Consider the following 64,568-nt stretch of genomic DNA (forward strand, 5'->3'; position numbering starts at 1 on the left):
GCATCCACATATAGAACTAAGGCCCACTCCCTTTTAAAATACTCATTAACACCATTCGTTTGATGCCCATATTGTACAAACAAATTCTAGGGTCACCCCTGGTCCACCTTTGTGGCGATATCTCGAAACGGCGTCCACCTATGGAACTAAGGATTACTCCCTTTTAAAATACTCATTAACACCTTTCTTTTGATACCCATATTGTACAAACAAATTCTAGGGTCACCCCTGGTCCACCTTTATGGCGATATCTCGGAAATGCGACCACCTATACAACAACCACCACTCCCTTTTAAAACCCTCATTAATACCATTAATTTGATACCCATATCGTACAAACACATTCTAGAGTCACCCCTGGTCCACCTTTATGGCGATATTTCGAAACGGCGTCCACCTATAGAACTAAGGCCCACTCCCTTTTAAAATACCCATTAACACCTTTCGTTTGATGCCCGTATCGTACAAACGCATTCTAGAGTCACCCCTGGTCCACCTTTGTGGCGATATCTCGAAACGGCGTCCACCTATGGAACTAAGGATTACTCCCTTTTAAAATACTCATTAACACCTTTCTTTTGATACCCAAATTGTACAAACAAATTCTAGGGTCACCCCTGGTCCACCTTTATGGCGATATCTCGGAAATGCGACCACCTATACAACAACCACCACTCCCTTTTAAAACCCTCATTAACACCTTTCATTTGATACCCATATCGTACAACGCATTCTAGAGTCAACCCTGATCCACCTTTATGGCGATATCTCGAAACGGCGTCCACCTATGGAACTAAGGATTACTCCCTTTTAAAATACTCATTAACACCTTTCTTTTGATACCCATATCGTACAAACGCATTCTAGAGTCACCCCTGGTCCACCTTTGTGGCGATATCTCGAAACGGCGTCCACCTATGGAACTAAGGATTACTCCCTTTTAAAATACTCATTAACACCTTTCTTTTGATACCCAAATTGTACAAACAAATTCTAGGGTCACCCCTGGTCCACCTTTATGGCGATATCTCGGAAATGCGACCACCTATACAACAACCACCACTCCCTTTTAAAACCCTCATTAACACCTTTCATTTGATACCCATATCGTACAACGCATTCTAGAGTCAACCCTGATCCACCTTTATGGCTATATCCCTAAATGGCGTCCACCTATAAAACTATGGCCCACTCCCTCATAAAATACTCTTTAATGCCTTTCATTTGATACACATGTCATACAAACACATTCCAGGGTTTCCCTCGGTTCATTTTCCTACATGGTTATTTTCCCTTATGTTGTCACCATAGCTCTCAACTGAGTATGTAATGTTCGGTTACACCCGAACTTAACCTTCCTTACTTGTTTAAATTAATTTTATTTATTTATGACATTTTCAATTAAGGATTGTTTTTTTATACTAATATGGACATTTTGAGTGACACTCGGTGTACGCGCTCTCGCATAACAAAAAAATAAGCACACAAAAAACTTATGTATAAAAAAAATACTTTTATAATTCATTTACAAGTTTTTTTTATAAAAAATATATAACCCATATTCAATTAAACATGAATACCCCTTATAACAATAAGGCAAATACATAAAAAGGGAAACTTACTTCGTTTTGGCGCCAGTGTGAAAGCCGTTCCCTGAATTTTATTCTTAGCCCGATCTCTGTCTTTGGGAAAATGTCTGCCAAGTCAGCATCGTTTAGAAGACAAATGTTTCCAGCATCTAAGCCACAATCTGAAAATTAAACCAAAATCGTTTCATTAAAAACTTTCGAAATTGCCCAAGCAATTGTAAAACTGCTATAATACGTCCAAAAAATGTCGGAATAGGTATCAAACGACGCCATGCCCAGTATTTCTGCGCAGAACACTTTTTTGCCTAATGTGATTACAACAAACACGTGAAAACTTGCAACTTTGATTGCAAATATCTCTTCACAGAAGGAAACAAATACCAAACTCTGTTCTGCACATAAATACCATGGAAGCGCCTTCGGATTATTGATACCGACGTAACACGAAAAATTACACAAATTACTTACCCAACTCTTTGTAAAACTCGTTCATTAAATTGCATCCTACCGCAAATAATTTCGCGTAAAGCTTCCACCTCTTTATTCGAGAATAATCAAATAATATTTCCTTGGAGTCTCAACAAATAACACATACGACTCTTGGTCGAAATGAGGCATAAGGAAATCTATTTGTTCGCACAATTTCACAAAATAAAGTTTTAGATAATTAAAAATTCACACAATTTTTCGCCACGTATGCGCTTGCATATTAAAATCGGAATAATGCAAGAGGCAGCGCAGCTATGGCGGAACAGTACAATGTGGCCGCGGCTCGACATGCATACAAACGTTCCATGTGTTTTGTTTTTGTAATTCTCTAGTGTAATGTCAAAATCGCACTACGCTAGAGAAGGTTATGTCCAATCTTATGAAAAAACTAGCAATCAGCTGCTTACCGACGCCACCTAGTTTTGTTTCGCCATGCAGCGCAGCATTGAAAAACGAACGAACAGTGTTGCCACAGAGAGATTTTTTATCCAAAATGTAAACTAAATAATAAAATGGCGTGTTTAACTACTAAGTTAGTTTCTAATGTCAAGCTATTTTGTTGTACTCTATATTTGCATATATGGCCAACATCGCCAAAAACGGAACCACAGAAAAAATTAGATTTTTTCAAATATTGTGTGCTTTTGATTGTTTTGGGGTTATACACATGCCAAAGAAACCTATGCTTGAAGACATCGCGCAAACTCTTGTTTTCCTCGAAAACATACGATAGCTTCTGTAATGTTTCTTAATGACCAAAACTTTTAAAAATTGCATTATCTAACGAAAAGGTACGTTGCATTTCAGGAATCTTATTTCTAACGCTCTAGTTACCTTTTTCAGACAGATTTAGGTTAACTGAAAATAATTAGATAAAATATTTCGAGAAGACAAATGTTTTGAGTACTTTTAAACACAGTGAATTCGATCGCATTTTTTCATGTAACGTAACAGTCCAAAATTCAAAATAGTCTTTTGTCCAAAGTCTAGCATGTCAACAAACCAGAAAAATTAAATTTCCTTCGAGCATTCCAAGTCTATTTTTCATATAAACTATAATATTAGTAGAGTTTGTAGTTAAGACCTTGTTCAGAGCCCAAAGTGGTTTGTAACGTAACAGTCTTTACTTCAAACTTTTGTACGCCGATTTTTCATTGTAATTTATTTTTCATTTATTACATACTTATTAAACCTTTAATATTATATTCTACATGTTTTTTTTTTGGGTTTGCACGGGTTTGCGCGCATTACTTTTGATCGAATTGAGATATTAAATATCTGTTTCCAGAAGGTCCCCTATTTCATATATTTTATCAGATTTTCGTCGGCTACCCATATATACATATATACACACTAAAATATTAATTTCCTTTAGGTTCTACTTTCACAATTGTGATCTGTACGACCCCCTCTACCATTCCCAGAAAGTAGCTTTTCCCAAAGCGTGATGTTCTCTCGTAAAGTTTCTCCAATATGCCACAAACAATAATGTTTCTCTTTTTCGATAAGAGAACTTTGGTACTTTGGAACTTTTGGCCATTTTACCTTACTAATACTGGCAACACTGACCAAGACTTAACTCCTGTTCTTTTGAGAACGAAATTCTGTTCACAACCTTTGATGGGGGACAGATGGCGGTCGAAAACAACACTTGTTCATGTTAAATCAAACCGAATTTATGGTGAGGGATACACACTAATGTAATTCTAATGCAGAAATAGTTCATGTTATTTTAACCATACGATTCATGTTAAAATGTTCGTGTTGATTTTTCGAAATTGTTTTTGCTTTACGTACTAGAGCTGTTCATGTTGATTCAACATGATTCATGTTAACTAAAAATGTAAGAAATTTTTCTGTGTGAGATAAGCAGCGGCGAAGAGCGAGAAGCTTAAAAAAAAAATCTCGCATAAAGTGGTGAACCGGGTAGGTAACATCATCTCCGCTAAATTTTGGCAATGCGTGCTTAATTTCACCAAAGTCCAAGCGGCGTTGATTTCCATCAAATTTACGGTTTTCAAGCTGCTCAATTTGTTGCATCAACTGCATCATTTCTAGGCGTTTTCGAAGGGCCAAAACCTCTTGGTCAATGTTAGCTAATGGTCGCGGAATACATTTGGCGACGGCAACGGCGGTGTGGGCAGTATCGGCATTTGCGGTAGCGGCAGTATCAGCATTCTCAAGATTTACATTAGCGGCAGTATCAGCATTTGCAGTAGCGGCAGTATCAGCATTCTCGACATTTACAAAGCGGCAGTGTCGGCATTCTCGGAATTTACAATAGCGGCAGCGTCGGCACTTGTGGCAGCATTTTCATCATCGGCGGTGTTAGAATTTACGGCAGCGTCTGCAACAGCGGTTTTATCATCAGGTTCAGCTAATCCTGATATTGGTGCGCCTATAATACTCCGTAGCAGATTGCGAAGTTCACCCGTGGTAGCAGTAGATGGAAAATCTACCTCGGCGTCATTAAGGGCATTTATTACATCTTGTCTGGCATTTGCCATTTTCGAAAAATTCAAGCGATTTACAATTACTTTTGGTTCAAACCCCACACATGAAGCTTTAAAATGCGTGGATGTTGGTTTTATTATTTGTTTTATTTGGATTTTAGTTTTCCACGTTGTCGACGCTTTTCTCCTCTAGTCGGAAGTGTTCCGCCATCTTCCTCTATATATGTATCTGGTGTTGCCAATATTTACAGAATATGTTGTGCTTATATTGTTACCCTTAACTAACCTTATACTACGTTTACAATCTAACCTTATTATACGTTCACAATTTAATCTTATACAATGTTTACACATCATAACAAGAGAATTTCACCTCGTTTTTCAGCTATTTAATTTTCACAGCTGAAAATCGTGGTGAAATTCGCATACGCATGCAAGTCTAAAAGAATCGTGGTGAATGTCGCGTACGCCTAAAAGTATGCAAGGACGTGCATTGAGTTGGGCCTTCAACGAGGTGGAATTCTACAACACCTGCAACACTCAGGAGGTTAGCCACGAAGGTATGGCCTATCTTCTAAATAGTTCGACTTGTGCGTTACGTACCTCAAATTTTTTGATCAAACATTGCATTGTCACCGAGTTTTAAACTATATTTCAGGTTTCAAGTCTCTAGGTATCCAGGAAGTTAGTTAAAAATCTATTGCAAGATTCCCAATTTAAAACTAGTTTTCTCAATATCACGATCCATGCGCCACCTAGCGGAATTTTTTGGATAAAATATTGCATCGGGAAGTTAAGTTATTCGAAAATCAATCACAAAATTCAAGTCTCTAGCTCACCGGCAAGTTACTCAAAAATCGATTGCAAGATTCCCCCCGTTTTTCAAGGATTTGTAGTTATCTCACTTAGCGCGCCACTTAGGAGAATTTTGTGTTCTGTAAATTGTATTGTCACCGGGTCTCGAACTATGTGCTAAGTTACAAGTCTCTATGTAACCAGGAAGTTAGTTAAAAATGGATTGAAAGATTCCCAAATTAAAATTAATTTCCCTAATATCTCGATCCATGCGCTACCTAGCGCAATTTTTTTGATAAAATATTGCATTGTCACCAGGTTCTGACCCACGGCCCAAGTTTCAAGTCTCTAGCTCACCGTCAAGTTACTCAAAAATCGATCGCAAGATTCCCCTCGTTTTTCAGGAATTTGTAGTTATCTCAATTAGCACGCCACCTAGCGGAACTCTGTTTTCTATAAATTGTATTGTCACCGGGTCTCGAACCATGTGAAGTTACAAGTCTCTATGTAACCAGAAAGTTAGTTAAAAATGGATTGAAAGATTCCCAAATTAAAATTAATTTCCCTAATATCTCGATCCATGCGCTACCTAGCGGAATTTTTTTGATAACATATTGTACTGTCACCGGTTTCTGACTTACGGCTCAATTTTCATATCTCCAGCTCACCGGGAAGTTACTCAAAAATCGATTGCAAGATTCCCCTCGTTTTTCAAGCATTTGTAGTTATCTCACTTAGCGCGCCACCTAGCAGAATTTTGGTTTCTGTAAATTGTATTGTCACCGGGTCTCGAACTATGTGCTAAGTTACAAGTCTCTGGGTAGACGGGAAGTTAGTTAAAAATGGATTGAAACATTCCCAAATTAAAACTAATTTTCCTAATATCTCGATCCATGCGCCACCTAGCGGAATTTTTTGATAAAATATTGCATTGTCACCGGGTTCTGACTTACGGCTCAATTTTCATATCTCCAGCTCACCGGGAAGTTACTCAAAAATCGATTGCAAGATTCCCCTCGTTTTTCAAGGATTTGTAGTTATCTCACTTAGCGCCCAACCTAGCGGAATTTTGTTTTCGTAAATTGTATTGTCACCGGGTCTCGAACTACATATGTGCTAAGTCACAAGTTTCTAGGTAACAGGGAAGTTAGTTAAAAATGGATGAAAGATTCCCAAATTAAAATTAAATTTCCTAATATCTCGATCCATGCCCCACCTAGCGGAATATTTTTCATCAAAAGTTTCATTGTCACCGGGTTCTGACCCACGGCCCAAGTTTCAAGTCTCTAGCTCACCGGGAAGTTGTAGTTATCTCAATTAGCACGCCTCCTAGCGGAACTTTGTTTTCTATAAATTTTATTGTTAACGGGTCTCGAACTATGTGCTAAGTTACAAGTCACTAGGTACCGGTAAGTTAGTTAAAAATTGATTGAAGATTCCCAAATTAAAATTAATTTTCTAAATATCTCGATCCATGCGCTACCTAGCGCAATTTTTTTGATAAAATATTGCATTGTCACCAGGTTCTGACCCACGGCCCAAGTTTCAAGTCTCTAGCTCACCGTCAAGTTACTCAAAAATCGATCGCAAGATTCCCCTCGTTTTTCAGGAATTTGTAGTTATCTCAATTAGCACGCCACCTAGCGGAACTCTGTTTTCTATAAATTGTATTGTCACCGGGTCTCGATCCATGTGAAGTTACAAGTCTCTAGGTGACCGGGAAGTTAGTTAAAAATGGATTGAAAAATTTCCAAATTAAAACTAATTTTCCTAATATCTCGATCCATGCGTCGCCTAGCGCAATTTTTTTGATAAAATATTGCATTGTCACCAGGTTCCGACTCACAGCCCAAGTTTCAAGTATCTAGCTCACCGGGAAGTTACTTAAAAATCGATCGCAAGATTCCCTGCGTTTTTTCAGAGATTTTCAGGGATTTTCGTTTATCTCGATTCGTCTGCCACCTGGCTGCATTTTGTTTTCCACGAATTGTAGTGCCATCGACTCGCAAACTATGTGCTAAGTTTCAAGTCTCTGGATCACCGAGTAGTTAAAAGTCGATCGCAAAATTTCCATTTTAAAATTAATTTCTGTATATCTCGACCCGTCCGCCACCTAGCGGATTTTTTTCACTTGCATTGTAATGTCTCCCAGATCTGAACTACGTTCTAAGTATCTAGCTCAACGGGAAGTTACCGAAAAAGACTTTTCCGTGGGTCAAAAATTCGTATGGAAATGAGGGGACAGACTATGAAAGGGTCTTAATATAAAGGTAAACAAAAACAAAAAAATACTTCGAAAACTCCTATAATTTGGATGCTTACTCCAAAACGGTTAGTTCTTTTTTGCTTATGGTTCAATCACTTTCGAATCGAGCTAAAACTTCTCGCTGGTTTTTATTGTGGTTTTTGACATTTCGTTTTGTGCCTATTCATAAAATCGCGGAGTATTTGTTTTTTTTTTTTTGTAATAAAAAACGCGTTAAGGCAAACAAAAATGAAAAAATAAGGAAAACGAAAATTAAAAAAATTGTGGAGTGTTAAATTATTCATGCGGAGAAACAGAAAACGCGCGGCGAAATCATAACTAAAGTGAGAAACCACCTGTCAAAAACTACAACAGCGCTCAGCAACCAAGTTTTAATATCAAACATACGAGCTCACGTCTCTTGTTTCATTTATCCTCCTTGGTATAGTGTAAAAGGTTGTAAATTATTTTATCTAAAGTAATGTATTTTGCAGATGACTTGTAAAATCTCTTAGAAAAACAATGCTAAAATGAACTATATATACCAAATATTTATGAAGTTATGTATGTACATATCTGTATTGAATTAAACATAGTCACAAGTCAAAATCAAAAAACTTTATGTTACTAAAATAAAAATAACTACGTTTTTTTAGTTGAAGATGATAAATATTAAGAAAAATACCATTATGAATTGAATGGTTATTATTTTATCAATTCGTTCATGTGTCAGTGCATGATGCTATTTTTTTTTAACTGTGACTATATTTCCGGTGAGATTCATATGTACAGCTGTGAAGACAACAAAATCAGTAAAAATTTGTAACAAATTTTATTAGGTATTAGCTGAGTTCCAATGAACACCGCAATAACAACTCTATGATCCTGATATTTATCTGGATCGATTTCGGATCCACACGGTAGCTCTGTTGAATTCGTTTTTTGTGGTAGATTTGTGATAGCTAACCCTTTTTATTTGGTAGCATTTTAGAGATATGCCCTAGGGTGTCCGATATTTAACAACTAGTTTTTTATTAGAAACCCCATACATTTTTACTTTAAGTCTGATATAATTGCATTATATTCACTTTAAACCATGCTAGAAATACGATACATTTTTCATTTGCTTATCTACAAGAAATTATGAAAATAACGAAAACTATGCGAGGCAAGTTCTAAAATGTTTTCAAAGTCTTTTTTCGAATGGTGTTTTGAATTTTTAAATATCTTTTTTGTTGTGATAAAATTGATTGGACTACAAAACTGCATACTCAAAGGGTTTCTTAAAATTCTAAGTAAAATTTTCAAGCTTTTGAATTTTCCCGTAAACGGTTTTGAAATTGGTATTCAAAGCATTTATTCGAATTTATTTTTAAACTAACGAAAATAAATAAAAGATAAAAATAACTGATAAAATTTATTGAAAAGTTTCTCTAAGTTTGTCTGACAACAGTCCTCGTGTTCCAATGAAACGTGAACCATATGGTTCACATTGTTGTTGCATTTGCATGTTAAATCTCTATCCGTATCTGGTTCACGTTTAATTGGAACACGAGGAGTATGTTGCATCTATATTAAATGAATTAAATGCGCTCTAATTGTATTGTGTAAGCAGGTCACACTGTATATATAAGTTTTTATGTATGTACAAGTATATGCAAAAATGAAGGTGCTACAAAATATACAAAACAAGTCTTTAAATTTGAGATACATCGCGGTACATTCGTAGGATGGATCCAGTTAATGGGAGTTCTGGAAACATTATTCGTTGCTTTAGTAAACAAGTTACTATATATGTATATAGTGTACAATTATAAATAGTTTTCTTTTTGATTCTTTTACAATTAGGTTACAGTTACAGGCTCCAACTTACCACGGGTGAAAATAGGCTAACAGCAAGTTTACTATAAGCTGCTTTACGATAAACTTAAATATATACCATATGAATGTAATTAGCGAGACTTGCTCATATTGATTTATACAATGGTTTTTGTTCTTGATATTAGAGAAAAATTGCAAAGTTTAAAAAACGGCGATGGTTACTAGGAAATGTTTCTGAATTTCACTTCTTCATCAGCTAGCTTCTCGGAAGCTAAGTATTGAACTTGAATCTCCAACATTCATACCATTGTAAAGGCAAATGCCTTTAACCACACAGCCATATGAATGCCCCGCTGTTCGCTTTGCAATTGGTCTCTAATTTCTCTAATATCAATAACAAAAACCATTAAATATATACCTTTTTCAGTTCAAATTCAGAAAATTGCACAAATTTATATTGGGAAAATTTAAATTGAACTTCAGGATATCCACTTAAAATTCAAAAAACAATAATTCAAGAAGAGAAAATAATTAATTTTTTTTTTTTTTTTTGATTTCAAACTAAGAATTTGAGTTACAAATTTCTGGCTTGATTTACTGAACTAAAATTGTAGTTTTCTGAATATGAAATAGAAAATCTGTATTTGACATATATATAATACTTCTATATTGCAACTACAGGGTGGGTACACTCACAAAAATCAGAGTGCTAATATATTGCTGATGAAATATTTTTGTTTTTGTATTCAATAACCGAATGTACCTAAATTTTATTTTTTTTTTTTTTACACATAATATGCTGCTACAAGCACAAAAATTTTGTACGCTGTCTTTTTTTGATTTCGAATTCAAAATTCATTGTAGTAGTAATACATACATATATGGTATTTGAATTGTAATTCTTTGAACTTGACTCGTAATTTTCAAAATTTTTTATTCTAAAATTGAATTGTAATTTTCTGAACTTTAAATGCAAATTCTAAACGTGAATTTCAACTTTCTGAGTTTAAATTGAAAAAGATCTATATTCCTATTAAGGCGAATTCAGTACCAGGTGTTGGAATCCCAACAGCTGATTGTTTCTTTTTGATTATTTTCCATACAGCGCCTTGTTTTTTAATGTGTCAGTTAATAAGAACTCAATTCAATTTTTTTTTTTGGCTTAACATTCTGCACGGCGAATTGGTTGATTCGCTTTGCCACCGCCTGGTATGGATTCGCCTTGATTATTTCCCATAAAACGTCTTCGTACAACAACGTCAGTTAATCGAAATCCATGCACATTTTCTTTTGACTTGACATTCTTCTGCACGGCGAATTGGGTTGAATTCGCTTTGACATTACCCTGATTTTTACGGGGATGCTTAAATTTGGAAGAGCAGAAATTAGAGGATTATTTGTATGTTTTGGCTGATTTACACTTAAAGCGGAGTAAAACAAAGCAAATTGGGCAACTCTTTATATGTGCATTGAAATTATCTGGCAAAGCAAAATCTGTGACAAGGCTGCGAACAAAGTTCTATCTACATGCATGAATAGAGCGGCAAGGAGTTCTGGTGTTATCTTATAGCGATGTCAAAGCGAAACTACGCACAAAACCACGAACTTCGACGTTGATGTTGTTGTTGTTGTTGTAGCGATTAGGTTACTCCCCGAAGGCTTTGGGGAGTGCTATCGATGTGATGGTCCTTTGTCGGATACAGATCCGATACGCTCCGGTAACACAGCACCATTAAGGTGCTGGCCCGACCATCTCGGGAACGATTTATATGGCCACATTGAACCTTCAGGCCATCCCTCCCTCCCCACCCCCAAGTTCCATGAGGAGCTTGGGGTCGCCAGAGCCTCGTCTGTTAGTGAAACGGGATTCGCCGCTCGAAGGTGAGGTTGACAATTGGGTTGGAGAAGCTATATATTGCGCTACACAACCCCTTGAATCGTTGATAAACAAGGGCGGTATATGTAAAATATGTAAACTAAACTAATGTTTCACAAACTTTGTACATTGAACACACCTTAGCAATACGTTGAACTCATATAAAGTTGAAATTCAATGCAAATCAGCCATAACTTATACACATAATCCGCACAAAGTACCCTTGTAGAACTGTATATAGAGTAAAGACCGCGGCACAATGAAATTTTTCATATAGATGCGTTTAACACAAGCTTATGCTTTCCAGTAACATCGCGCCACCATCAACCAAGATGTTGCGTTTATAAATATGAAGGAACTTCAGACTTGGCAATTGAAGTTTATTTCGCCTTGCCCATTCACATACAAAATTTCGCGAAGCACTGTTATAAACATTCTCCCTATACAACAAAAAAAATTGCTAACATATTTTGTGTCTATTCATCTGTTCAATTGCAGTTTTTAACTAAAAAAAATCTTAGAAAAATTACCAACGAGTGGGAAAAATAATTTCGCTTGCAAAGTGTACCAGCACCCGTAGCCAAAGCAAATGTGAAATTCTTCTTCTTATGCTTTGCTTGCAACAAAATTTGCAAGTTGGCTACTTTCTCATGTCAGATGGCGCCAGTGTAATTCAAGCTACCGTTCTCCACTTTGCAAATGAAATTATTTTTCCCACTCGATGGTAACTGTTATAACATTTTTCGCAATTAAAAACTGCAATATAACAAATGAATACCACACAAAATAATTATGTTAGCAAGTATTTTTGTTGTATAGGGAGAATGTTTATAACAGTGCTTCGCGAAATTTTGTATGTGAATGGGCAAGGCGAAATAAAGTTCAGTTGCCAAGTCTGAAGTTCCTTCATATTTCCAAACACAACATCTTTGTTGATTGTGGCGATGTTATTGGAATGCACAAGCTTGTGTTAAACGCATCTGTATGAAAAATGTCGTTATGCCGCGGATTAAATCCTATAAATGCTTCGCAACTGCATACATCTCGTTAATGATAACTTACGAGTTATCTACGGTTTACGATTCATAGTAATATCCTTAATGTAGCTACATAATTTGAAGAATATGTAAATAAAATCAAAGTGTAGACACATAAGGAGTTATTCGAAATATTTTTAAAGCAATACGAATTCCTCAGTTTCTTCATCATCATCCTCATTTGCATTAGCACTTTGTGTAACGCTATTGTTGTATAAATCGAGTTCTTGCTTCATTTGTATAACTTGCCGTTGTAGCGGTTTATAAAGCGATTCGTTAATTGAATCCCATTCTTGTTCCAGACATTGACCGCGTGAAAATGTAAAAAGTGGATAACTAACTTCAGCATTTTGAGCGTTTTCGCCTTGTCCGCTGTTATTTGATGTGTTAGCAAATTTATCCATTGTACTAGAAGTGCAGCGCATTGGATGCAGGTACTATAGAAAGAAAAAAAATTAATTTTTTAGTATTGAAATGCTAGTACAGCAAATTCGAAAAAAGTCAACTTTGTATTTTAAGCTGGGCGAATTTTTATTTCCTGGTTCAAAATAACACCCAAGCCTAAAACTTTTATTAGTTTATGTTTAAAAATTAAGTAAAAATTTAACCCACCATTCAACATAATGTGACGAATATTAGCACCACTAACATGATCCTAGTATCACTAAGCTGATACTGAGCAGCCACTCCTATGTACATAAACAAATCAATCATCATTTACGCACATATGTACATACAAGGCGACGGAGAGATACTCATAACCACATGTAATCATCACATATACACACGCATATGGCTATGCGAGAGGCTATAAACTACAAATACACACGCATATAGCTGGTAACCAAGCAAGAGATTCTAGAAGGGAAACGTCTAGACTTTAGTAGAAATATGCGAATGAAGCAACGGAGAGTATAAAAGCAGCGCAAGCTGAGTAGTCAGTAAGCAGTTTCATTTAAACACGCAATTAGTTGTGAAGTACACTCAAAGTTGTCTAATAAAGACCATTTTGCATTATTGAATATTGGAGTTATTTATTCAACAGTTTAGCAATTCGAACGTTAGCAGAAGGTTTGGAATAAGTGGAATTTCCCGAAATTCGTTACAATATGAACAGAAGATTTAAACGTTTTAGGTAGCAATTTGGTTTTTTAGTTTACTTTGTAAACTGTTAGAAACATGAATATTTAAGGCTAGCTTTGTAATCGAGTATGTACGTAATATGACATTTTTATTGCTTTCGAACATCTATAAATTAACAATACAAAACTGTCCGTATGATAGATTGTGAAAGCCTTACCATTCCTCTTTATTACACTAAGTTAAAACGTATGGTCCGTATTGGCGAACAATTTGGATCAAGTTTTGTACTGAAGTCTGTACGAAAGTCTTAGCAAGGGGAAATATAGTCCAGGGACCAATAAAAAAGGAGAACGAGGAATGGCTACAAAGTGAAGAGTCCGTTGAAACGCTTTTCGATACATATTTTCAATCGGGAGACTATGCAGAAGAACCAGCGGACAACACTTACTTTCGATGACCCCAGCGGTTTAGGGGGCTTAGAATATACCCGCGGCAGGTATGCCTGTCGTAGGACGCGACTAAAATACCAAATTGATTCAAGCGCAACCCTTTCAAGGGGTTGCCAGCGCAATAGATAGCTTCTCCAACACAATTTTCAACCTCACCTACCCGTGGCGAATCCTGTTTCTTTGACAGCCGAGGCTTTCTTAGGAACTTGGGGGTGGTAGGGCGGGATGGCCTAAAAGGTTTCATGTGGTCATACCAAATAGTTCCCGAGATGGTTGGGCTACTACCTTAATGGTGCTTGTTACAGGAACGTACCGGATCTGCATCCGGAAAAGGACCATCAACATCGATAACACTCCCCAAGGCATTCGGGGAGTGTCCTTATCGTCACAAACACAAAAACAACACTTACGTTCGATCACGGAGCGGATAATGGCGGGCTTATTGACCGATACCAAAATCGATTTGAAGACTTTCTCTAAGTTAAAATCGCCGGACCCAGATGGCATATTCCCTGCCATGTTAGAAATTTCGAGTAAAGCGATCGTGGAATGGCTTAAAATAACATTCAATGGATGCATAAGACTGAATCATGTACCCCACTCTTGGAGAACTGCTCGTGTAGTTTTCCTACCAAAGGCGGGGAAGATTGGTCATATATGTATATCTCAAGGACTACAGGCCAATTATCTTAAACCCATTTCTGCTCCAAACCCTTGAAAGGCTGATAAAGACCTCCATGGATGAAAACTGTTCTCTAAAAAATGGCGTTTTCTTTTCTGGAAAACATTTCATGTTGCACTCTTAAATTCCATCTTTTGAACTGAGTGTTGTTGTTGTTTGAACTGAGTCACCCGGAGCTTTGCAAAATGGCTCTTTTTGTAGGTATTGATACGCCTTTTGTTATCCAGTGGGAAATGTTTTGTGGAAGGAACATACAAACTCACGGGAGAGCTGAGAAGAACCAACAGGGTGTCACTGTTTTCAGAAAAGAAAACGCCAATGAAAAAAGCGTTGGAATATGAGGAGTACACCTTTGGAGTCTTATTAGATATTGCCGGGCTTTCAACAACATCTCTAAACGGGATCATGGATGGTCTTATTTGCATTGAAGTATATCCAACCCTAAGCAGATGGGTTGTATGAGGGGTATTATCACTGCTGCTGTGAACGCTGGTTATCAGTCAACTGCTCGCGCGGTTCGACAAGGGACCTATCAAAATTACGGCGTACGCAGATGACCTTGCAGTTGTCATAAGTATAAAGTAGCTTTAAACAATTAGGTATTTGACGGCTTGGGAGCGTCGGGATATACATACATGACTGGGCATCTAACATCGGGTTAATCACCAACGCTGAAAATACAGATATGGTCTTGTTTATTAATAGGTTTAAGCTCCGAAAATTGTACTAGGCCTAAGCTAGAAGGGATGACCCTGTAGGAGAAACCTTGTACAAAATATCTAGGAATCATTCGAGACAGTAAGTTGTCGTGGAATCTCAAAGTGGGGGACAAAGTGAAGAAGCCCCCGTAAAAGTATGCTGGGCTCTATCGCTCTCTCTCTCTCATTTGGTATTTACAACGATTGTAAAGCCTTTCCCATACTATGGAGTTCTTGTTTGGTGGACAGCCAAACAAAAAAGAACCTATTTCAAAAAATTAGAAGGGATATGTTGGCTATCAATGCTTAGCATAACGGGAGTCTGAAGAGCGAAAGCCATGCGGCCATATAGTAACGCGTCATCAAAAAATGGATGAACTGACTTCATGATTCCCATAGATGTCCCAATCAGATTGGGCAATATTAAGAGAAGGCGAAAGTCACATATGATCGACCGAGCAGGAAAAAGCGGGGAGCCAAGCGCGGGGCTGCAAAGTATCGAATATCACGTGCAGGTCTTACAATCTTAGACTAATAAAGTTACTCTTATCATGACGGGTATTCTGACTGGACACTGTCTTCTGCCACCACATGCTCTCAAATTACACCAAGTTAGTGATAGCAGAGGAAGAAAGTGCCCAGAGCTGACCAGATTAATTAAATCGCATCCAATAGAAAACGCATAGTTCGATGGCCTATTTACTGTACTAAAAACCGATTAGTACTTACAAGTTGTACACTTTCCATGAAATTATCAAAATCCGTTTTTGTAGAACAATAAAATCCAATACAGCAACTTGGGTCCATTTTTGTTGTTTTCAATTTACGCGGCGATTTACAATGAAAAGAATGTAAGGAGAAATTATCCTGATTTACATCAACCATTTCTTGGCAGTAATGTGGATCCAAGTGTATCAACTTATCCTCTAATATGTAAATAATAAAGAATACGTTAAGAACAAACAATAAAATAAAAATAAAATTTAAATGCGAACCTACCTTGAAATCCAACAAAATAAAGTGAATGTTTTGGTCGGCCACCAATTATACCAATACAATATTCTGTACTCAGTAGTAGTTTCAGGCAATGCGCATAAATGGGATTTAACTTTTCCGTACCCAACCTCAATGGAATTAATAAAATAACAGATTTCCATTGTAGTTTATGCTGTGATTTAGGCGTTTCAGTGCGACGAGTTGCTTGCCAGGGTACATGCTTCTTTGGAGAGTGTTCCGGTATAAGGCACTCCTTTTCAACATCTTGTATATAAACTAGATAGAAATGATGAGTAATAATTGTTTCAAAGGAGGTATACTCGTGATTATCTATTATAATTAAATGTTATAACTTCTAAACGTTAAATTATTTAAAGTATCCTAGCAACGCCTACATCTAGATTACCTAAAAATGCTAGATTTGTTTGGTTTTTTGTTTTTTTAACTTTGGGTATGGTACACAATAGTAAACAAAAAAGGCATGAGTACTAAATACTCGCTTCGTCGGCTTCTTATTGTTAGCAACCAGTATGGCTTTATAATTCGCTTATTATTGAAAAGGAATAACTTTCGTCGACTTATAGGTTTATAATCGGCTCGTTATTGCCCAATCATCGGCTTTTTATTGATTTCTTATCGACTTGTAATAGAAGGGTTGCACATTTGTAATCGACTTTTAAAGGTATCTGTATCATAGCAAACCGATATGTCATTGTTAAAAAATTGATAACAATTCTGTAGGCTTCCTAAAACAAATTGATATCGTTCTAATAATATACCGATAACTTTTTTTTAGCGAATCGATAACTTTCCGAAAACACTCCGATAAGAAAATGGTAACAAACCGATAACAAATCAATAGCATGTTGATAGCATATCGATAAATTTTTCGATGATAAACTCAAAACTTTTTAATAATAAACGGATAACTCATAGATTTTATTTTATTTATTAGAGAAAAAGAAGCGCCTATGCCTTCTTTACCAAAGAACACCTTCGGCTCGCTTTTTTTCTGTTTCATAGATACTGTAACGAATTTAGGGAAATTCCGCTTATTTGCAACCTTCTACTAACGTTCGTATCGCGAAACCGTTGAATAAATAACTCCAATATTCAATAATGCAAAATGGTCCTTATTAGACTACTTTGAAAATACTTCACAATAACACTTATACTTAGCAACTCATAGCGTGCTTAAATCAAATTGATTGATGCTTACTCAGCTTTCGCTCCTTTTATACTCTCTGCTGTCTCGTTCGCATACTTCTAGGCGTTTCTTCTTCTAGAATTTACTACTTAGTTACCAGCTATAAACTTCCTAGCTATAAACTACAGATACATTTATAGCATCTCGCATAGCCATACGCGCGTGTATATGTGAGTACCTAATACTTCCACCGATGATTGCATACTTTTGTGAGTATCTCAGATATATGCATGTGTTTGTGCATATCTCTCCGCTTCTTGTATGTACATATGTGTAGACATATTGATTGATTTGATTATGTAGATACAAGTGACTGCTTAGTATCGGCTTAGGGATACTTAGTGTTGCTAATATTCGTCACACTGCCCTCCACCTAAGTCTGATCGTCCCGATCAGACAAATCTCCTGATCTAAACGCCGCCAGCCTTTCCAGATGAACCACTTTCATTTTGGTTCGTGGTTTACCAATGGTTTGTATGCGGTAAACAACATCTTTGATCGGTTTTACAACTTTGTATGGGCCTTCCCAGTTACACTGCAATTTCGGCGACAAACCTTTTTTCCGTTGTGGGTTGTATAACAGCACCAAATCTCCTTCCTGAAACCCTTCCGAATTAATAGCTTTATCGTATCTGGCTTTCAGCTTGTCACTCATAATCTTTGTTCGTTGCCTTATCAGTTCTGTATTTCTCTCAGCTCTTCTTCCAAAACACCAGTGGATTTCCTGACATTTCTCTCCGCATCAGCATCTATCCCAAACTTCAAATCCGCTGGCAGTCGAAGGTCATTGCCTAAAATTACTTTCGCAGGGATTTGGCCTGTTGTCTCATGACTGCTGATCGTTAAGCCATCAAGAATAATGGTATGCGGGTATCCCACTCTTTATGGAACTTGTCCACTACCTTCCTTAAGTGCTCCTCCAATGTTCTATTGAATCGTTCCACCATACCATAGCACTGAAGATGCAATGCAGTTGTCCGTGATTTTCGAATGCCAAATGATTTACACATTTCCTGAAACACAGCTGATTCGAAATTACTGCCTTGGTCAGAATGTAACTCCATTGGTACACCATACATTGCAACCCAATTGTTTATAAACACTTCTGCTACTATTTCCGCTTCTTGATTTGGGATTGGGTATACCTCTGGCCATTTGCTGAAATAATCCATAACCACCAGTACATATTTGTTTCTGCAGTTGCTAGTAGGAGATGGACCTGCGACATCCATAGCGATCCTTTCAAATGGCGCACCTGAGTTAAATTGCTTCATCTGGCCCTGACTTCGGGTTTTGGGCCCTTTCGCTCTGTTGCAAACCTCGCAGTTCACAATCCACTCAGTAACCGACTGACGGCAACCAACCCAATAGAATCTCTGTTTAATCTTCTCGAGCGTCTTCGTGATTCTAAGATGACCTCCGCTTGGACCATTATGCAGCTCGCTGACCACGTCAGGAATCCTCTTTCTGGGGACAACTATCAATTTCTTCTTGCATTGACCACCCTCACTCTCCCATACACGATGCAAGCAACCGGATATCAATTCTAAACTGTTCCACTGTGCCCAATATGACTTCGCAATGGGACTCTCTGCTGACATCTCCTCTCTATTTGGCCTTTCGTTTCGTTCGAGCCCTTGCATAACATGTGACAGATCAGTATCTTCTAGCTGATACTTCTTTAGTTGTTCCTTGTCCCATTCATCCGTACATGTTATAGTCATTAGCCGGACATCTATAATGTCTTCTTTAGCCTCGGCCTTTGAACAGTGCTTGCATTTCAAACTACATGGTCTTCGTCACATTGCATCAGCATGTACATGGGTACTACCTTTTCGATGCTCAAAGGAAAAGTCATAGCTTTGTAGTCGCTCGATCCACCGTGCCAATTGTCCTTCTGGACTACGGAACTGCAATAGCCATTTTAACGCTGCGTGAAGCGGAATCGCTGCTCGTGGAGGTACTTGTGAAAATGTTATTTACTTTCTTTTTAAACAGCGAACACTTTTTGGGACTTAGTTTCAGACCAGCGCCAGCTATTCTCTGGAAAACTTCCTCCACGTTCTTAAGATGTTCATCAAAGTTCTTGCCCAATACGATGATGTCGTCCAGGTACACCATGCATGTTTTCCAATGTAGTCCTTTGAGTACCTGGTCCATGAGTCTCTCAAAAGTAGCTGGTGCATTACAAAGTCCAAAAGGCATCACTGTAAATTGCCAAAGACCATCACCGACACTGAAGGCTATTTTCTCTTTGTCTTCCTCCTTCACCTCTACTTGCCAGTAGCAAATTTTCAAGTCCAGTGTGGAAAACCATTTCGTACCAGATAGCGACTCCAGAGTATCGTCAATTCTTGGCAATGGGTAGCTATCCTTTTTCGTTACGTCATTCAACTTCCGGTAGTCCACGCAAAACCTCATTTTTCCATCCTTCTTCTTCAGAAGTACCACAGGTGAGCTCCATGGACTAGCTGATTGTTCGATGACGCCGCTGTCGCTCATTTCTTGTACGATTTGACTCACAACTTCCCGCTTCGCCTGTGGAACACTACGAAGAGCTTGAAGGATCGGCCTCGCATCTCCAGTGTCAATTTGATGTTTCACAACGTTGGTGCGGCCTGGTTTGGAGCCATCTTGGTGAAATATGTTGGCGTACTTTAGGAGCAGTTGTTTTGCCTTACTCTGATAGGCTTCCTCTAGGCCCTCCGTCCATGCCGTGATGTCATTTGAAAGATCAGTATTACTAGTTGAAACGTATTCCTGGAGCTGTTCACAGGTTATAACTACTTCAGCCTCTTGGCATCTTCCTAAATAGCTCCTTTCGTCAGTTTGAGTGGTGACTTGAATTCATTGAGTACTCTTACCGGAATACGTCCATCTTGTTTTGTCATAGGCAGGGTTTATCCTACAAGTAGGTTCGGTGTTAATTTGTTTGCTGCCTCGACAACCCACAATTTGTTTGTCCCACAATCTCCATCAACCTCTGCCCAGATGACTGCTTCTGAGTTTGGTCGTACTTGCTGACTCTCTTCCACCAGCACTCGTTTACTGCTGTAGTCTCTCTCGTAGCCGAAATTAAGTCACACATCCATGTTCTTATATCGCATCGTCTTGCTTTGCATGTCGATCTTGATGCCTTGGTCGATTAAGAAGTCCACTCCAATTATGATTTCATCAACAATCTCTGCCACTATAAAATTGTGTACTACCGTGACGTTCCCAATTGCGACTTCACATGCTACTTCATCTAGAACCGTGGTGTCTTCTCCAGTGGCTGTACGCAATCTTGCTCCATGCAATGGTCTTATTTCCTTGTTGACTAAATCCGCTCGAATGATGGAATGAGATGCACCCGTATCTACAGTCAGTAAACGTTCCTTTCCATCCACATGTCCTCCGACATTAAGATTGTTTGACCTTCTTCCAATTTGTGAGATAGAGATTATGGGGCATTCAATTGAGGGAGCCAGCTGTTGCCTCTTGCGGCTGACTCGCTTTAGTTTAACGATTTAGTGGACTTGGAGATTTGCTCATCTCCTTCAACTCTACGTTTACGGCCACCCACATTGTTGGAACTATTGGGACCGGTGCTGCAATGTCGTGCAATGTGACCTGGGTTGCCGCACTTCAAACATTTCATAACTCCGGCATTTTTCTGTTGTGATCCCTTCAGTGCTTCCAAAATTGTGTCTACCCAATCTGGTCTTTCCACTTCTACACGATGAGCTTTGTACGCGGGCTTACTCAAAAGTGACGCTGTTTCCTGAGTCAGTGCATGGGATACCGTTTCAGCAAATGTTAGCTTTGGGTTTGCGTATGTAGCTCGCTTCGTTTCCACGTCCCGTATGTCATTTATAAAGCTCTAGATTTTTACCCTCTCAGTGTATTCCACGGGTGCGTCCGTATTTGCTAGATGGATTTGGTAGCGCTTTTGCAACTCAATTTGGTATATCTGCTTCCTATGCTCGCTTCCGCAACGTCTCTCGACAGCGGCCATCACTGCTTCATAACTGTTCCGTTCGTACTGTGGAATAGTCTGTAAGATTTCAGCTACAGGCCCTTTCTATTCCACGAACAGTGCAGCAACTTTATCTTCAGCATTACAGTTATTCACTGCTGACGTTTTCTCAAATTGAAGCTTAAATACCTGGAAAGGAACAGAACCGTCAAAGGATGGTGCTTTTACCTTTGGATTACTCGCTGAAACTGCTGGGCGATTTAGTTGCAACTCCTGTATACGACCTCTCAAAGTTTCAATCTCGGTGTGGTGATTGAAACCTCGTTTTAATTTATAAAAACTTTTATCTATATTTTTCAATACGCCTAAATGTATGCGTATGTTTGATTTTAAATTTTTCACAATAATAATGAAAATTTTTGATTATTGAAAAATCAATATTGAAAACTAGAATATTGATAAAACATTTTAAAATTACAAAGTTCAAAGTAACTTAAACACAAAGTTAAATAAAAATAATAAGAACCCTACATTACTCCCCCTTCAAGAAAATTTAACATTAAACAAATTGAACGTAACTCTCTTTTCAATTATTGCAGGTTTTAATCTATCAGTAGGAATAGTTTTAATATTATTATCTATTTCAAGTTTAAAACATTTTTGATATTTTTCCACAATTTTGTAAGGTCCTTCATATGGTTGTTGTAATGAATGTTTATTAATGACTCGAACAAATGCAAATATGAATATGCCTCAGGCCAACGGGTAAATCTTTCAATAATCGTTAAAATATAGCGATGTCCTTTTGAAATAGGTAATGGTCCAACTAGATCTAAATGGATGTGTTCAAATCTATTCTTGGGAATTTGAATTTTGACAACAACTTTAAACTTTAGACTTTTGACAATTAAGACACTATTTTGACCAAATATTAATATCCTTATTCATATTAGGCCAATAATATTTTTTAACTATGAGCCGTCGTGTAGCTCTTGTACCCGGATGTGCTATTCTATGTAAAATATCAAATACTGTCTTTCGCAAATTACTCGCAAATTATTCTCCTGAAATTTCACACCTAATATTAAAATTTAATGGAATACTAATTAGTTTTAAATTTAGATATTGAGAATCAGATACAAGTTGATTTAAGTCATCATCTTTTTGTTGTTTAGTTTGTAAAATTTTAAAATTCAGTTCTGTATTATATATGGAGTTCTTGTTTGGTGGAAAGCCACGCAAAAAACAACATACCTCAAAAAATTAGAGGGGGTATGCAGACTATCGATGCTTAGCATTACGGGAGCTCTGAAAGCAACCCCGACGGCTGCACTGTATGCCATTCTGCACATTCCACCTGTAGACCTGGTAGCAAAGAACAAAGCATTAACGACCGCAACCAGGCTCGGTGCTTCGGGGCAGCTTGAGCGCCGACCATATGACCATAGTAGTATAGCGTCATCAATCACAAGACGAACAGACTACCTGATTCCCTATCTGCGCTTCGAGGGAGATCTTAAGGCCACAATAGAGGTGGACGGTTGGCGCAAGGTTGCGCAAATGGCGAAGAAGGCGATACATGTGTACACCGATGGTTCCAAAGTAGTGGAAGGAGTAGGGTCTGCGGTATACTGCGCTGATCCGGAAATAAGCAGATCCTACAGGCTGCCGGATTACTGTAGCGTTTTCCAAGCGGAAATATTAGCCGTAACCGAAACCCTGCAAGAGAATAGCTTAAGCTGCAACCGTGTTAACTTTTATATTGACAGTCAAGCAGCAATTAAGGCAATAATCTCACATAGCACAGCATCTAAATGCGTGTTAGAGTGTAAGAAGTCTCTGGAGAGAATCGGGACAGGGAGAAGCATACATCTATATTGGGTCCGAGGGCATATGGGAATAGATCGGAATGAAAAAGCGGACGAACTAGCTAAAAAGGGCGCATCCCTTGAAGCTTGCTCCGTAGACGTCCCAATTAGATTGGGCGAGATTAAGCGAAGGCGAGAGGTGAACATGATCGACCAAGCGGGAAAGGCGTGGGTTCAAGCGCGGGGCTGTAAAGTGTCGAAGATTATGTGTAGGTCTTACAACCTTAGACTAACACAGTTGCTTCTATCATTAAAAAGAGAGGACTGTAGACTCATGACGGGTATTCTGACTGGACACTGCCTTCTGGCGTCACATGCCTTTAAATTAGGCTTGGTCAGTGATAGCAGATGTAGGAAGTGCGGGTTGGAGGAGGAAGCGATCGAGCACGTTCTGTGCTCGTGCCCTTCACTTGCCAGGCTAAGACTCCAGCTATTAGGAGTGATACAGCTGTCAGATCTGGAAGCAGCAAGTGGCTTAAGTCCTAGGAAGCTTCTAGTATTTGGCAAGAGGACGGAGTTATTTTATAACATAGGTCCTAGTTTTTGATAGGGTTTTTCAGTTTGGTCGTTAAAACAAACTTCTGGTAACACTACGGACTCAATCAGTCCATGTGAGGTCCTCATGGACCGGCCAGTTCAACCTAACCTAACCTCTGTATTATATATTGCATTAACCTCAAAAGCTCTAGAGAGCGTATCTGCTACAACTCCTTTAATGTATTGTATGTCATCAGTAAATTGTGCTATAAATTCCAAGGGTCTCTGTCTAGGACTTCGTTCTGTTTTTGAATTTAAAGCAGTAGTCAAAGGTTTATGGTCCGTATAAACTGTAAATTGTCGTCCTTCCAAAAGATATCTAAAATGTTTTATATTTAAGTAAATCGCCAATAACTCCCTATCAAAACCACTATATTTAATTTCAGTTGGAGACAGTTTTTTAGAAAAGAATGCAATGGGCTCAATTTTATTATTGTAATTTTGTTGTATAACGCCCCCAATCGCTCTGTTAGATGCATCTACTCTTAAAGATAATTAACATCTTTGTTAAAATGATTTAACAATATCGTAGATGCAAATTTATCTTTAACGCATTCAAAAGCTTCATTCGTATTCTCGTCCCATACCAAAGTTTTGTCACGTTTCTTGCTTACTTTGTTAATTAGATCATAAATTTTGTTTGTAAATTCTGCTAGTTTTGGAATGTATCTATGATAATAATTTACCATACCAATAAATTTCTGTGCCTGCTTAACTGATTTTGGACGTTCGAAATTGCGAATAGCTGATACCTTTTCTTCGGAAGGTCGAATATCTATTCCAGAAATGTTACGTCCTAAAAAATCTATATTTGTTACACCAAAAGTACATTTACTTGGTTTAATGTTTAAACCGTACTATGTAAGGCGTTGAAAAAGGATATGTAAACCTTTTAAATGTTGTTCTTCGTCTTTACTTGCAATAAGTAAGTCGTCGATGTAAGCATATACAAAATCTAAGTCACCAACTACCATTTATGAATCTTTGAAAAGTTTGCGAAGAATTTCTAAGTCCGAAAGGCATGCGCATAAACTCAAACATACCGAAAGGAGTTGTAATTGCCGTTTTATAAATGTCTTCATCAGCCATAGGAATTTTGTGATATGCTCTTACCAAGTCTAATTTTGAAAATATATTTTTATTACGACTATTCATATAAAATCCTGAATGTGAGGTAAGGGATAACGATCAGGAACAGTTACAATATTTAATCTTCTAAAATCACCACATGGACGCCAATAATTCAACTCTTTTTTAGGTACAAGGTGAAGTGGTGATGCTACTGAAGAATTTGAAGGCCGACAAATGCCTGTTTTAACTAAGAAATCAAACTCCGTTTTCGCGACTTTGTATTTTAGCGGATCTAAGCGCCTGGGCTTAGAAAATGGAAGACTACCTTCTGTTACAAGTCGATGTACTGTTGTCTGTTTAACAGGTTTAGTATAATCTGGCTCTGAAATAAGTGACGGAAACTCTTTTAATAATTTTGTAAATTTATTGTCAACCACAAATAATTTAGGTAATGGAATATCACAAAAGTAGGATACTGTATTAACTGAGAGATTGGTTAATGGATCTACTAAACGTTTATGTTTAATGTCTATAAGAAGAACATATTTAACAAAGAAAATCAGCGCCAATTATTGGCTTGGCTATATCCGCAATCAAAATTCACGTCTTTGGGGTTGTGATTTCTTCGGCGTCTGATGCAATTTGTGCAACAGTTGTAGTTGTTTCATTTGAGGGTTTATGTTGGTGTTGTTGTTGTTGTAGCAGTGCTTCGTTCCACTTAACAGCTGCGACCGATCACAAATTGTCATCAATATCCTCTAACGGGAGTCCAAAGAAACTTGCTGTTTCAACAGGGGTGGACCATAATGAAAGGGGTGCTAGAGGCACCCTGAGGCTGAGTTCTCAGGTGCGTAAGAGTTAGTGTAAGACTTAGATATTGGAGCGGTTTTGTTGTATGTTTCTTGTTTTTAGGCTTGGCGACCATATAAGGGACGCGTAGCACGCAATCGGCTGGCCAATAAGCGTTTCTTTGTCTTTTCCCCAAGTACTGCCAGCAAGGGATTTGAGGATCTTATTACGGCTCTGGATTTTCCGAACAATTGCGGCTGCGTGATCACCAAAATGTAGATCCTGATCAAACGTCACACCCAAGATTTTGGGGTGTAGGACAGTCGGTAGCGTAGTGCCATTGACGTGGATGTTCAAAATGGTCGACATTTGGGACGTCCATGTTGTGAATAAGGTCGCGGAGGATTTAGTCGGTGATAATGCCAGGTTTCGCGAGGCGAAAAAACTGGAGAGATCAGGTAGGTAGCCGTTTATTCTGTTGCAAAGCTCATCGATCTGTGGGCCTGGGCCCGTGGCCATTATTGTGCATTCATCGGCGTAGGAAACGATAGAAACTCCTTCTGGTGGCGAAGGTAGCTTAGATATGTAGAAATTAAACAAAAGTGGGGATAGGACACCACCCTGTGGCACCCCTTGTTTAATTCTTCTTGGTTGTTGTGGTTGTTATAGTAGCGATAAGGTTGCTCCTCGAAGGCTTTGGGGAGTGTTATCGATGTGATGGTCCTTTGCCGGATACAGATCCGGTACGTTCCGGTACCACAGCACCATTAAAGTGCTAGCCCGACCATCTAGGGAACGATTTATGTGGCCACATTAAACCTTCAGGCCATCCCCTCCCTCCCCACCCTCAAGTTCCATGAGGAGCTTGGGGTCGCCAGAGCCTCGTCTGTTAGTGAAACAGGATTCGCCGCGGATAGGTGAGGTGGACAATTGGGTTTGGAGAAGCTATATATTGCGCTAGCAACCTGAAGGGTTACGCTACACACCCCTTGAATCTGGTATTTTAGTCGCCTCTTACGACAGGCATACCTACCGGGGGTATATTCTTACCCCCTTACCCACTGGGGGTGATTCTTCTTGGTTTTGATGTTTCATTTCTAAATTGCACCGATGCCTGCCGACCACCCAGATAATTTGCGGTCCACCTTTTAAGACATGGTGGAAGGGTAGACCCTTCCAGGTCTTGCAGTAACGTGCCATGGTTGACCGTTTCAAAAGCTTTTGAAAGCTCTAACGCAACGAGTACTGTTCTATGGTGGGGGGTTTTGATTTAAACCGCAATTTATGTGGGTGTTGATGGCATTTAGAGCGGTGGTGGTGCTATGGAGTTTTCTGAAGCCATGCTGATGACAGGCTAGCTGCAAATTTGCTTTGAAGTAGGGGAGCAAAATGGCTTCAAGCGTCTTGGCTACTGGCGATAGGAGAGATGTCGGGCGATACGACTCTCCTATGTTAGCTGGTTTCCCAGGCTTTAGTAGCGGAACCACCTTGGCCATTTTCCATTTTTCGGGTATGACAAAGGTGGAAAGAGACAGGTTGAAGACATGTGCTAAATATTTGAAACCCTCTTTCCCCAGTCTTTTAAGCATCGGCACGGCTATGCCGTCTGGGCCCGCTGCTTTGGATGGTTTAGCATGACCGATGGCATCCTCAACCTCTCTGGCGGTGATGGTAATTGGTGACGCGCTGAATTTATGTTTATGTGCGTGTCTGTTGACCCTCCGTATATCTTTGTCGACCGTAGAATGCATTATATATTGTCGCCAGTAAGCGCTCGCGCATTTTTCGCATCCGACAGCACTTTATCGCCAAAGGCGACGGAAACTTTGTTATTGTGCCTAGACTGATTCGATAGGAACTTTACGGTGGACCAAAGTTTACCTACACCGGAAGAGAGGTTACAACCTCTCCTCCCATTTCGCCCGCTAGTGTTCATCCACAAAACAATCTGACGCGTTGGTGTATATCCCTTATTTGGGGTCGCCGGGATCGAGCTGTCTTATAAGGTCACGTTCTCTCGCTAAATTTGTGGCCTCCGCCGGGAAGTGGGGCCGAATTTCGGGAATTCTACCGGCGGGAATGAAACGTGCTCAATGACCTTGCGGAAAGCACGCTCCCATTGGCGGGCGTCAGTTGGGCTAGGGAGGGCAGCCAAGTGGTTGTCTGTAAAGGATTTGTATTTGTCCCACTTTCCTTTTTTAAAGTTTATGAAAGTGCGTTTTTCTGTGACGATGAACTCGACGGTACTCGAGCGAAATAAGTATAGGCAGGTGGTCAGATGCCAACGTTAACATCGGCTGCCAGTTGACGCAGTTTACGAGTTCTGCGCTCACGATTGAAATATCCGGCGAACTGTGCTGTGTGAGCTTCCTACCATAATTGTGGAGGCGTCTCCGTTTATTGTGCAGAACGTCGTTTCTTCTATTTGATCCGCTAACATCTCACCCCTACTGTCCGCCTGCAAGTTTGAATGCCATAGATCGTGATGGGCATTGAAATCGCCTAAGATAATGCGATTGTTGCCAGTGAGTAAGGCGCTCATATTAGGGCGGTATCCACTGGGGCAACAGGTAGCAAGGGGGATGTAGATGTTGATGATTTCTAGGTTTGCATCGCGTGACCGGACAGATAAGCCTTGACGCTGTAAGACACTGTCCCTGCGGTCGATGCCGGGATCAAATATATGATATTACACAGAGTGGTGTATGATAAACGCGAGGCGACCTCCATTTCCGCTCTCGCGATCTTTTCTGTGGACATTATACCCAGAACAGGTATGCAGTGCAGATCTTGCTGTGAGTTTAATCTATTGAATCGCAGTAATGCGGATGTTGTGCCGCTCCAATCCATTACAGTTTAACTGCAGAAGTCTGAAGTGCATATGATAGATAGAACCGACGGCCTTGGGAAGCGTTTATCAGAATTGTTCGTGCTACTAACTGCGCATTTGTTAAGAGAAGCATTGTTGTTGCTATAGTCGGATGTTTCATTAGTTGTCGTACTATTGATATTGTAGGGTTTTTGTTGTGCTTCTTTCATTGTGCATTTGTTGTATTGTGATTTCAAGAATTTTCTTTTGCTGAAGGAATTTTGAGCATTGACTGGAACTAGATGGATGCTGTTCTTCGCAGCTGGCGCATTTTGAACGCAAACACTGATCTTGGCGAGGTGGAAGGCTGCATATTTGCCACAGAGGGTCGTTTCTACAATGCGTTTCTATATGACCCAAGCGTTGACAACGTTTGTGACGCATAGGGTTTGGGATATATTCCATTTCTCGTGCTGTGTGCCATGAGAAGTCGGGTAGTCTGAATGGGTCAAAAGTGAGCAATTGTTATCTGAAGTTTTTGTAAAGTTATATCCTTTAACTTTAACTTTTAACCTTCAGAAGCCAGCTCTTTCACAAGTTCTACATCCGAAATTCTTTTAAGATAAGGGGCGTATACCGTTCCCTTAACAAAATTGACGTCTTCATGCAACTTACATTTAATTTCGCATAAGCCTGGTAGCTGTTTCTGCAATAAATTTATCGGCTGATTTTTTATCTTTCACTAGCACCAATAGACAGCCGTCTTGAAGTTACTTCATTTTTTCTATGTCCTTGCTTATAATCTCTATGGATCTTTGAACCGCAAAGCACGAGTATTCAGGAAGAGGCTTTTTTTCGATGAGACCACGATGTACTTGGAATTAGGAAGGTTTAAAGGAACGGATAAACTAGGGTACTCTTCGCTGGATATGGATGTTCGTTTTTTTAGCTTTGGCGTTGCTTGCATGGCATGGTCCAAAGACGCGCTTTGGACCCAGGACAACGAATCCGAAAGCGGTAATTAAAAAAAATGAAATATTTCATGTGGTTGTTGTAATTTTGATGATTTTGGGGTACCCACAAAAAAAGTGGGGGTAAAAGTGCTTAGTTTTGATCTCCAAGCCGGTGTTGGACACATCCAGGGTAATTTTTATAACCGCGACCAAAGGCCGCCAAAGGAGAAAGGTGTTCTGCGCAAAAATAATATGGATTCCACCCCCCAGTTTCGGAGCGCACAGGGTTCATTTTTTGTTTTTTTGGAAATACATATCTTTTGACAGAAATACAATTTTTTATTTCCGCTTTCGGATTCGTCGTTCTGGGTCCAAAACGCGTCTTTTGACACCTCTCCCGACGAGTTTTAGCAGTTGTGAGCCAAAGTAAAGAATTACCAATTGTTCAGTTAGCGGTAAAATGTTTTTTTAGTCGCAGATTAGTACAAATATTTTTGTCGCTGAAACTCGTAACTTGGGGAAGAGGGGGAGACGGGGAAAGCGAACAGGCACCTAGTTGCTTGTGCTCGGCCACTTGCTCTGTGCTGTCTTTGTTCTGTTGTCTAATCCTTTTAATTTGGATATTATTTTTTTAATATGAACTCTTTATTGTATACATACATATTGTGACAAATATTAGCAACACTAAGGGATCTCTAAGCCGATACTAAGCAGTCACTTGTATCTACATAAACAAATCAATCATTATGTCTTCACATTTGTACGTACACGCAGCGGAGAGAAACGCACAAACCCATGCATATATATTATCTGAGATGGTCACAAAAGTAGGTAATCATTTGTGTAAGTATCACTCACATATACACGCGCATATGAGAAGCTATAAACGTTAATCTGTAGTTATAGCTGGTAATTTTATAGCTGGTAATTAAGTAGTAAATTCTAGAAACGCCTAGAAGTATGCGAATGAGGAAATCGAAGAGTATAAAAGAGCCCAAGCTGAGCAATCGTGGAATCAGTTTGATCTAATCACGCTATTGGTTGTGAATTGTTATTGTGAAGTACTTTCAATTAGTCTAATAAAGACCATTTTTGCATTATTCAATATTGGAGTTATTTATTCAACAGTTTAGTAATTCGAACGTTAGTAGGTTGCAAATAAGCGGAATTTCCCCAAGCTCGTTACAATATATAAAATGTTATTTGAAATTTCCAATATTTCAGCACTAATTTTTAGATTTTCCATAATGGAATCGTGTAGATTTTCTAAACAGAAAAAAGGGGTTAGAAAAAAACTATTTTTGTTGTTATATCAGCCTACTGACTTGTAAGATCGCGGGTTCGTTCAGTTGATGATAAATTTTTAGCTGACGGCACAACAAGTTCCCCTGGCAAACGTAAATTCTGACCGAAAACCATTTCCGCTGGTGTAGCCGAAATTTCTTCTTTGTAAATAGATCGCAAACCAAGTAATATGACAGGTAACTCGTCATACCAATTATTTGTGTCCTCTCTAGCTATTATAGTAGTCTTTAATTGTCTATGAAACCTTTCATCCATACCATTTCCTTGAGGGTGATATGCGGATGTTGTAATTTGGTGACTACCAAGTAATTTAGTTAATTCTGAAAACAATTTCAATGTAAATTGGCTACCTTGATCAGTTGTTATCTTTAACGGAACTCCAAACCGAGAAATATATTCTCTAAAAAATAACAAATAACAATTGTAGATGCTGAAATATCTTTTAATAAATATGCCTCAGGCCAACGGGTAAATCTTTCAATAATCGTTAAAATTTAGCGATGACCTTTTAAAATAGGTAATGGTCCAACTATATCTAAATGGACTTGTTCAAATCTATTCTTGGGAATTTGAATTTTGACAATAGGGGATTTTGTATGACGATAAACTTTAGACTTTTGACAATTAAGACGCTCTTTTGACCAAATATTAATATCCTTATTCATATTAGGCCAATAATATTTTTTAACTATGAGCCGTCGTGTAGCTCTTGTACCCGGATGTGCTATTCCATGTAAAATATCAAATACTGTCTTTCGCAAATTACTCGGTACAAATGGCCTAGGAGTTTCTCCTGAAATTTCACACCAAATATTAAAATTTAAAATGGGAATATTAATTAACTTTAAATTTAGATATTGAGAGTCAGATACAAGTTGATTTAAGTCATCATCTTTTTGTTGTTCAGTTTGTAAAATTTTAAAATTCAGTTCTGTATTATATATTGCATTAACCTCAAAAGCTCTAGATAGCGTATCTGCTACAACATTGGATTCTCCTTTAATGTATTGTATGTCATCAGTAAATTGTGCTATAAATTCCAAGTGTCTCTTTTGTCTAGGACTTCGTTCTGTTTTTGAATTTAAAGCAATAGTCAAAGGTTTATGGTCCGTATAAACTGTAAATTGTCGTCCTTCCAAAAGATATCTTAAATGTTTTATATTTAAATAAATCGCCAATAATTCCCTATCAAAAGCACTACACTTAATTTCAGTTGGAGAAAGTTTTTTAGAAAAGAATGCAATGGGCTCAATTTTATTATTGTAATTTTGTTGTATAACGCCCCCAATCGCTGTGTTAGATGCATCTACTGTTAAAGATAATTTAGCATCTTTGTTAAAATGATTTAACAATATCGGAGATGCAAATTTATCTTTAATGCATTCAAAAGCTATAGGAATTTGGTGATATGCCCTAACTAAATCTAATTTTGAAAATATATTTTTATTATGAAGGTTCATATTAAAATCCTGAATGTGAGGTAAGGGATAACGATCAGGAACAGTACCAATATTCAATCTTCTAAAATCACCACATGGACGCCAATCATTCAACTCTTTTTTAGGTACAAGGTGAAGTGGTGATGCTACTGAAGAATTTGAAGGCCGACAAATGCCTGTTTAACTAAGAAATCAAACTCCGTTTTCGCGACTTTGTATTTTACCGGATCTAAGCGCCTGGGCTTAGAAAATGGAAGACTATCTTCTGTTACAAATCGATGTACTGTTGTATGTTTAACAGGTTTAGTATAATCTGGCTCTGAAATAAGTGACGGAAACTCTTTTAATAATTTTAATTTAAGAATGTTCCATAATAACTACAGTTGCGTTTAGGAATCCCGTATAATTTATATATTTAAAATCGTTTTTAAATATTTGTATGATCACACACACAATTTTTTAAAATAGGCAGAGATCGCCAATGTAGTAATTGAAACCACGTATTATTTTTTTAACAAAACTTTAAATTATATTTTTTAAAACGCCTAAATGTATGCGTCTGTTGTGTTTAATACTTCGTTAAGATTTGATGCTCTGATGATATTATATATACATGTTTTTCTTTACAGAGTAACGGAATGTATACTTATGAGTAATTGATAAGGGGAAATAATAGATAACTGAGAATCTCTTATACAAATATGAGAACACAGAGATGTGTGTATGTACATATGCATGAAGAATATGTAAAGAATGTAACAACATATCATCTCTCTCTCCCCTCAAAATTTACTGATTCTTGTTCTGCTTTTTTTTTTTTTTGCTATGTATCATTATTTCAGTGCTCTTAAAATTAAATGTGAAACATTATGAATAATGAAGAAAATGAAGAGTTTAATATTTGTGTACATGATGTAAATGAAATGATTTAAGAAATAAATATTTGTATTGTTCTGCTTTTTCATAAACGCTCTGGTTTTTTGCGCTGTCGCTGCGAACGTCGCAACTGAGGGTTTTGCTCTGCGTCAGTGGCTGGTGTCTGCTGAACTTCGGCCACATCTTTATTGGCCGATGTTGTTGCCAATTCTTTCGGCTCCGTGGTTTCTTTAGAATTTGAAATATGAGATGAGTTGTCGCATTGGTGTGCTAATGTTGGTTGGTTTTCGAGTAGTGTATTTTCATTTGGCGTTACTGTTTTGCTTGTTATCTGTCTTTCGTTTGAAGTTGTTGCTTGCTCGCTGAGCCCTACTCCCGATTTTCTCACCTGATCTGTATGCCTTGTCCAAACGCGACCATCGTCAAGTCTCACGTTGTAGTGCGCATCGCCTTTGCACGATTCGATTACTCCGAACTGCCACTTGTTTTTTGAGAGGTAATCTCGTACTGCAACTCTATCACCATTCGACATTCTCTTTTGTGTCGACCTCATAACTTTATGGTAGTTTCTGGGGTTATTATGCGGTAATAGTAAGTCTAATCTCGATTGAATTTGTCTCCCTAGCATCAGCATCGACGGTGATTTGCTCGTTACTGGATGAATGGTACGCCTATAAGCTAGTAATATTTTTGATAATTCCGCCTTGAGTGAATGCGCAGTGCATTTCGCTGCAATGAGCTTGTTTTTGATTGTCTGCACATAACGTTCAGCTTGACCATTTGTAGCTGGGTGGTATGGTGCACCTTGTTTGTGGATAATTCCATTTTCCTTCAAAAAATTTTGGAACTCGTTGGAATTAAATTGCCGCCCAGGGTCACTCACCAGAATGTTCGGAATGCCGAATTGCGAAAATATTTCACGACATTTTTCTATCGTAGTTTCTGTGGTCATATTGGGAGTCACATGTACCTCTGGCCACTTGCTGTAGGCGTCGATTAGTACGAATAAATATTTACCCATTATTGGACCGGCATAATATACATGGACCCGCTCGAATGCTTTAGTAGGCGTTTTCCAACTGTATGTGTTTGGCTCCTTTTTGGGGTTAGGTCTTGTAATTTGACACGATACACATTTCTGTACTAGCTCCTCGATATCTTTGTCTAATTGGTTCCACCAAACATAAGCTCTGGCTAGACTTTTCATTCGAACTATGCCGAAATGTGCTGTATGCAATTCCTCAAGTACCCTTGGTCTAAGGCTCTTAGGAATATAGACGCATTCCACGTAATAAACATCCATTATGTAGCGTAAATTCGTGCTGGTCGATACCAAAACGATCTTTAGGTTCACAGACTCGGCCATACTTCAAACCTTCTACTAACGATTTAATTGCTTTGTCCAACTTTGTTTCTTGTTGCAGGTCAGTAACTGTTATTGGTAATTCCTGTAACAATTCTTCTTCAACCATATAAACCTCCTCTATGGAATTGCGCTCATCCATAATTGGCAACCTTGACAGTGCATCCGCGTTACCATTGTCTTTTGAGCGCTTGCACTTAATGACATAATCATACTGTTCGAAAAATAATGCGTAATGTTGCATGCGAGTTGCTGAGTGGATAGGTATCCCTTTACCTGGTGCAAATATTTGAGAGATTGCCCTGTTATCTGTAACGAGAATAAACTTTCTACCGTACAGGTATTGGTAAAACTTACGTATGCCAAATATTATTGCGTAGGCCTCTTTGTCCAGCTGTGAGTAGCGTTGTTGTACCTTGCTTAAAGTCTGTGAAGCAAACTGAATCGGCCTCTCAGAACCATCATCATATACGTGACTTAGTACTGCACCGACTCCAATGGGGCTAGCATCAACTGCTAAGGTTACAGGTAACTTTGAGTCATAGTGTGTTAGTATAACATCCGATTTCATATGTTTCTTTATAGCATTAAACGCTCTTAAGCACTTGCTATCGAAAACGAATTTCACATTGTTTTGCAGTAGCTGGTTAATCGGGTACACTATGTCGCTCAAATTTTTCACAAATCTGCCGTAATAGTTAACGAGGCCCATAAAAGCTCTGACCTCCTCTCGATTCGTAGGCACTTTCATGTTTTGAATCGCCTGAATCTTACTTTTCATTCTCCGAATGCCCTCTTTACTTATTATATATCCACAGTATTCTATGCTCTCCTTGAAGAACTCAGACTTTTCAAGATTAACCCGCATGTTGCAGCGATCCAGTCTACTTAGTACTTCTTCAACGCGCTGTATGTGCGTACCATCATCGGGTGCCGTAATTTTAATATCATCTAAAAATACGGATACACCGGGTATATCGCCTAGTAGTTGTTCCATCAGTCGCTGCCATTTTGCAGGAGCGCTAGCAATTCCGTACATCATTCTCGTTGGTTCATATAACCCCTTGTGCGTGCTCAATGTTAATAGATGCCGATCTTCCGGATGAATTTCCAATTGTAAATATGCTGTGGGCAAGTCGATTTTCGAAAACTTTTTGCCTCCAGCCATCTTGCTAAATAGTTCCTCAACTGTCGGTAATGGATGTTCGTCAACGAGGAGTACTGGATTGAGGGTTACCTTATAATCCCCGCATATTCGAATGTTGCCGCCTTTCTTACGTACAACGACAATAGGTGTAGCCCATTCGCTGGTTTCCACTTTCTTCAGCAGCCCTTCGGCGACTTGCTCGTCTAATTGTCGCTCTACTGCTTCGAGTAAAGGAAAAGGTACTCGTCGATGTTTAACAAATTTTGGTATAGTATTGGGTTTTACATATAATCGAGCTTGCAAGTCACGTATTTTCCCCGTAGTTTTGGAAAACAAGTTCGGATATCTCTTAATAAAATTATCTATCTGGCACAAGTTATTGTTGTCTTCAATTTGATTAACACGCGACATGCTGTGTGATTCACTACTCAGAATCTCATTCCAATCGAGTTTTATTTCACGGAGCCATTCCCTGCCCAAAAGTGGCTTGCGATTTGATCGCACTATATACAATTTCAGTGTTTTCTCATTCATCTTATTCGCAACACTTACCCAGAGATAACCCAAGCATTCCAATGGTGTGCCACAATAGCTCACCAGCTGTATTTTAGTCTCTTTCACCTGCGATTTTGCGAAATGCCTTTTGGCATCTTCCAAATTGATAATCGAAACTGGGGACCCCGTGTCCACTTCAAATAATATTGGTACATTGTTCACTGACAATTTGCATTCGATTTTTCTTGCTATGCTATGGACTTCACCGTGCATATCTACTTGAAATAGTTCTTCGACCAACTGTACGTTGTATTCCTCATCAATTTGGTTCACGCGCTTTTTCTGTGATTTCTGTTTTAAGCACATTTTCTTTAGGTGACCCTTTTTGTTGCAAAAATGACAGGTGAACTCTTTGTATTTGCATTTGTCTGCGAGATGTGTGGAATTGCCATACCGAAAACATTTTTTATTATCACCCTTCTGTTTCTCTTTCTTTTCTTTCTTCTCTATTTTGTTCTTATAACCTACTTTATTCACACTTTCTCTGTCATTTCCACCTTGCAATTCTACACCCCCTTTTTCTGCCAATTCGTATGCTGTAGCCATAGTGATCGCTTCACTAACGCTTAACGACTTCTTTTTTAGTAAATTACTCTGAATGTTCTTGTCTAGCAAACCAAATACGAATTGATTTCGCAAAGCCTTTTCTAGGTGCAATCCAAAGTTACAGCTTACCGCCAATCGTCGTAGTGACACAGCAAATTCGGAACATGTTTCGCCTGCTTTCTGCTTGCGCATGTTAAACCGAAAATTTTCCAAGATCTCATTTGGAGTGGGGTCGAAGTGCTCGTGCAATGCGGCTGCTATTCGCTCGTATGTCATCTCCTCCGGCCTCAACGGCATGACTTTATCGCACAATAAATTGTATGTAGCTGATCCCATAAAATGAAGGAGCAGTTTTGCATGTTTCTCCGTCTCGCAATCGTATAAATCCAATGCGGTTTTGAAACGTTCAGCCCAACGTGACCATGATGTTTTATTTGCATCGAAAGGCTCGAAATTAAAAAATGGCGCAGCAGCCATTGCCTTTAGTTACGTGAGTCGTTTTAGCTCTCGTCGCCAATATGTTGTGTTTAATACTTCGTTAAGACTGTTTATTTGATGCTCTGATGATATTATATATACATGTTTTACTTTACAGAGTAACGGAATGTATACTTATGAGTAATTGATAAGGGGAAATAATAGATAACTGAGAATCTCTTATACAAATATGAGAACACAGAGATGTGTGTATGTACATATGCATGAAGAATATGTAAAGAATGTAACAACATATCAGCGTCTATTTTATTTTTTATTTTTCACAATAATGAAAACTTTTGAAAATTGAAAAATCAATATTGAAAATTAAAATATTGATAATACATTTGAAAATTACAAAGTTCAAAGTAACTAAAATACAAAGTTAAATAAAAACAATAAGAACCCTACAATGCCAACATGCCCGTATTTTCTTAGAAACGTGGTAGATACTTTATTTCCCACGCAAAGGGAGCTAGTTTCTCCCTTATCATGCGCAGCACTATACTCATTTGACGAGGTTACCGTCGTCGAGGTCCTTCAAGCGGTGAATAGACTGCAAGACCGTAAGTATCCTGGCCCAGACGGGGTACCAAACAGAGCACTCAAACTAGCTCTCAATTATAACACGCCAGCATTTGCGAAACTATTCAATGCGTGCTTGGCTGAGGGGACATTTCCTACAATATGGAAACAACAACAGTTGGTACTGCTGTCAAAGCCTGGTAAAAATACGGCGGAACCATCTAGCTATAGGCCCATCTGCCTGCTCGACTCCGCCGGTAAGGTTCTGGAGCGATTCCCCTATAATCGACTCGAAAAAGAAGTCGAAGATTTGGGGGGTATTTCCGACAACCAGTTTGGATTTAGGAAAGGAAGATCTACAATCCAAGCTGCGAACATGGCGAAGGAAGTAGCACAAGAAGCCATAAGTGGCACTAGATGGCTCGTAGACTCTAAGGAATATTGCCTTATCGTTACTTTAGATGTGAAAAATGCCTTCAATACTGCCAATTGGGCAAAAATTCTAGATACGCTGGACCGGATAGGAATATCCCTTTACCTGCGTAGGATCATTCACAGCTACTTTGAAGGTAGAGTCCTGGAATATGAAACGGCTGCTGGAGTAGAAAAGCTCCACGTCACAGGCGGCGTTCCTCAAGGCTCCGTGCCCGATCCACTGCTTTGGAACATTATGTACGACAGAGTATTGGACCTCAAGGTACCCAATGGGGTGAGAATTATCGGCTTCGCGGACGATATCGCGTTGGCAGTCACGGCCAAGCACCTAGGTGAAACATGCGCCAAATCTAATGCAAGCATAGCGATGGTTCAATTGTGGCTTACGGAAAATGGACTGCAGCTGGCGGAACAAAAACAGAGGCTGTACTCATATCAAGTAGAAAAAGGGTGGTGCAGGTCACTATAAGAATCGGCCGCCATGAAATCGACACGCTGCCTGCAATAAAATACTTAGGGGTTGTGATAGACAGGAGGTTGTCATTCAAAACCCACTTAGAGTATGCCAACGAAAAGGTAGCAAAAACCGGAGCAGCATTATCTAGGATAATGATAAATGCAAGAGGACTAAAGCAACGACGGCGTCAACTTCTTGCTGGTGGTGTAAAAAGCCAAATACTTTACGGGACTCCTGTTTGGCATCAGGCCACGGAGTATAAATCATACTTCCGCGGGGTAAAACCAACCTACCGCCTGTGTACGCTACGCGTCTGTAGCGCCTATAAAACTGTCTCTGACGACGCAGTACTAATCATCGCAGGAATGTGCCCTATAGCCATATTAGCAAAAGAAGCAGCGAAGATTTATCAGGATCAAAACTCACGTGATGGAGCACGAGAACTAAGCGTGCAGAACTGGAAGTTCAGGTGGAATGCCTCAACAAAGGGACGCTGTACGCACCGGTGTATCCCAGGTATTAATATATGGATATCGAGAAAGCACGGCGAGGTAGATTTCTACCTAACACAGTTTCTGAGTGGTCACGGATGTTTTAAGGAATATCTGCACCGATTCAACCACGAGCCTAACAGCATATGCGATCACTGTGGTGGCGATACAGTAGAAGATGTTTACCATGTATTTTTCTAGTGTCCTAGGTTCCATAGCAGCATTTTTGGTGAGGATTACACTCCTCAAACAAGGTAAAATGGTCCGCGGCATGCGAAGTAATAGCGGAAATAATGAAGTGTCTACGAAGTCTGCAAAGGCTCCGGCGCAGAAGCGAACATTGAACAATCGATTTTGTCTGTTGAGAACAAACTGCAAAGGTGGAGGGAATCGAGCTGAGCACGTATTGGATGCAAGATCTTCGTACAATTAGCGGCGTCAGAATGATAAAATAAGAAAAGACCGGAATAGCCATGCCGATGCTTAAAAGCCTAGGGAAAGAGGGTTTCAAATATTTGGCGCATGTCTTCAACCTGTCTCTTTCCACCTTTGTCATACCCGAGAAATGGAAAATGGCCAAGGTGTTCCCGCTACTAAAGCCTGATAAACCAGCTAACATAAGAGAGTCATACCGTCCGATATCTCTTCTATCGCCAGTAGCAAAGACGCTTGAAGCCATTTTGCTCCCTTATTTCCAAGCAAATTTGCAGCTAGCCCCTCATCAGCATGGCTTCAGAAAACTTCATAGCACTACCACCGCGCTAAATGCCATTAGCACCCAGATAAATTGCGGTTTAAATCAAAACCCCCACCATAGAACAGTACTCGTAGCGCTAGACCTATCAAAAGCTTTTGATACGGTCAACCATGGCTCGTTACTGCAAGACCTGGAAGGGTCTACCCTTCCCCCATGTCTTAAAAGGTGGACCGCAAATTATCTGGGTGGTCGGCAGGCATCGGTGCAATTTAGAAACGAAACATCAAAACCAAGGAGAATTAAACAAGAGGTGCCACAGGGTGGTGTCCTATCCCCACTTTTGTTTAATTTCTACATATCTAAGCTACCTTCACCACCGGAAGGAGTCACAATCGTTTCCTACGCCGATGACTGCACAATAATGGCCACAGGCCCAGGCCCACAGATCGATGAGCTATGCAATAAAATAAACGGCTACCTCCCTGATCTCTCCAGTTTTTTCGCCTCGCGAAACCTGGCATTATCACCGACTAAATCTTCCGCGACCTTATTTACAACATGGACGTCCCAAATGTCGACCATTTTGAACATCCACGTCGATGGCACTACGCTACCGACTGTCCTACACCCCAAAATCTTGGGTGTGACGTTTGATCAGGATCTACATTTTGGTGAGCACGCAGCCGCAATTGTTCCGAGAATTCAGAGCCGTAACAAAATCCTCAAATCCCTCGCTGGCAGTACCTGGGGGAAAGATAAAGAAACGTTCATGACTACATACAAAGCAATTAGCCAGCCGATTACGACCTACGCGTCACCCATATGGTCGCCAAGCCTAAAAATTACCTACTGGAAGAAGCTACAGGCCTGCCAAAATACTGCTCTCAGAATTGCCACGGGCTGTCTTCTTATGTCCCCAGAACACCATCTGCATAATGAGGCGAGAACACTCCCCATCAGGGAGAGAAATGAGATGCTGACCAAACAGTTCCTGTTGAATACCCAGAAACCTGAGCAGCGTAGTGCCATCGACGTGGATGTTCAAAATGGTCGACATTTGGGACGTCCATGTTGTAAATAAGGTCGCGGAAGATTTAGTCGGTGATAAAGCCAGGTTTCGCGAGGCGAAAAAACTGGAGAGATCAGGGAGGTAGCCGTTTATTTTATTTCATAGCTTATCGATCTTTGGGCCTGGGCCTGTGGCCATTATTGTGCAGTCATCGGCTTAGGAATCGATTGTGACTCCTTCCGGTGGTGAAGGTAGCTTAGATATGTGGAAATTAAACAAAAGTGGGTATAGGACACCACCCTGTGGCACCCCTTGTTTAATTCTCCTTGGTTTTGATGTTTCGTTTCTAAATTGCACCGATGCCTGCCGACCACCCAGATAATTTGCGGTCCACCTTTTAAGACATGGGGGAAGGGTAGACCCTTCCAGGTCTTGCAGTAACGAGCCATGGTTGACCGTATCAAAAGCTTTTGATAGGTCTAGCGCTACGAGTACTGTTCTATGGTGGGGGTATTGATTTAAACCGCAATTTATGTGGGTGCTAATTGCATTTAGCGCGGTGGTAGTGCTATGGAGTTTTCTGAAGCCATGCTGATGAGAGGCTAGCTGCAAATTTGCTTGGAAATAAGGGAGTAAAATGACTTCAAGCGCCTTTGCTACTGGCCATAGCAGAGATATCGGGCGATACGACTCACCTATGTTAGCTGGTTTCCCAGGCTTTAGTAGCGGGACCACCGTGGCCATTTTCCATTTCTCGGGTATGACAAAGGTGGAAAGAGACAAGTTGAAGACATGCGCTAAATATTTGAAACCCTCTTTCCCTAGGCTTTTAAGCATCGGCATGGCTATGCCGTCTGGGCCCACTGCTTTGGATGGTTTAGCGCGACCAATGGCGTCCTCAACCCCTTTAGCGGTGATGGTGATTGGTGACGCGCTGAATTTGTGTTTATGTGGGGGTCGCCTGGATCAAGCTGTCTTATAAGGTCACGTTCTCTCGCTAAGTTTGCGGCCTCCGCCGGGAAGTGGGCCGGATTTCGGGAATTTTCCCGGCGGGAATAAAACGTGCCGAGGCGGATTCAATGACCTTACGGAAGGCACGCTCCCCATGGCGGGCATCAGTCGGGATAGGGAGGGCAGCAAAGCGGTTGTCTGTAAAAGATTTATATTCTTCCCATTTTCGTTTTTTGAAGTTTATGAAAGTGCGTTTTTCGGTGACGATGAAGTCGGCGATACGCTCGAGCGAAATAAGTATGGGCAGGTGGTCGGATGCCAATGTTACCATCGGCTGCCAGTTGACGCAGTTTACGAGTTCTGCGCTCACGATTGAGATATCTGGCGAACTGTGACAGCTTCCTACCATACGTGTGGGGGCGTCTCCGTTTATTGTGCAGAACGTCGTTTCTTCTATTTGATCCGCCAACATCTCACCCCTACTGTCCGCCAGCAAATTTGAATGCCATAGATCGTGAGGGGCATTGAAATCGCCTAAGATAATGCGATTGTTGCCAGTGAGTAAGGCTGTGATATTAGGACGGTATCCACTGGGGCAACAGGTGGCAGGAGGGATGTAGATGTTGATGATTTCTAGGTTTGCATCGCCTGACCGGACAGATAGGCCTTGACGTTCTAAGACATTGGCCCTGCGGTCGATGCCAGGATCAAATATATAATATTGCACAGAGTGGTGTATGATAAACGCGAGGCTGCCTCCATTTACGCTCTCGCGGTCTTTCCTGTGGACATTATACCCAGAGCAGGTCTGCAATGCAGATTAGGCGTAGACTACGAGACGCCCTTGGGCGTAAACAGAAAGGAGCCACAAAAGATTTATAAAAGTTACGTGGACGTCGGGTTTTGGGATCAAGCCCAGAACAACCTGTCCGATGCAACCATCCCTTGCACGAGACACACTGAACAGAGTATGACCGTCATAAAAAGATTCTTTTCCGGCAGATGCAGCAAAACCATTTCTCAGGACCGGGGTCAGGAGACGGACCCGGAGTGGATTCGATGCCTTCCCGGAGTAAGAGAATATGGAGCAGTCCTGCTGCAAGGAGCTGCTGGGAGGATGACAATTTGTGGGAGGGACGCAACAAATTAAATGGGGTCACACTGAAATAACAGTCCTTGGTCGGGAAAAATCCCGAGTCGCTCCGGTACATAGAGCCGACTGCCTTGGGAAGCGCCCAACGCTCATGACTACATACAAAGCAATTAGCCAGCCGATTACATGCTACGCGTCACCCATATGGTCGCCAAGCCTAAAAATTACCCACTGGAAGCAGCTACAGGCCTGCCAAAATACTGCTCTCAGAATTGCCACGGGCTGTTTTCTTATGTCCCCAGAACACCATCTGCATAATGAGGCGAGAATACTCCCCATCAGGGAGAGAAATGAGATGCTGACCAAACAGTTCCTGTTGAATACCCAGAAACCTGAGCATCCCAACAGACATCTGATTGAAGAACCAGCACCGCCTAGGGGCATAAGGAGTCATCTCTGTAAGCAGTTTGAGGAAATACGACACCTGAGAACCCAGCCGTATGAAGCGAAAAAACACAAGCAGGTGCTTGGTGAACTCCACAAACAGGCGTCGGACCTTATGCCGGGAATTGTCCGGTGAATCCAGTACTCAAAGAAAAGTATCCAAAACTCGCGGAAGAGGAACGCATACTCCCCAGGGAAACGCATGTCACTCTTGCTCAACTTCGTTCTGGATACTGTAACAGGTTAAACTCTTACCTATCCAGAATCAACCCCGACATACAAAATGTATGCCCCGCTTGCAATGTGTCCCCAGATGACACCAACCATCTCTTTAATTGTAATGTGGAACCAACGCCTCTAACACCCCTTTCCTTATGGTCCACCCCTGTTGAAACAGCAAGTTTCCTTGGACTCCCGTTAGAGGATATTGATGACAATTTGTGATCGGTCGCGGCTGTTCGGTGGGGCGAAGCACTGCTACAACAACAACAACCTTATCAGTGCGGCTTCAGACCTGGTAAATCTACCATCGACCAGATTTTCACAATGCGCCAAATCTTGGAAAAAAGCCGTGAAAAGAGAATCGACACACATCACCTCTTCGTCGACTTTAAAGCCGCCTTCGACAGCACGAAAAGGAGCTGCCTATATGCCGCTATGTCTGAATTTGGTTTCCCCGCAAAACTTATACGGCTGTGCAAAATGACGTTGAGCAACACCATCAGCTCAATCAGAATTGGGAAGAACCTCTCCGAGCCGTTCGAAACTAAACGAGGTTTCAGACAGGGTGACCCCCTATCGTGCGATTTCTTTAATTTGATGCTGGAGAAAATTATACGAGCTGCAGAACTTAACCGCACTGAAACAATATACTATAAAAGCGTGCAATTACTGGCATATGCTGATGACATTGATATCATCGGTCTAAACACCCGCGCTGTTGGTTCTGCTTACTCCAAACTGGAAAAAGAAGCGGTAAAGATGGGTTTGATGGTGAATGAGGACAAAACCAAATACCTGATGTCATCCAGCAAAGAGTCAGCGCATACGCGCCTTGGTAACCACGCTACTGTTGGCAGCCATAATTTCGAAATAGTAAAATACTTCGTTTATTTGGGAACCAGCATCAACACTAGCAACAACATCAGCACTGAAATCCAGCGAAGAATCAATCTTGCCAATAAATGTTACTTTGGACTAAGTAGGCAATTGGAAAGTAAAGTCCTCTCTCGGCGAACGAAAATCATACTGTATGTTTAAGCGACTTAAACTATGACTTTTTTCTTTCGTTTGTTTCATTAGCCATTGAGTGTGCTTGTAATTCTCAACTTGTTAGTGAAATATTCTAAAGACATAGTTTAAATTTTTTATCCCAAAGGGGGGTTTTTCAAAGCAAAACAAGGTGGCTCATCCCGCAGCCAATACCTTGGAGCCCCCAGTGCTCGCCCCCAATGAATAAATACAAGGTGTAATAGGGGTTTTTCAAAGCAAAACAAGGTGGCCCATCCCGCAGCCAATACCTTGGAGCCCCCAGTGCTCGCCCCCAATGAATAAATACAAGGTGTAATAGGGGTTTTTCAAAGCAAAACAAGGTGGCTCATCCCGCAGCCAATACCTTGGAGCCCCCAGTGCTCGCCCCCAATGAATAAATACAAGGTGTAATAGGGGGTTTTCAAAGCAAAACAAGGTGGCTCATCCCGCAGCCAATACCTTGGAGCCCCCAGTGCTCGCCCCAATGAATAAATACAAGGTGTAACAGGTACATAGTGACCTCCCTCTAAGTAAAATAACATACAGTCCACTAAAATAATAATTTATAAAATAAAAAAAGATAACAAATTTAAAAAATGCTTGCTTGCAGTGGGCTTTGAACCCGCAACCCCAGACGTGTGAGTCGGGTACGTCATCCACTAATAACTCATATTAAACTGCTCGCCCTCAACTGCCCCACGCTTAGCTACTCTACAAGTCACTTATCGTACCCGTCCTGCTATATGGGGCAGAAGCATGGACCATGACAACAGCAGATGAAGCGGCTTTGGGAGTGTTCGAGAGAAAAGTTCTTCGAAAGATTTATGGACCTCCGCGTTGGCGATGGCGAGTACCGAAAAAGATTTAATGATGAGCTGTACGAGCTATACGCAGACATCAACATAGTCCAGTGAATTAAAACGCAGCGGCTGCGCTGGCTAGGCCATGTTATGCGCTCCGGCCAAGAAAGTGTTTCTATCGGAACCCGCCTATGGAAGCAGAGGTAGAGGGCGGCCCCCACTCCGTTGGAAGGACCAGGTGGAAAGCGATTTAAACTCCCTTCAAATAAATACATACATACATATTCAGAAAATAAATGAAATGAAATGAAAATATTCCCTTGGTGTGACCAATTGGCGCCGGTTGGCGGAACGAAGGAGCGACTGGCGCGCCTTGTTGGACGGCCATAACCGCTTAGACGGTTAAGCGCCAATTAAGTAAGTAAGTAATGTATAAAAATACACCCTCTTTCATTAAAGTATTAAAATCAAAAAACTACAGAGTTAAGGAGCCATGGCAACTTGTAGTCGAAGTGAAAAAAGTAAGATTTTTTCCTTGTCCTATAATATTGTAGATTTAGTAGTTAAGAACAGTTTTGTGAATTAAGATGCCGATATGTATGTATGTATATTTGAAATTTAAAATACACTTAATTAACAATCAATAAATATTTCGAAGATACCAAATATTTACATACATAGATGCAGTACTTACTTGTGCAATCCTTAGCTACATAGATAGTTATGTTATCGAAATCGGCATTTTCTTGAGCGGCAGTTTTTAGAGCTTGTCTGCAAAATAGTTTATTGCAAAGTATTTACGAAGCGTTTTAATTTAATTAATTTTTATTATGTCGTTTATTTACTTTAAAAGATATGAAACCGATGCTGGCCCGTACCAATCACCTGGTTTTTTGCCCATTTCTTCACCTAGACTCACTAATGCATGTATGGAGAAAGGGCTACTTTTGGATGAGCTATCACCAAACCATTTAATAATCTTTTTATGAACATTGTCTTCATATGTAGAATGTAACTGAGTATCTGCGTCGTAGCTCCAACCTGTCAAGGGTAAAATAAAATTGTGTTCCTTTATTTAATCAAATTAATATAACTAATTCATTTTAGATTAATCAAAACTAGTTTTTATCAGGAGCCGTAACGATTAAGAGTTAATAAAAAAAGCTCAATCTTTTGCGTTTTACAAAGTGTTTTTACTCGTGTTCTTACTTCGTCTTATTTCGAACAGAAATTTTTTATAATACTTTTTACTTTTTAACCCTGAATTTTAGAATCTGACCTTCAAACAATCCATGATTTCCACAAACTCCTTAAGACATGGCTAAGAAAGGAAGAGGAACAAATGAAAGACACTTAAACCAAATGGGACCGAAACAAAATCGGAACTGAAAATGGCCCGAAACCAAAATCGGGAACTGAACAGAATCGAAACAGCGGCGCCACAACCGAAACCGTAACTGAAAAACGGAAGTTGGAAACGAAACTAAAGATAAACCGTAAACAACAACCGACATAGGAACTAAATATCCTATTTCGCTCCCATGTAATATAAAGTTTGACTAAATCAGCATTAATGCACCCCTCACCCGCCCCCTCCCCCACCGCCCCAAAAGTTTTTTTTTTTTTGCTTCAATTCATTTACTTTTATGTAAATACTAGGGTCCGGCTGAACACCAATTTTTCGGCCGAATCCAAACCCGAACCGGATACTCGTATTTTTTAGGCCAAATACTAACCGAATCCGAACTTTCATAATAAAAATTTGAATCTTAAAAATGTGTACTCTTACTCAGTTTAACACATATACATATATGTACATGCACATTAGCACACAGTTGAAATTATCTCCTGGGCCCGAACATTGACTTTTTCAAAATTTCAAAAATTACAAATATTAGCTCTTTGTACAAACCCGTTTAGGGGTTTTCACATATGAATTTTCCATATAAGATTGGAATTTAACCATAATGATATGTTTAAGGCCTTTCAAAGGAATCACGAGAAATCTACTCACAAAAGTTAAGGAAATTTACATAAAAGCAATGCGATAGACCGAAATCAAGCTCACATACAAGGCCCTGTGTTTAATATGCTGACGCAATTCCAGCGATAAATGGTGAAATGTAAATCACGCCGTCATCTACCGACTATAGAGTCATAGAAAACAATTTTTAGATGGAAGCTGTAAATATTGTAATTTACAAAAGTTCTGATGTTTGGCAAATTTTTCAGCCAAATCAGAGCCGAAACCGACACCGCCTATAATACGGAGCTATTTGGTTACCCGAAGGAATATTCGGTCGAACTTTAGTAAATACATATGCAAATATATATGTACATATATTATTTTTGTATCAATTTTAAAATTCACTCACTTCTGCCTAAAAAATGGCAAACAAGACCTTGTGCCAATAACATTTGTCCGCTACGCAACATACAACCCCAACCACAATCGGATGTGTAATTTGTACCATTCATTGTTGGGAATTCCCTACGGTAAGTCATCCAAATACGACTGTAAAAATCACGACGAAATCCTTCGATACCTTCTTCCCATGGATGTTCAGCGACTTGATTTTCTACGGCATCCATACCCAATTCTTGTGGCACCACTATTTCATCGACTTGTTGTGGATTGAGTGGTGGATAAATATTACTAGCACTTATAGTATTAGCACTTTCATATGTGCTACATGATTCAATAGCACCCAAAACGCCATCATTTGTACTCAATTCAGTTGAACTCTCCATCGACGAGGGTGGTGTATATTTACGATGATAACAACGTCCTAGAAGCCATACTGGCTGCTCTTTAGAAAAATTTGGTTTGAGTTTTCCACTCCAACCATATTTGACATTATGCCACATGGAAAGAAGTTTTGATTCCATACCCTTAGGTGTACGATTAGCAGGCATATCGGCTGCTGAATTTGTGCCAAGGTCTGTCAGGTCAGGTTCGTTTGGTGTATTTGTGTTGGTCGCACTTGTATAAAATTGTTGGAATGCGTTTATAAAACGTGATGACGCTGAAATTTTTCGTTGTTGTGTTTCAGTATTTGTTAGACTTTCTGCAGCGGTAAAAGGTTTTATTGCTTCCGCGGTCGCTGCACTCAACGTAACACCTGCTTGGGTAATATTACTACTCTCGGCAACGTTCAAAGGCAACTGAACTGTTTGTATAGGTGCTGCTTGCTCTTCTTCTTCTACAGTAACATCGACAACAGGTGTGGATGAGACAGGTCGCGGTATAGAGATACTACCAAAGCTAGCAGTGTTTTGCGTTATTGTTGTGTTACTTGTTCCAATCATTGTGGACGTTGTTGCGGCTGTAGTAGCGACTGCTTGAATAAGGCTCAACTTTTCGTCTGTCAACTGGGACAATGATAACAGCCCATCGTAGCTCATCTTTTCATAAAATTCAAATATTTTGATTAGTTCATTTTTGGAAATGTGAAAAACGTAAATTTTTATTGTTTGTGACTAATACGTAAGTGTTCTGTTAATTACGAAGTAATCAATCTTTTAAAGATAATACACATAATTTACATTCTTACCATTTGTCGTTTTTGCTTATCTGTACCTGGTGGGTTGCGCTTCTTAATGGTTACCCAATTTGTTTATTTTCCAACGTTGTGTATATTTGTCGCAGAATCTTCCGTTGTTGTTGTACATTAGTAATTTGTTGATAAGAATAATGTTAATAGTATTTTACAGATTTTTATCCAAACAAACATTGATTTGCAAATATTTATGACAGTTCATGCGAATGGCGAATTATGAGGAAAGGAAATCTAACAGAATAATAAGGTGAGAACAGTTTGACCTTAAGTGGTATCATATCTCTAATTACAGTGGGCAATTTTTTTAAATGTGTAAAAAAAAAATTTACGGCAAAGAAAAACTTTTGACTTTCTTTATTTTGCTTTTAAAGCTATTGCATAGATTTTATCGCGGGCTTGGCGACTAAATCAACAAAAACCGTAACGGATATTTGTCAAAAAAATCCGAAAAGGCTCGAAAAGATTCGGTGTTAGCAACAGGCCAAATACATAAAATTGGATCTCTATCATAATAAGCGGTGGGCAGGTTACCAAATTGAGAATAGGGCTTGCCACATTGACGACGGCGGTGTAGCCGCCACATCTGTCATATTATTTTTACTCATGTTCTTATGGCGATGGTTTTTTTAACGACAACATGGCAACACGCCAATCAACCACGAATGCCGCTGCCGCCAGATTAAAGCCCCCATTACTGATACTTAGCATAGACTTGACTTGACTTGGCGTAAACTTGGCAACTTAGCCACGATTATACTCCACTTGGCGCATAAAGTCTGGCATCATAATCAGCGTTGAAATTTATTTTTAAATAAATGTCAATTTGTATGACAAAATGTCAAAATGATATGGAAACAAACAAATGGCATCTCAAAATGTAAACGTCACTTAGAACTTACATAGAAAATCAAAATTCAACAGACTTCTAAGTCAAGTTAAGTTTTGAGTAATCAGTAACATGCAATGTTCATTTAACAGAACTGTAAGTGACAGTTCGCAATCCAAGTCAAGTCCATGCTAAGTATCAGTAATGGAGCCTTAAATCTATTTCTATTTTGACAAGCGGCAAAGCATAAATGCTTAATGAAATGCTTCTTCTTAACTTTTCTGACAAATAATTTCGCGCGTGTTTATTGAAAGTTTTTCTTGGGTAAAATTGGTAAAATAATAAAATTAATTATAATCTCACGGTTTTATAATAATAATAACTTATTTGACATTATATTAAGCGATACAGAACAGTTTAAATTATTGGTAAGAAAAATCTTCGACTGAAAAAAGGTAATTGTTTACTTTAGGGTACAACTACTAAAACTCGTCCAAAAATATCGGGAGAGGTGTCAAAAGACGCGTATTGATCCCTGGACCACGAATCCGAAAGTGGAAATCAGACATTTTATTTCTTTTCCGAGACATTTGCAAACAAAACCGAAAATTTTCATGTGGTTGTTGTGATTTTGATGATTTTGTGGTACCCACAAGAAAAACTGCGGGTAAAAGTGTTTTGCGCGGATATAGTTTTGATCTCCAAACCGGTGTTGGACCCACCCAGGGTAATTTTTTATAAGCGTGGCCGAAGGCCGCCAATGCAGAAAGGTGTTCTGCGCAAAAATACTATGGATCCCACCCCGGTTTCGGAGTGTTACGGAGCCATTTTTCGGTTTTTTGGCAATATCTTTTCACAGAAATTAAATTTTTAATTTCCGCTTTCTGATTCGTGATACTGGGTCCAAAATGCGTCTTTTGACACCTCTCCCGATATTTTTGGACGAGTTTTAGCAGTTGTACCCTAAAGCAAACAATTACCTGAAAAAATATGAAAAAATTGTTTCTTCATAAACTTGAATTACATACATAGATTGCTACAATTTCAACAAATTAAATATGGATATAGGTGCGGAAAATGCCCATTATATATAATCTGGGCTTGAAGGACTATAAAAACATAAAGAAAAAGGAATTGGCATGGAGGCAGGTCTCCTCTGCTATGCAAAGTGAAGGTTAGTATACATATTTGAGATTTATTTCTCCATGTGGTGTAAATTTCAATTTAAAATGTAGAGGAACAATGCAAAAAGCGGTGGAAGGGTTTGCGAGACTCCTGCAAACGAATTAAAAGGTATACACGAATATGTGGACCTCGTACTGGATGCAGTCCAAGCTGTGGAATTTAAATTAAGTAAGTCATTCGCATTACACAAAATATTTAACATAAACAGTACGAAAGTTATATGTTTCTCATATTCAAGTACGCCGCAAACAAGATTTGGAAGATGACAGCCTTGTATTTCATCCCATGATGGCACATCAAATATTTGGTGAATCTGAAAGCATATTCGGATATAAAGGTTTATGTGTGCGTATTTTATACACTGCCGGTCCTCTACATATTTATATTGGCATTGAATATGACAGTCGAGTTGATGAACTATCAGACGGAGATATAAAGGCTGATGTAGTTGTGCGACCGATAGCGGAAAAATTACCTGATTGCTGTTTTTTTGTTAATATTGATGAGTTTTTGAAAACACTAGATAAAGCAGATAAGTTTCAACCATTTGGTGAAAAAATAACCGAACACAGTGTTACTGATGAAGACGGACAAGAGCACTTCTTCGAACTATATCATTGTGACTATAAGGTGCCGGCATTCTTAAAATTCTTCAGTCGTTTGTAGACATTTAAATTATGGTTCGTTGATGCAGCATCCTATATTGATGTTGACGATCCGCAATGAAGCTTCTTTGTATGGTATGTTCACTAAATATGCTACTCTCAATAAGTACCTTATATCAATTTTTATATTCCTACAGCTATGAAAAGTATAAAAATGATAATGGTGATTATCAGTCTTCAACCACTGGCTACACCACTGTAAATGAGTACTACGCATATCCTCAACACATACGACCGCGCATTAGTCAATTTGGCACAAAATTCATTGAAACTGTCTATAAACATTACTTACCAATCATTAATGTAATTGATATGGCAGTGGAAGATCCATCGGGTGATTTTCAGCGTTTACGCAGCTACATTGATGCTCGTCTGTGTATGGGCCTAAAAAGTTTTGTAAGTGATGTCATCAAAAAAGGATTTAACAAAGAAATGGTTCATGAGGCACGCGAAACGTACAAGGTAAACTAATTTAACTAAAAACTATTAAAAACCACCTGTTAAACTGATGCCCATCTCTTTCCAGCTAAATCCACGTCAGTGTCGCCGGGTTTATGAAATACTTCGACTATATTATACAAACATTTATGATAAGGACGATTATCATGCTTATCGTTTAGATGTAAAGCGTCGGTTAAACGCAATTTATTATAAATATAAAAATGATATTAAGAAAATGGAAAAAGCTAAAGTGGATACGGAATGGTTGAGAGCGCGTTTACCTACACCAAGTCAACGTATGGAGCAATTGCATGAGGAATATGAAAAAGAAGAGAACGCACACAGACAAATTGTTGAAAAGTTACGTGATTAAGCTTATGAACCTAGCAAAGTTTTTGTATGTGTTACAGTAAATGATATAGATTTTAAGTGTCATTTAGCTGGTATTGTTCTACATCTGATTATTATTTTTTATGTAATAAAACCTAAACACTAAGAGTTCCGAATTTATTCGTGTATGACGTCTTTTACCTCGTCCATCTGCTGCGTAGATTTATATACAGAGAACATGAAAATATAGATACGAAGAAGTTACGATGGTCAATTTGAATCGGTTACAGGAATGTCATGATACTGCCTGGGCTTAGTTGGTTAATATCCCGCAAAAGACGGAGGTTGGTTGATTCTTCGCTATAACAACAACTATTCTGGGTATATCTTTGACAGGATGTTTTGTGTAGACGTCAGCAAGTGAGTGAACTTGCAGATAATATGACTTTTAGCACGCTGAATGGGGACGCCCCAAACGCGAGTCAGTGCAGGACTTATAAACTACGTCATCGGGGAACCAATGCTTACTTTTGTATCGCCCTCTTGCAATCATTTTGAACACCTCACTTTCTTGGCTTTATGAATTTATGGCCAGGAAAGAAAGATAGTAGTCGTGGTGCATAATTTGTCAAAAGCCTTTGACACGGTTATCCAGAACGAAAAAGAGGAACGCACACTCCCTAGGGAAACGCGAGTCACTCTAGCTCAACTTCGATCTGGATACTGTAACAGGTTAAACTCTTACAAAACATATGTCCTGTTTGCAATATGTCCCCACATCACACCAACCATCTCTTTAACTGTATTGTGGAACCACTGCCTCTAATACCCCTCTCATTATGGTCCACCCCTGTTGAAACAGCAAATTTCCTTGGACTCCCGTTAGAGGATATTGATGACAATTTGATGGGACGAAGCACTGCTACAAGAACAACAACAACAACATGCCCAGGTTTCTGGGTATTCAACAGGAACTGATTGGTTAGCATTTCATTTCTCTCCCTAATGGGGGATATTCTCGCCTCATTGTGTAAGTGTTGTTCTGGGGACATAAGAAGACAGCCAGTAGCGGTGGTGAGGGCAGTGCTTTGACAGGCCTGTTGTTGTTGTTGTAGCGATAAGGTTACTCCCCGAAGGCTTTGGGGAGTGTTATCGATGTGATGGTCCTTTGCCGGATACAGATCCGGTACGCTCCGGTAACACAGCACCATTAAGGTGCTAGCCCGACCATCTCGGGAACGATTTACATTAATCCTTCAGGCCATCCCTCCCTCCCCACCCCAAAGGTTTGGCGACCATATTGGGGACGCGCATGCAATCGGCTAGCCAATTGCTTTACAAGTGGTAATGAGCGTTTCTTTATCTTTTCCCCAAGTACTGCCAGCAAGAGATTTGAGGAGTTTATTACGGCTCTAATAAGATAATGCTCGGTATTACTTGTAAAGATAGAGACCATCACCATTGCCTCCTTCCTGGTTCATTCGGTGAGCGTAATTGATGCCATAAAGCGGTTAGCTGCAAAGACCACCCCCCTCCCCCCCAACCAGGGCCCGAATCGCCACATACGATCACGGATCGAAAACTATACGAAAGACAATTACGTGATACGTCAGACGTATGGGTCGATTGGCATTACCACATACGAAAGCTATCGTATCGTAATTCAATCTTAGTTCACAATAGATTTTAAGGTCCACATCACTGTGGATTTTATTTTTATGTCACAATAGATGTGGAAATGTCAAAATATTTAAAAATTTTAATAAACAAACGAAATTTCAAAATGGATGTGCACTTACTTTTCTATATAAGTTCAAGCGATAGTGAGGAAGATGAAACAGTAGCACGGAGGCTACTTAGAGATAAAAGTGATCCTTTAGCTTTACCACAAACTGCGTAAGTATGTGGCAAATAAAGTTTTACAAGTATACAAAAATGTGTGTTCTGCAGATTCTTGAAACGATTTAGATTATCTAAAGAGGCTTTCCAGTTTGTACTTCATGCCTTAAATTTAAAGCAGTCGGATGCAAAAGCGGTGCCTCCAGTTCTACAACTAGCTGCCACACTTTCTCTTCTAGGAAGTGGCGGGTATCAGCATTGTGTCGGCAGTGATTATTTGGTTGGAATGTACCAGAGCACTGTGTCAAAGATAACATCCCACGTTATTCTCGAAATGGAGAACAAGTTGTGTCCACAAAATATACAATTTCATTTAAACGAAACTTAGGAATGCAAGCAATGGTTTATGGATAAATACAAAATACCTGGAGGTAGGCAAACGTTCAATTACATTTATTAAATAAGTTTTTTAATTGAATATCTACTTTTACAGTCATCGGTTGCATTGATGGCACACACATCGGCTTGCAAAGACCATCTGTGGATGAGCATATGTACTTTAATAGGAAAGGATACCATAGTATCAACGCAATGATAGTGAGTTGTTGCTCATTTTCTTTATTCTTTGTACTAACTATATAAATATTTTGGCAGATGTGCGATCACACCTATAAAATTTTGGCAATCAACTGTCAGTACGGTAGTGCGGCTCATGATTCCTTCCTTTGGAGGCATTCAGATCAACGACGAGTATTGCAAGAGAGGTTTGAAATTAATAGGCGGAGCAATGCGTGGCTTTTAGGTACGACAGTGTTTGCTTTTTGGTTAATATTACTATTGTAATGACAATTTTCATTTCAACAGGTGATTCTGGCTATCCACTAGAGCAGTGGTGCATAACGCCTTACCGAAACCCCGCCGATGGCTCCAGTGAATCCGCATTTAATGATGTACACTCAAAAGCAAGATGTATCATCGAACGTACCATTGGTATTTTTAAAGGACGTTGGAGAATATTAGGGTATGGCAATAGGGGTAGATGCCATCTACAAAAGTGGCACGATTTGCCAATGTGTGTGCAGCTTTACATAATATCTGCATACAGTTCAAAATTGATTACAACGTACGAAGATATGAATCAGACCAAATCAGCGATGTTGACCCAGGCGAAGCCAACCATCTTACCACAATTGGTCAAACAATAAGAGACCAAATAAAACACTCTCTAATTAATTCCACGTAAAAATTAAGAAAAAACGATTTGTAAAAGCAAATGAATTCATTTAATTGTTTCTACTAAGTGCTAAGTATGTATGTTAAAATTAGAGATAAATGAAATCACTATTCGCTTAATTGCTAAAATCACAAAAATTAAAAAAATTCAGGTACAAACTTTGTTTTTACTAAGTGCTAAGTATGTATGTTAAAATTAGAAATAAAATAAATGAAATGACTATTCGTTTAATTGCTTAAAATCAAAAAATTAAAAAAATTCAGATACAAACTTGTTAAAGCTAACATAAAATTTTAATTTCTTCTTTTTCTATTTACACTTATTGCTAGAGACTCTAATTCTAAATTTTTGATTTGTAAATCAAGTGCATGTGATTCTTGATGCAGTCTATGCTTCTCCTCCTTAATGGTCAGCATCCTTTCATGCACTTGCAACAACCTCTCCTGCACCTGCACCAATCGGTCAATCTTCTCCCCCAAATCGCGCTGAAAATCAGACACTCTACTCAAATTTTGTTGGAGCAGGGACAATTTTTCGGCACTCTTACTTACTCGCCGTGGAGTATTGCACCGAGAGGTTACGCGCGGTGTAAGGGTAGTAACCGACCTAGATGGACCAGGTAAAGCGCTGGCTGATGCGCTGCTTGTTCCACTATCACTGTTGCTCTCACTATCACTATTTTCGGTGCTGCTTCTATGAGCGGGTGAATTGCCAAAAGTGCGAACGGTACTATTCCCGTCCACTGCGACTTCAAGTCCGGCTGCCTCTATAATCACTTCCTCAGTTGCACTGATGGGAATTTCATTATAAGGACCTCCTCCAGTTTGTCTTTTGGACAATTTGTTGTGGGAAAGCTTCTTCTTCGCCTGATATTTTTGATCTGCGAAAACCTACGAGCAAACGTTTGTAAGTATCTTGGTTGCACTTTATATATATATATATATACCTTCCTCCACATTTTGGCGTCTTTTACTGGTGGCCCGTCAGCATTTAAACGCTTGGAAAGCTCCTCCCACAGTCTGTTGGACGTTGCTCTACCTTGTGCGGAATTGGGAAATTTGTTTTTCGCCAAGTTCGGGTGTTCCGCCATAAATTGCGCCATGCACTCCTTTTGGTTTGGGTTTAGCTTGTTAAAATTCGTCCTTAAATAATAAAATATAGTCCAACAATAATATAAACACATATTTTGAGAAATAACATACATTTTCTCTTATATTTGTATTAAATTTTTGTATATTTATATATTTGTACTCGCTTTCGGTTGCCGGTTTGTAATCGAATAACAATACGAACGATCGAGTGCAATTGTCTCTCGTTCACGGTTGTCGCGATACCGATTTACGATCCACAAAGTACGTTCACGTATGTAGTAATCCCAAAAAGTGACATTTTACGTGACGGATCGTACGATCACGTATGTCATAATCCAAAAAACAAGTTTTTACGTGACGAGTTATACGATCACGTATGTGGCGATTCGGGCCCAGATTAGATTACGATCACTAAAAGAAAAAACTGATATATCGCACACCTTTACCTAAAGAGTGAATAACTCAAAAACTAACAAGGTTTAAAAAACTCGATAAGATGTCTGACTCCATCATATAGATTAAATAAAAGTCAGGTTTCATCAAGCCTTTGGGGGTGAGTGGTGGAACTACTATTTAATTGAGTGTATAGATCAGTCTGTATAGGATTAGAGAACACGGTAGTATGTATAAAGGCTTAGGTATTTGACTTAACACTCTTTAAGCGTAGGTGTGCGTTATAGTTTTACTTAAGTTTGTCAAAACAATATTTTTAATTAGAAATATTTACAGTAAAGACAAAATAATCAATTCAATATTGGGTTTTTGTCAAGGCATGAAAACTTGGATTGTTCGTCGCCCACTTGCCAGGAGCATGAATGAACAAAAAGCAAAATGTCCGGGAATCAAGTTTTAAAGTTAGCTATTTTCAGAAAATCTAGAATTTTTTCATATTCGCTTTACTAAAGCCCAAAAAAAATGTAGTTTCCTATAGTATAAGCTTTCGGGATTTTAATATAGAACATTCACTGATGAAACCAGTGAAATTGAAAAAACACTCATTTATACTTCTGACAAGAGAACGACGATATAATTTTGAAGCTTATTGCCTATAACTCCCTTTGCTGCACTTCTTTTTTAGAAAGTTGTATTTAAAAATTCTTTAAGGCTTTTTCGTAATTCAAAATCATGAGAGGAAGAACGGTTTACAACTCTCTGTTGGAACGACTCCAATGAATTTATTTCGCCTCTCCATTGTCCAGATTCCAGGTTATTGTCCAGTGAAAATGGTATTTAATTACAATTCCAAGAACGTCGAGCTCCACTGGTTCCCAATGGTAATACCAGAGCCCAGAACCATGTGTAGCAGCTTGCTATTAAGAGTATAATGAATTTGTTGATTGTAGAATGATCGTAGAAATATATCAGATTTATACAGTATACAGAACGAGTTATTTTATTTCCATTAATTCATGTAGCTGGCTTTTTAATTTTATTTGCAGAATTTCAACCAACTTGGCGGGACGCTTGTTTTGCCAATGAAATGTTAAAATACATCAGCTGTTCGAAACAGCGCTGCCACTGTAGCTGTGGTTGCCATTGTAACCAAGTAGCCAATGCATGGCTACGATTGTGGTCAAGTTTTGCTTTGCTGTAGCTGTGGTCTGTATCCGCCGTGTTGAATGTGGCCAGGCCTAAAGCCGGAGTCATTGGTGCCGTATGTCGTATCGCTGTATCCGTATCCCTAACGTAATCAGCTGTTTATCGTTACGACGGTAAACCAAAACCCAATTGGTTGGCTACGATACGGTTACGACCTTAGCGGCACCAATAATCGATTGCATTGATTCTCATAAGGTTGGTCGAATCAGCTGTTAAAAGGTTACCGATACGGTTACTGATAAAGCACCAATGTCTCCAGCTTTATGTGCTAGTAAACACGAGCGTAGCGAGCACGAAAGCAAAATCAATAATTTATTTAGTTTGATTTCAATGCTTGAACGGTCAACACGTGTCAGACGCACTCTTTGGTACTCTGTTTTAAGCGCGCGTGCAACACTTCCTTACCGTACAACCATCGAAATCAAACTAAAAGAGCTTTCGTTGATTTTCACGAAGTAGCCATTGCTTATCGTATACATATATGGTCGCTTACAAGCCAACCTAATAAAGCCGCACTGCGTTTTTTTAGCGCACGCAAACAACCGGCGTTTTTTGCTCTAACCCAAATAAGCATGCGTTGCGACAATGTAAAGCATGTGTGCAAACGTCAAATCTAAATGTCACGCAGAACAAAAATTGGAAATCGAGTTCGGTTTTCACGCAGCAAATTCAATTTGAGTTGCTCTCATACAAGTTGAATGTGCATGAGACATTTTTGACAGAAAATGACTTGCGTGCGTTTATATTAGGTTGGCTTGTTAGCAGGTGCTAAGCTCACGCCCCCCCGGATCATAAAGTTAAAGTGAATGTTAAAGTTAAAGCGAAAATTAAAGTTAAAAATGAAGTTAAAGTGAAAGTTAAAGTTAAAATTAAGGTTAAAATTAAAGTTAAAGTTGAAGTTACAGTCAAAGTTAAAGTTAAAGTTAAAATTAAAGTTAAAGTTAAAGCTAAAGTTAAAGTTAAAGTTAATGTTAAAGTTAAAATTAAAGTTAAAGTTGAAGTTGAAGTTAAAGTTAAAGTTAAAGTTAAAATTAAAGTTAAAGTTAAAGTTGAAGTTAAAGTTAAAGTTAAAGTCAAAGTTAAAGTTAAAATTAAAGTTAAAGTTGAAGTTAAAGTTAAAGTTAAAGTGAATGTTAAAGTTAAAGTTAAAAATAAAGTTAAAGTTAAAGTGAAATTTAAAGTTAAAGTGAATGTTGAAGTTAAAGTTAAAAATAAAGTTAAAGTTAAAGTTAAAATTAAAGTTAAAGTTAAAATTAAAGTTAAAATTAAAGTTAAAGTGAAAGTTAAAGTTAATGTTAAAGTTAAAATTAAAGTTAAAGTTAAAGTTGAAGTTAAAGTTAAAGTTAAGGTTAAAGTTAAAGTTAAAATGAATGTTAAAGTTGAAGTTAAAGTTAAAGTTAAAGTTAAAGTGAATGTTAAAGTTAAAGTTAAAAATAAAGTTAAAGTTAAAGTTAATGTTAAAGTTAAAATTAAAGTTAAAGTTGAAGTTAAAGTTAAAATGAATGTTAAAATTAAAGCTAAAAATAAAGTTAAAATTAAAGTGAAAGTTAAAGTTAAAGTTAAGGTTAAAGTTATAGTTAAAGTTAAAGTTAAAATGAATGTTAAAGTTAAAGTGAAAGTTAAAGTTAAAGTTAAGGTTAAGGTTAAAGTTAAAGTTAAAGTTAAAGTTATAGTTAAAGTTAAAGTTAAAATGAATGTTAAAGTTAAAGTGAAAGTTAAAGTTAAAGTTAAGGTTAAGGTTAAAGTTAAAGTTAAAAATAAAGTGAAAGTTAAAGTTAAGGTTAAAGTTAAAGTTAAAGTTAAGATGAATGTTAAAGTTAAAGTAAAAGTTAAGGTTAAAGTTAAAGTTAAAGTTAAAGTGAAAGTTAAAGTTAAAGTTAAAGTTAAGGTTAAAGTTAAAGTTAAGGTTAAAGTTAAAGTTAAGGTTAAAGTTAAAGTTAAAGTTAAAGTTAAAATTAAAGTTAAAGTTAAAGTTAAGGTTAAAGTTAAAGTTAAAATGAATGTTAAAGTTAAAGTTAAAGTTAAGGTTAAAGTTAAAGTTAAAGTTAAAATGAATGTTAAAGTTAAAGTTAAAGTTAAAGTTATAGTTAAAGTTAAAGTTAAAGTGAATGTTAAAGTTAAAGAGAAAGTTAAAGTTAAAAATAAAGTTAAAGTTAAAGTTAAAATGAAAGTTAAAGTTAAAGTCAAAGTCAAAGTTAAGGTTAAAGTTAAAGTTACAGTTAAAGTCAAAGTTAAAGTTAAGGTTAAAGTTAAAGTTAATGTTAAATTTAAAGTTACAGTTAAAGTTAAAGTTAAAGTGAATGTTAAAGTTAAAGTTAAAAATAAAGTTAAAGTGAATGTTAAAGTTAAAATGAAATTTAACTTGAATTAATATCAAAGAAAACAAAATGTTGCATAAATATTATAATTGCATAAGTTGATAATATGCAATAGCTTTACCGCGGCAGTCCCCGAGTGCCACACGTCCTTTTTTTTGTTTAGATTTCGTTTCATCGCGATATTCAAGTCACAGAAGAACGATTAAAGTATTTTATTGTTTTTCTCTTCTAAGCCAAACTTGACCTGCTTGGACGATATCGTGTGCTCATGGTATTCTGAATCTTACGTTGCCGTTTATCGTGTAGCTTTACGTCGTTCGTCAACTACACGATATCAAGGGTCAAACTTGCAACTCTGTTTTTTTACGCACGTCCATAAAGGTTATAAAATAAGTGAAATAAAAATAAACTTGTTAGTGAAATAAATATAGTGATATAAATAAATATAATGATATTGCTCATCAAATGAAGTTTTGGAACAAGTGCCAGAATACATACATATTTAAAAAAATAAATAAAAAATCGGACTTTATAGAGATTTTTATGCTGATTCCTACAGTATATTTATTGTTTGGTGCAAATGAAAGGTTTGGGGTAATTCCATGTCAAAAGGCGAAATTATGAATTTTTCAAATCAAAATATCTCCGAAACTAGTGGATGGATTTCAAAAATTAAAAGTCGAAAAATAACTTATAAAAATACCTTTCATCTGATGTATATATATCTTTAATTTTTCTAGTCTTTATTTACCAAAAATTTTAAAAAGCTCTTTTTTGGTGGAAATTTTTTAAATATAATTTTTTTTTCAAAAAAGGCTTAACCAAAACTATCTAAAACTAGTCTTATCTATTCCCATATTAAACACAGCTTCCTTTTAACCTAGTTAACTTAGTCTACAAATTTTAAACATATATAATAAATTAGCTTTCTTATAACCTAGTGTACTTAATCTACAAATTATTATTAAAAATAGCCCTTAGCCGATCCAAAACTGGCTACGCCATGCACAGTAATTCTGCGTAGAACACCCTTAGCCGATCCAACACCGGCTGCGTCATGCATAGTAATTCTACGTAGAACACCTTTCTGCATAGGCGGCCTACCGCCGCGGTGATGTCCTTCTGCGTAGTACACCCTTCTGCGTAGGCGGCCTTCGGCCGCACCTAAAAAAAATAACCCTTAGCCGATCCAACACCGGCTACGCCGTGCACAGTAATTCTGCGTAGAACACCTTTAAAAAAATTACCCTTAACCGATCCGACACCGGCAACAAGAAAACTAAAATAAAAACTCACCTCCAAACAAACCCGTCAATGTTCTGGGCGCACTCGACCAATTTCATTTCATGGCCATCTGACATAAATATGTACCTTCATAAGGCACCAAACCTCACTACTGAAGAGCTGCTAGTGCATCTCTTGTTAATGGACCACTTTCGTTACAACCCAAGATTTTAAAAAATTTTAATAAGTTTAAGTTATCAATGTATCACGCACAATTAAATTCCACTTTTGATAAAAACGGGCTTTTTACATTTATTAAAAGCTTTATTCTAGAGTTGCCAAGAAAATACATAACAATAAACATAAGAGTTATAAGGTAATATCAGCTCGTTCACGAATGCAAAATTTTAAATAGTTTACCTTTGATGTATATTTTAGCAATAAAAAATTAGCAATGTTATACATTATGTATTTTTGCAATTAGTTAATACAATACATAAACCCATACATACATAAATAACATCATATATATACCTACATCGATAAAAATAATTGAACTCATATGACACCTTTGTTTTTCCCCCTAAATAATCAAGTTATACCTTCCAATATAAAGATATATATATACCAAATTAAAGGTAATGAAATTATCTTCAACACGATATTATTAAAGTGTTTTGTCAATAACACATTTTTTCGACTTATTATTCGATTTATGATAAGTTAGCAATCATTTTCCCATTTTACGGGTGAATTGCGTGCGAACGGACGTGTATTTGGAGCTCGTTAATAGAATAAACATTATTAAGTCTGTGTGCTTAGTCTGTTAAGCACTAAAATTGGTGAAACTAGCAAAGTAGTTACAGGTGATGCCCCAGCATTAATAAAGTGCCTTTCTTGTGAGATTCAATTATATTTAATTTAAATATAAAGGTGAAAATATATTTTGCTTGGGGGAAAAATTTACTTTCAGAAGGCGCAATTAACGATTCGGTATCGTACATGGGTTTCTTCTATGCAACCGCTATAAACAAATCCATGACTAGTGGAATAGTGCCAGACATGTGGAAAATTTCGACAATAGTACCAATTAGGAAAGTAAAAGATTCAATAATGGCAGGCGAACTAAGGCCGATAAATATATTGCCGAACATATAAAAAATTCTGGACATTGTAATAAAAAATCAACTGCTTAATTACTTAGAAAATAATAAAATCCTTATAAAGGAACAATCCGGTTTCCGAGAAAGGCACTCTTACAAGACGGCATTAAATTGCGTCATATCTAGCTGGAAGGAAGAGCTGAGCCTAAAAAAACATATAGTAGGAGTTTTGATTGACCTGAAAAGAGCGTTCGGCACAATTGATAGGAATATAATGCTCGATAAACTACAAAAAATTGGTATTAAGGAAAATGAATTGCAGTGGTTTAGAAGCTTCTTATCAGACCGGAAACAAAGAACAACCATCGAGTCAGGAGTCTTATCCGAGGCACAAGTGGACATAGGTTTACCACAAGGGTCGGTATAAGCACCAATCCTGTTCAACATTTACATAAACGATATATCATCAGCACTGAAATATAGTAAAATCAGGTTGTTTGCAGATGATGCGCTACTTGAAGTAAATGAAACGGACATTTCAATAGCAAGGAGAAAAATTCAAGAAGATTTGGACTCATTGTATAGATGGCTTTGCATTAATAAACTCACGCTTAACGTTAACGAAACTAAGTTGATGGTTTTATCTAGGACGAACAATAAATAATCACTTAATTTAGATCTAAAAATAATGAATACGAGCATTGAGGATGTCAAAATATTTAAGTACTTAGGGATCCTGATTGACAATAAACTGAGGTTTACGGATCATATTGATTATATTGTTGCCAAAATGGGCAAAAAAATTGGATTTTGGAAGAGATCATGTAAACTTATTAGTAAGAAATATAAGTTGAAAGTTTATAGATCCATCATAGAACCGCACTTCTTATATTGCCCTACAATATTCTTTATTGCCAATGAAACACAAGTAGACAGGTTACAAATTATGCAAAACAAAGTTATGAGATTTATATTGAACGTGGTACGACACTTCCAAAAAGAGTATGATTGATGCACTAAACTGGTTGAGTGTGAAACAGTTGATATTTTACCATAGTATGAAATTTGTATTTTATATCAAGCATGGTAAATTACCAGCCTACCTAAGTGAAAAACTTGTTTATGTGAATGAAACCCATTCTTACATAATCAGGGAAAATAATAATTTTAGATTACCTCTTCTCAAAACAGAAATGCACAAGGCCTGAAATGTTTTAATGAACTACCTAATAATGTTAAAAATTGTGAAAACTTAAACACCTTCAAAAAAAAGTTTATTAGAATATTGCAAAACCCTTCCAATAAGATAAAATATTTTGTATCTGTATTTCATGTTACTAATCCATGAACGTACATGGTAATCCAAATAGGCACAGAGGAACTTTATGCATCAGGTCAAATAAATGTATCACTCGCAATCAAATTGGGAACGAATTCCTGAAAATATCGTCTCAGACAAACAGTTGGAGTGTTCATGTGAATCACGTATATTCCTACAACAATGATATTGTTACGAATGTTGGCGGCACTAAGGGGTACTGCCATCTCTAGGCCGATGCTAAGCATTATGTCTACACATACGCGTGCACGCGGCGGAGAAGCAACGCACAAGCACATGCATATATCTTATCTGAAATGCTCCTAAAGGTATGCAATTGTGATTGTGGAAGTGTCGCTTACACATACAAGCGCTTGGGGTATGAGATAAGCTATAAAAATTATACATCTGTAGTTGTAGCTGAGAAATCTATAACTAACTAGTAAGTTCTGGAATTAGAAAAGCCTAGAAATATGCAACGAGGAGGTCGGACAGTATAAAAGGGCGACAACAGTGGAGGCGATTAATCAGTTTCATATGAGCTATCAATCAGTTTGGTTTAATTAAGC

General features: G+C 38.5%; 3 protein-coding genes and 1 long non-coding RNA gene across 7 annotated transcripts; 2 read left to right on the plus strand and 2 right to left on the minus strand.

Annotated features, from left to right (window-relative positions):
- Positions 1-8,305: 8,305 nt before the first annotated feature.
- Positions 8,306-49,078, minus strand: Atg4b (Autophagy-related 4b). 2 transcript variants are annotated; one of them, XM_067760569.1, is made up of 7 exons: positions 48,821-49,063; positions 47,642-48,671; positions 46,112-46,307; positions 45,961-46,037; positions 16,217-16,489; positions 15,947-16,143; positions 8,306-12,742 (listed from the first exon to the last, which is right to left on the minus strand). In XM_067760569.1, the coding sequence occupies exons 1-7, from the start codon at positions 48,821-48,823 to the stop codon at positions 12,443-12,445; spliced, it is 2,076 nt and encodes a 691-aa protein (XP_067616670.1). In that variant the 5' UTR covers positions 48,824-49,063; the 3' UTR covers positions 8,306-12,442. The 2 variants fall into 2 exon arrangements, with proteins under 2 accessions (XP_067616670.1, XP_067616671.1); XM_067760570.1 differs by lacking the exons at positions 8,306-12,742; positions 15,947-16,143; positions 16,217-16,489 and adding exons at positions 30,535-30,671; positions 30,731-31,030 and having other exon boundaries at positions 48,821-49,078.
- A 770-nt stretch (positions 49,079-49,848) lies between these two features.
- LOC137237210 (histone acetyltransferase type B catalytic subunit-like) lies at positions 49,849-52,449 on the plus strand. Of its 3 annotated transcripts, none has more exons than XM_067760572.1 (6): positions 49,849-50,107; positions 50,685-50,826; positions 50,888-51,005; positions 51,076-51,572; positions 51,640-51,964; positions 52,029-52,449. In XM_067760572.1, the coding sequence occupies exons 4-6, from the start codon at positions 51,526-51,528 to the stop codon at positions 52,314-52,316; spliced, it is 660 nt and encodes a 219-aa protein (XP_067616673.1). In that variant the 5' UTR covers positions 49,849-50,107; positions 50,685-50,826; positions 50,888-51,005; positions 51,076-51,525; the 3' UTR covers positions 52,317-52,449. The 3 variants fall into 3 exon arrangements, with proteins under 3 accessions (XP_067616673.1, XP_067616672.1, XP_067616674.1); XM_067760571.1 differs by having other exon boundaries at positions 49,850-50,080; XM_067760573.1 differs by having other exon boundaries at positions 49,850-50,080; positions 50,721-50,826.
- Positions 52,450-53,909: 1,460 nt separating this feature from the next.
- Positions 53,910-54,863, plus strand: LOC137242437 (uncharacterized). The gene is made up of 4 exons (XR_010950245.1): positions 53,910-54,169; positions 54,224-54,543; positions 54,606-54,709; positions 54,767-54,863. It is a non-coding gene; the product is annotated as an uncharacterized lncRNA (long non-coding RNA).
- A 507-nt stretch (positions 54,864-55,370) lies between these two features.
- On the minus strand, positions 55,371-58,073 carry LOC137242444 (uncharacterized). The gene is made up of 4 exons (XM_067769726.1): positions 56,549-58,073; positions 56,293-56,488; positions 55,898-56,236; positions 55,371-55,831 (listed from the first exon to the last, which is right to left on the minus strand). Coding segments are annotated over exons 1-4 (729 nt in total). The 5' UTR covers positions 56,551-58,073; the 3' UTR covers positions 55,371-55,639.
- Between the last annotated feature and the right edge of the window lie 6,495 nt (positions 58,074-64,568).

Source organism: Eurosta solidaginis, chromosome 1 (genome assembly GCF_040869045.1).
Source record: "Eurosta solidaginis isolate ZX-2024a chromosome 1, ASM4086904v1, whole genome shotgun sequence".
In the NCBI taxonomy this organism is placed as follows: domain Eukaryota; kingdom Metazoa; phylum Arthropoda; class Insecta; order Diptera; family Tephritidae; genus Eurosta; species Eurosta solidaginis.

Bases quoted from the DNA above. Each gene is read 5' to 3' on its own strand.
- Atg4b (XM_067760569.1), bottom strand. The intron at 46,038-46,111 runs GTAAATAAACGA...ACTATTTTGCAG, and splicing joins TCGGTTTCATATCTTTTAAA to ACAAGCTCTAAAAACTGCCG. The intron at 12,743-15,946 runs GTAAGTACTAAT...TTCTTTCTATAG, and splicing joins TCATGGAAAGTGTACAACTT to TACCTGCATCCAATGCGCTG.
- LOC137237210 (XM_067760572.1), top strand. From the start codon at position 51,526: ATGCAGCATCCTATATTGATGTTGACGATCCGCAATGAAGCTTCTTT. The intron at 51,573-51,639 runs GTATGGTATGTT...ATATTCCTACAG, and splicing joins ATCCGCAATGAAGCTTCTTT to CTATGAAAAGTATAAAAATG. The intron at 51,965-52,028 runs GTAAACTAATTT...ATCTCTTTCCAG, and splicing joins AGGCACGCGAAACGTACAAG to CTAAATCCACGTCAGTGTCG.
- LOC137242444 (XM_067769726.1), bottom strand. The intron at 56,237-56,292 runs GTATATATATAT...GTTTGCTCGTAG, and splicing joins ACGCCAAAATGTGGAGGAAG to GTTTTCGCAGATCAAAAATA. The intron at 55,832-55,897 runs GTAAGTAAGAGT...TCTGATTTTCAG, and splicing joins GGTGCAATACTCCACGGCGA to CGCGATTTGGGGGAGAAGAT.